This window comes from Myodes glareolus, chromosome 19 (assembly GCF_982192425.1).
Source record: "Myodes glareolus chromosome 19, mMyoGla1.1, whole genome shotgun sequence".
Classification (NCBI taxonomy): domain Eukaryota; kingdom Metazoa; phylum Chordata; class Mammalia; order Rodentia; family Cricetidae; genus Myodes; species Myodes glareolus.
In genome coordinates, this window is record NC_142044.1 from 44,745,485 (window position 1) to 44,817,123 (window position 71,639).

A 71,639-nucleotide genomic window follows, 5' to 3' on the forward strand; every position below is an offset into this window, starting at 1 on the left:
CTTTTAGTAGTGCTATCAGCATCGTGATGTCATCTCAACTAGGTGGAGTCATTACTGTGGGGCCCCATCTTCTTCCTGGAAAGTTTAAATATTACTGCAGGAAAAAGATCTGTAGAAAAAAAAATCTACTCTTCGTCGTGGAAAACATAAACATTATTTATATAGATATATATTCAATGAAAAATATGTCATGGACAAAATAGGCATGGAGAAAGTAAAATTTTTCCAAAATTATTTCTATTTCTGTCCCATACCAGATGGCTTCTGACATCAGACAGAAACTCTGAATTTTTCTTTAAACAACATGCTTGGATTTATAGAAAGCTAGCCATTGTCCAACTTCAAAGCCTCCCCCTCTCTTTGTGTATATATATATCACCTGTCCTCATAAGTCATTCCTTTTTGCTTGGTGATCCTTTCTGGACAGTTACCTTTTCCTCTTTTAGCATCCAAACATTCAGGATCTGTTGTCTTTTTGAAGATGAATATTTTCCTGCAAAAACAAAAGCAGAACTCTGCCACAACCCTATATGAGGTTTCCTTACCACCTGTATGGTTGTCATCTCTGTGGATGGGCTGCCATTTCTCTTTCTCAAGAAGCTTCTCATCTTCAAACTGGATCTTTACTAATTTTGATGGTATCTATAGTTTTTCTTCTCTTGTGTAAGTGAAGGCATATTTGATAGGTATGCTAAAATAACCAGACCAGCTCAAAACAACAGATATAATTTAATAATTGAAAAACGGGGAAACTCACGCAACCCAAGAATGTTCGAAGTCCAAACAGGTCAGGCAAGCACAGCGTGCAGAGAACGCGTGCACCTATCTATCCCCGTTTATCTACCTGGCTCCAGGTGACTGCACCCAAGCCAGATGTGATTGGCTGAGCTTCCTCATCATCTCCCCCTTTTGTCTAAACAAGATCAAACCAAACCCAATACAACTATATACAATAGGAACAGATACCCAACATAAAATTACAAGCAATAAACAATATTAAGCAAGAAACACATAACAAAAGTTTTACTAAGCGTTCTATTTCAAGGAGTCTAAATAATGTATTGAAATTAAGTTTAGTTAAATCATGAGGAGGGTAACTACAATTATCTAATCTTCAACTCCATCAAAGATCTGAGAAGGGAAGTAATATTACTTGAGTAAACAGGAAGTACAATCGAGAAACTTCCAAAATGTACAACAAATGACAGAGACAACTGACTACCTGGGCAATCACCCAAAGTCTCATTTGCAATGTTTAGGCAACCAACTTTGGCTAAGGCCTAATGTAACTGACATACCATTTTCAAAGGCGAGAAACTTTTCAGAACTATCTTACCCTGTCTTTGCAGAATATGACAGTCCCGTTTTATCCATTTATGGATACTCTGCATCTCTGTCAGTGATTGAGGTATGGGCTTTTCTTTGCCCAAAGGCCAGTTCTGCCAAGAAGAAAGGCTCCAGGTGGAGTGTCTTTGGTGCTCAACATTCTCTCAGGAGTAGACCGGTGTTGCCAGGAGTGCTTGTGACTCACTACCATGGAACTCCAGGTTAGATTAAAGGCCATTTTCTACAGCTCTTTGAAGAGGTTGAAGATTATACTATCTATACTGAATATGATCTCTATGTACCTAAAGAATCTGATTAGCCTAAATATAAATATGATGAACATAGATGACTATTGATCTATAATTCTCAATACCTATCTAACTTAAAGACTAAGAGAATAAACAACTGTGCAATAAATGAGGACAGTGATCTCCAAATGTAAACAATGTATATCATTAAATAAACAATGTATGAGTATCTTAATCAGAGGTAGAAATGTACACTACAATATGGTAAATATATATATCAATACAATATATATATCAATACATAAAAGTGTTTTAAACAGAGGTAGAAGCATACTCGCATACATTATTCAATATAATTTAACTTTGTATCAATATACAAGTATTGATACCAATATACTTGTCTAAAAACAATAACTCACAAATACCAATCCTACAGGTCAGACAATTATAGATCTTTTTCTTTTTTCAGATCACCTGTCCTCATAAGTCATATTCCTTTTTTGCTTGGTGATTCTTTCTGGATAGTTATTTTTCCTCTTTAGTCATCCAAACATCCAGGGTCTCTTGACTTTTTGTAGATGTGTATTTTACAGTAAAAACAAGAACAGAACCCTGCCCCAACCCTGTATGGTTGTCACCTCTGTGAATGAGCTGTCATTTCTTTTTCTCAAGAGGTTTCTCTTTTTCAAAGTGAATCTTTACTAATTTTGATGGTATCCATAATTTTTCTTCTCTTGTGAAAACAAGAGCGAAACCCCTTCCCCAATGTATCACATCTCCTGGTTTCCATACTGAGGTCAACGTCAACATATCCTTGAAATGTACTGGTGGTTTTAATTCAGAAGTTTTTTCCTATTATCCAATGTCTCTCTGCTGCCGTTGTTCCTTTCTCATTAGTGTTAAGAAAATTCAAGGTTAATAAAGTATTATGCAATCTATTTCTGGGGGATATGTTCTATCCCTTTCTGTTTATTTAGCATATCCTTTATAGTTTGATTTAATCTTTCTATAACTGCCTGACCTGTAGGATTGTTTGGTATACTTGTAATATACTTTATATTATAATAAGCAAAAAACTGTTTCATTTTCTTAGAAACATATGCTAGACCATTGTCTGTCTTTATTTGTGGAGGAACACCCATTATGGCCATAACTTCTAATGAATGCATGATTACTGAATCAACCTTTTCTGAGCTCAAGGCAGTTGCCCATTGGAAACCTGAATAATGTCAATAGTATGGTGCATATACTTTAATTTTCCAAATCCTGTAAAGTGGAACACATCCATCTGTCAGATCTCATTCCTTTGTGTACCATTTGGGTTACTCCCTGCAGGTAATGGTATTTGATTATTGAAAGAGCAAGTAGGACATCTCTTTATAATCTTCTTAGCTTGTTGCCATATAATAGGAAACATTTTCTTTAAATCGTTGCTATTGGCATGATGGTTTTCATGCAATTTTGAGGCCTACAATACACTTTAGATCAATATCAATCAGTTTCTACATTACCTTGTGCTAGAGAATCTAGCAGACCTGGAAGTCTTTGGGTTTTCTCTTTATCCTGGTCACCAACTCTTGGAATTACTTTGATTGCTCACTTTAATAATCACTCTTTTTTTTTAAAAAAATTGTTTTTATTGCACTATATATTTTTCTCTATGCCTCACTCCCTTCTTCTCCCCTCCCCTTGAACCCTCCCCCATGATCCCTTTGTTTTCAATTTACTCAGGAGATCTTGTCTTTTTCTACTTCCCAAGTAGATTAGATCCATGTATGTCTCTCTTAGGGTCCTCATTGTTGTCTAGGTTCATTGGGATTGGGATTTGTAGGCTGCTTTTCTTTGTTTTATGTTCAAAAACCACTTATGAGTGAGCACATATGATATTTGTCTTTCTGGGTCTGGGTTACCTCACTCAATGTGATCTTTGCTAGATCCATCCATTTGCCTGCAAATTTCAAGATGTCATTATTTTTTTCTGCTGTGTAGTACTTTCTTGTGTAAATGTACCACATTTTCCTTAACCATTATTTAGTCAAGGGGCATTTAGGTTGTTTCTAGGTTCTGGCGATGACAAACAATGCTGTTATCTCAGCACATGTCCTTGTGGTATGATTGAGTATCCTTTCCTTTGGGTATATACCCAAAAGTGGTATTGCTGGGCCTTGAGGAAGGTTGTTTTCTAATATTCTGAGAAAACGCCATACTGAAATCCAAAGGGGCTGTACCAGTTTGTACTCCCACCAGCAATGGAGGAGTGTTCCCTTTACTCCACATGCTCTCCAGCATAAGTTGTCATCAGTGTTTTTGATTTTGGCCATTCTTATAGGTGTAAGATGGAATCTCAGATGTTTTGATTTGCATTTCTCTGTTGCACATCAGACAGAGGTCTGATCTCCAAAATATACAAAGAACTCAAGAAAGTGGTCATCAAAAGAACAAATAATTCAATAAAAATGGAGTACATACTTTAACAAAGAATTTTCAACATAGGAATCTAAAATGGTTGAAAGACAGTTAAGGAAATGTTCAACATCCTAGCTAACTCTTGTATCTTAAATTAACCCATATCTATTAATCTGTGTATTGCCGCATGCTTGTGGCCTGTTGGCAGAGACTGCTTGTTTGTTCAAAGCTGCCCAGACCCAAAATAGTTCCCATTTTATTAGTTAAAACACTGCTTAGCCAATCACTTAGGCATATTGCTAGATAGCTCTTATATCTTCAATTAACCCATTTTTTTATTTTTATTTTACTATGAGGCTCATGGTTTACTGGAAAAGTTCCAGGCATCTCTCTTCTCTGGTGTCTGTCAACATGGCATCTCTCTGACTCTGCTTACCTTCTTCTCTATCTCTGCTTGGAATTCCTGCTTTACTCTATTATGCCTTGTGATTGGCCCAAGTATCTTCTTTATTCATTAGCCAAACACATTACAACATACAGAGGGGAATTCTACACTAGTGACCCACCAGTAATGTTCTGTCCGGTGTCAGGTGTCACTCTCCTGCAGTGGCTTCATGGCTTCTCATTGACTCTACCTACTCTCTACCCCTCTATCTGCTTGGAACTCCTGCCTTACTCTACTCTGTGCTGCAATAAGCCCAAAGTGCCTTCTTTATTAACTAATGCTATTCACAGCATACAGAGGGAAATCCCATATCATGTCACCAACCCAGCACCTGGTGTTTGGTCTCTTTGTGTGATACTAGATAAATGTTTGTTATCTGCTGGATGCTGTAGCCCCTTTTTTTTCTTCTCAGTTTCCCTGTGCCCTTTCCTTTCTCATCCATCCCTACCCCTTCCTTCCTTCTCTTCCTGACCACTCCCATCTATTGCTATGGCCTTCTCTCTCATTTTTCTTGTTTTTTTCCCTTTGGTTTGTTTTGGACATCACCAAGTAAAAGGCTACCTTTGTTCTCTCTCTGTAGCTTCCAAAAGCTAGGAACTTGCAATCCTCCTGCTTCAGTCTGTCAAGTGCAGAAACTCAAGACTGTGCCCTTGCTCTTGGTTCAGCTCACTAGTTCAAAGTTCAAGGTGCCCATTGGCAAAGGATGAGGCAGTTGGTAAGTGCTGAGTGTAGATAACTCTTGTCTGAAGACTCAAGACACAGAGGAAGTGCAGTGAGTCAGATGACACAATGGCGCCACAAGACAGGTTCGTTGTCTATCAATCATCAACGTGAGAAAACTGGAATTTGTGCCCCTGCTGGCAGGTTGCTGCACAGAACTGGTATGGGACTGACTGGTTATTGAAGATGCCATGGTCACTGGGCTAACTGGTGCTATCCAGTGGGTATCAAGAAGCTAAAGCACTGCAGGAGGCAGGTAAAGAAGAGGAAGAGCTCCACATGGGCCAGGAGCTCCCCCAGGACTGCACAGCAGCCTGTAGATTGGAGATGGGCTCAGTCACTTTGTGGCTAGATGGGGCTCACCATCCAAGGCACCCTGGGAAGATACATGGAGCCAGGAACCCCACAGGTGCCTGCTGAGAATGGCATGAAGGCTTCATGATTCAAAAAGCATCCCTGGGTATCCAGGAAGTGCTCAGGATGGAAGCTGAGGGCTTCTCTCAGGTGGTCTCATCTTCAGCACTGAGGACAGGCTGGTGATGAGGGTCATCCTCTGGCAGGAGGCACATGGTGTGAATATGGATTGGGATGTGACTATGCAGACTCTGGTTACCATGATCACATGCTACACTCTTTCTGTACACACAGGATTCTTTCTTTCAGCTCAACCTCAGAGCCTCTTGGTACACTTTTTCAGACACCATTGAAGAAGACCCTGTGATAAACCTCCCATGGGTGCCCAAATCAGTACCTGTCCTGTGTGCAGTGCTTTCTAAGATTCCCTGTGCCTCATCTCCATGGACATCCCAATTCCCTTGGGAATCCTGGGCAATGGCCTCAGTGTTCTCCCATCCAGGATGGTCCTATCAACATGTGGAAATTCAGGATGTGGTGATCATGATCTGACTTAGATAGTGTTTCTATTACTGTGAAGAGACACCATGACTGCAGCAACCTTTAGAAAGGACAGCATTTAATTGGTTTGCTTACAAATTCAGAGGTTTAATCCATTATCATCATGGTGAGACAATACGGTGTGTAAGCAGACATGGTGGTAGAAGAGATGAGAGTCCTACATCCTAATCCACAGGCAACAGGAAGTGAACTGAGACAGAGAATGTCTAAGACTTCAAATCCCACCTCCACAATGACACACTTCCTCCAAAAAGGCCATCCATTTTCCAACAAAGCTACACCTCATAAGGGTGCCACTCCTTGCTAGTTTATGAGGGCAATTATATTCAAACTACCACATGATCTTTTCTGCAATTGTTTGCTTAGTGGCAATTCTGTGACAAGGATGCCCATGTAAACCTTGAGGATGAGGAAGTCCTGTAATTCAATGTCATGGATGTCATGTGTAAAATTCAATGGGAGCAGGTCCCCAAATCACTTCACACAATGAATGGAAGCATGGTGAAGAGTATGATGGTCTAGTCTTGTATCTATGGATAACACGCCAACATTATGACTTCATCAACTTCCAATCGGATGTGGTTCAGTGGGACACAACTCCTCAGTGAAGGAGACTCAAAAGACTACCCCATGATTCTCTCCTACCTCTGTGATAAGGCCTGGGCTTATTTGAGAAGGATGGCCATCACTCTTGCTGAATCTTGGGTCAAGCTACTGTTGAGAGTCACAAGTGTCTCAAGTCATCTCAGAGCTTGTGCCATTATCTTTCCTTCCAGCCCCAGTCAAACCCATGCTCCACATCCAGATGCATGTCCATAAGCAGCATGGTCCAGGACAGTGTGGTTGAAGTGGTCCACCTTCATTGCAATGAACAGGTGAGCCACCACAACGTGCATGTTCTCATCATTGAAGCCTTAAACAGGGCCAGGTAGGCTGTGTAGGCAGAAAGGGCCATGGATAAATGTAGCTATATTTAATTTATATTTTAATAAATAAAGTTTGCCTGAAGATCAGAGAGTAAATCTGCCACCCTGGTCAGCCTTCCAGACTAAGCAATGGTGACACACACCTTTAATCCTAGGAGATACACTAGTTTGCCATAGAAAATGGGCAGTAGTGGTGCATGCCTTTAATCCCAGCACTAGAAAGGAACATGTGATGGGAGGAGACAGCTCAGTCAGTCTCATTCTGAGGATTTCTGGAGGCAGGATCACCATTTCAGACTGAAGAAGAGGTAAGAGTCGGTGGCTGGCTGTTTTACTCTTTTGACCTTCAGGTTGAACCCCATTATCTGTCTCTAGGTCTTTATTAATCATCCTATATCTGGTACCCAACATTTGGGGTATGAATTCTTGAGAAAGCCATTTGCCTGAGATTCTTTGGCCAATGACACAGGCCAGAGCTGTACCCAAACCTAGCCACCTGGGTTCAGGAGAAAAATTAGTGCACCCAACTCCCAGCCTCCCTGACATAGCTTCTATCTCCCATCTTGCCATGGCTTCCTGTGGTACCTGCACCCTAACACTTTACTCTAGCCAGGACTTGAGACAAGCCCTGTACTTTCCCATTACACATAGACTGGACAAAAAAAAATGACTAGACAATTAACCAAATTTTCTTTTCAGGATCACCTAAAGATACTGTCATTCCCAGACAGCAGGAAGTAAATTTACAAATATGACACCCACATTCCCAATAGGTGGTGTGGTGGTTTGGGGTCATTTAATGGATTATGGATATTTGTCATTGTTTACAGGTGTTGGTTGCAAGTTATTATTGGTAATGGTCAGGGAAAAAGTTAAAGGAAATTAGATTCAAGTTTCTTGTTTTAAAAAGAAAAATAGGGGGATATAGATATGATATCTATAAAGGGGTAGATTATTGCATTTACTCTGAAAAGAAAAAAGGGTGATGTGGATATGATAAGATAAAAAGGTAGATTATTGAATCTGCTTTTAAAAAGCAGCTACGAGTTTGAAATGTTTTACATTTGCTTGAACTTTTGTATATTGTATATAAACTTTATATGCAAATTAGAAATTAGTTTTGTTAGAAAATGTTGTACATACATTTCTACTACATAACTCATTTAACAGTGTAATGCAAATTTCTAGTCCTTGAAAGTTGTTATGATCAACTGTTTAGGAAAATAAGAAATGCAGGTTAATAATTAGTCATCTATTATAATTTAACTTGCAGTCCCATTAGGTATGTTTTCAAGGTTAAACAAAGATATATTTTAGATAGACTGGTCATCCTCAAATACTTCAGAGATTTGCAGAATATGACATTTAAGATGTTTTAATAATATAGACACTTTTTTTATGACAATGAAGCATGTCTGCTCCTGGCAGCACCAATCTACTTCAGAGATGATAATGGGCATTGAAGAAATTCCACATAGCGTTTGCTTTCTTTGTGGCAAAAGTAAGTCATTGGCTTAGAAAATGCCTTTGCCTCAACTGTTGACATTATGCTGTCTATAGGAGCCCTTTCCTACAAGGTCAGCTAGGGTTTCTGGATAGGATCCTTGAGGCCAAAGAAAAGTCAGATAAAAGAAACAGAGGACAGAATAGAATTGGGAGATCTGTCTGATCATGCCTAAGCAGCCAAACAGCCCAGAGTTTATTTCAGGACTTGCTTATATACAAAAACAGAACAAAGCACTGCACAGATAGTATCTAATGTCTGTCCTTGGGCGAGCAGCCTCCTCTCTGATGGGTGCTTGCTGCTCAGAAGCAGCCTTACTTTCTTTTTTGATGTTCCTGAGGTTTGTCCACAGTATACTTTCTACTAGATAGACTGTTCTTTTCTCATGGGATAATTCAGAAGTCTTTCAGAAGTCTTTCATAACCTTCAAGGTTATAGGAAAAAAGTGGAGCAGGCAAACTTGAACTCAAATGACTTCTTTAAATCAGAAATGGCTCCAGATAGAAACTGAGTCACACATGGTCTCCCACAGCTGTCCTAATTAGACAAGCAGGACACACACAAAAAAATGTGACTGCCAAACATTGTCAAGACAAGGAAGGACGGCCCTTCTGGATATCCTACTTCACAGAAAAGTCTGGAAGATATGCTAGGCCTGTAGACCGAAGATGGATGCCCCAATATTATAGAATTTATAATATAAATTATATTTTGGTGACTTTCTGGGCAGTCAGCTGATTCTATCATTTCTCGCATTTTTTTGGCAGTCACTTGCTCACATTTCCTGCTTACTCAGTTAGTATTATTTCCTTCTTTGGTCTCTGAGAGAGTTGAAGACTAGATAGTTATAGTTTTCCTGATGCAGAAAGCAAGTTACAATAGAAAGTAAATTAGGTACAAGACTTTGGACTCACCAAGATAGGATAGATATAGAGTGTTTTCTCTGAATTTGTCAAATGCAAATTTGTCATCTATAGATTGTTTATGTATTTATTCACATTTATATATGTAATATAGTTTTTGCTTATTGTATATAGTTTTTGTTATATTAGTTATAACCTTTTTATTTTATACTAAAAGGGGAAATGTAGTAATATTTCATTTGTATTTTAATAAAAGCAGCTTGCCTGAAGATCAGAGTAAGACAGCCACCCTGGTCAGTTTTGCAGACCAGGCTATGGTGACACACACCTTCTATCCCAGTAGACACACTAGTTTGCCATAGAAACTGGGCAGTAGTGGTGCATGCCTTTATTCCCAGCACTAGAGAGTAATATAAGACATAAGGAAACAGCTCTCAACCAGTCTCGTTCTGAGGATTCCTGGAGGCATGATCACCATTTTAGAGTGAGGTAGAGTAAGAACCAGTGGCTGGCTGTTTTGCTCTCCTGACCTTCAAGTTGAACCCTAATATTTGTCTCTGGGTTTCTATTTTTGTGCTACAGATTGAAGCCCTCAATAACCTTCCATTATCTCCAGGAAGTCCAGATACTGGGTTACTGTGTAACAACAGACTCTGTCCTGCCTGCCCTTTCCTGACAGTATAACCCACAATTCTCATCCTTTTTATCTTAGCCAGGAAGGCATCCCTCAGGTCTCAGGGTAGTTGGGCAGAATCCCAGGTTATCTGGGCTTAGTCAGTCTGTTGAACTTCAAACCCATAAATGCTTTTTGCTTTGAGAAGTCTTTGCCAAAATTCCCTAGGATGTGCTGGAGGAATGGAACTGCTTTCACCACACATAACAGTCACAGAGAACAGCCGAGTGCTTCTTTCCTTTAGAAGCTTTTATTTTTAATTTTATTATTATTAATGTGTGTGACCATGTATGCACAAGTATATATGAATGTATGCAACTCTGTGTCTTTGTGGGTTTGTACATAGTGTTGTTACAGGGAGCCTACCAGTGACCATTCAGACAGTCTATAGACAACTGAAAGTCTATTCCAGCTGACTGTGACTATACTCAGATATTTGGGACTCAAGTGTTGCCCTGTGCATTTAGAATAAGGGACTTTTAAAGGCAAATCTCACAGCCTGCTAAGTTCTTAGGCAGCTCCAGCAGAGGTTTTATGCAAGCAAGCAGTTTAACAGAAGTCAAGATAAGCAGTTAGCTAGACAGAGAAGTTTGCATAAGCAGGAAATTGGAAGCTAAAATAAGCTAGCTGGGACATGTTTACCTCAGGTTCCTTAGAATCAAGTTGGGTAATTTTCCACCAAGGAGATCAAATTCTAATCAAATCTAAAATGGCTTCAGCGAGAATATGAGATGGAGGAACCTCTGCACTGTCTTGCCGTTACAGTGTGGATATGGCATAGTATGTATGTGTTTATATTATATGAATGTGTCCATATGAGTGCATATAAGTGAGTGTACTGTGTGTTTATTCATAGTGTTGTGTACATGTGTCAGAGTGTGTGTATATTGTGCATGCATATGTTTACGTGTGTATGGTTTAAGTGTGTATGTGTGTATATGTGTATGTATGTAGGTGTACTAGCCATTGTGAGAATGTAGAAGATAATAAACACTTATGGAGTCAGTTCTTTCCAACTGAAATGAGATCCAGATATTTAAACAGGTCTACAGGCTGGTCCTTATGTTTTGATTTTGCCGAGCATCCACCTGAACCAGTCTCAATCCCAAGCCTCTTTTACTAGGACCCAGGACCTGTTTCTTCACACCCAAAACCTGCCTCCCCTCAGTCTCAGGCTTTAGGATTTTGCAGCCCAAAATGAATAGAGGAAATAGTCTACCCTGAAAGTCTCACAGGTTTGTGTGACTTTCATATAGACAGAGGGAATATGTTCACTCTCTTTCTAGACCTAAACTTGGTCTACTTCTTTCCTCCTGCTGTCAAGAGCTTTATCAAGCCTTTATTGAGGTGTTTCCTCCTGTAGTTGACTCCTCAGCCTTGGCACTCAGCTTCCTCTGGTGGAGGATGGCCAGCATAGATGTGGCTCTGCAGGCTGTCTGAGCTTTATACATCAGCAAGGAAGCCAAACATTTTTCTAATGTTTTCAGCTGTTGTTTTCAACAAAATCTCAATTGTTTGACTTTATCAATAAATACTTGGGAGGCCAGATGCTGCGGTGAAAGCCTGCTAGCTCAGAGACAGAATGAAAGCACTCACTTGACCTTCTGCCTCATCCATAGTCCCCCCAAATTCTCATCTCCTCCACTGTCTCAAACAATTCTCTCTCCAAACACCATGCCCCTCCTTTTCACTTCCTGTTCATCTCTCTACCCATCCTCTTGACTCCCTTTGTGTTCACTTCAGATCAATTGATTACTTACTTTGCCTCTTGATCTATGGTTGACCTTATTTAATTTTATTTACAATATTCAAACAGAAAGCACTTGGACGTTTGGTGTGTGCTAGGGCTTAGCCTCACCACAACTAGAAACAGGTTTTTCCAATCTTGATGTTCATAGTGTGATGAAAATTTCCTGAAACATTCAGCATCTTGCTAAATCAACAGACTTTATACTCAGAGTGACAGGCATAAATGACAGGTAGTCACATTGCATGTGGCTTTGTTCAATAGGGCTGTGGGACTGAAGAGAAGTCCTATGACTGGAGACTAAATAAATCAAGATGCTGTGCCTCTTACCTCTGACTGTTGCAGAATATTTAACTATGTGAAGATTTGTTGCATTTGTTTAACTATGTAAAGATTGCTGCATTTGTTTAATTTTTAAAAGATATGCTACTTTTTTTTTTAACCTTGACTGCCCAAGGCACATGACCAGTCTAATAACAAGCTGAATGGCTAATAGTGAGGAAGGAGGTATAGGTAGAATTTCCTGACAGGGAGAGTGAATAATAAGATAATTTTAGACTGGAGAAAGAATGAAAAGGAGATACAGGGAGATGTCAAGGAACAGACAGACAGACACAAAGGAAGCAGGGAAGTAAGACATACAGAATGAAAGAAAGCTAAAAAATCCTCAAAGAAAGATTTAGATGAATAGAAACAGAATAGATTAAATTAAATCAAAAGAGCTACTGGGGGCTGGAGAGATGGCTCAGCGGTTAAGAGCACTGGCTGTTCTTCCAGAGGTTCTGAGTTCAATTCCCAGCATCCACATGGTGGCTCACGGTCATCTATAATGAAATCTAGTGCCCTCTTCTGGCATGCAGGCATACATGGAAGGAATGTTGTATACATAATAAATAAATTTTAAAAAAAAGAGCTACTGGGACATGCCTAGGCTAAGGCTCTAGCATTCATCATTAATAATAAGTCTCTGTGTCTTTATTTGAGAAATGGTTGGAGGCCGAAAGAAAATTCTAACTACAAATAGTACCCACTATGGGGTCCAAATTTCCCCCATAGTGCCTCAGAAGCCCGTAAAAGTGTGTAGGGCAGGATTGGGCTCCTTTAAGTGGTACCCCTGTGCAGCATATCACTTAAAACAGCTGCCACACTAAGTAGAAAAAACAAGCTAAGTTAAGTCAATGTCACAGTGCAGGCACCAAATTCCTAGAGCCAGGGTGGTTAAATAGAGCTCTTAGTTAAACACAGCTCTCAGTCAGGCTTGCAGGCATAAGGCTAGGGACCCAAGGAGGGGTGGGACCAACCAACGGAGCCACAAGGGAGAGGGCCTAGCTACCACTTAACAGTCTAAGGTTTGGCTCACATGGTCAGAGAATGCTACAGGTGCACAGCAAAACAGGACCAGACTGAAAATCCATCATGCAGTTTACAATGTACATTAGTGTAGCCAAATATAAAAACCCAGAGACAGAAATTGGGGTTCAATCCAAAAACCAGAAAGCTAGAGCAGTCAAACAACTAGAGAAGTCTTACCTCTACCAAGGCTGGATGACGATTAACTAAGCAGACTAAGCCCCTCTCTCCTCTCATTTTATATTCCCTCTGTTAATAGCATAAAAAATGTATGAATCCCAGTACTGGAATTAAAGGTTTAGGCCACCACCACCTGGATTTGTTTCTGTATTGATCTTGTAGCCCGGGTGGCCTTAAACTCACAGATATTCATCTGCCTTTGTCTCTCAAATCCAGGGATTAAAGATGTGTGTCACTATTACCTGAACTTTGCCTCTGGTCTTCAGGAAAGATTTATTTAGTTAGTTTTTTGTTTGTTTTTATTGATTTTTATTGAGCTCTATATTTTTCTCTGTTCTCCTCCTGCCTCTCCCCTCCCGCCTCAGCCCTCCCCCAAGGTCCCCTTGCTTCTAATTTACTCAGGAAATCTTGTCCTTTTCTACTTCCCATGTAGATTAGGTCTATGTAAGTCTCTCTTAGTGTCCTCATTGTTGTCTAAGTTCTCTGGGATTGTGGTTTGTAGGCTGGTTTTCTTTGCTTTATGTTTAAAAACCACCTATGACTGAGTACATGTGATAATTGTCTTTCTGGGTCTGGGTTACCTCACTCAAAATAATGTTTTCTAGCAGGAAAGATTTATTAAAATACAAATAATATACCAGTATTTTATACCAGTATTTCCCCTTTTTGTTTAAAATAAAAAAGAAGGCTATAACTAATATAGGAAAAACTACTTACAATAAGTACAATGGCTATAATATAAATAGACAATAAATACATTAGCAATGTCTAGTCCATTTGCATTTGACAAATTCAGAGAAAATACTCCATATCTATTCTATCTTGGTGAGTCCAAAGTCCTATACCTAATTTACTTTCTATCATAACTTGCTTTCTGAGTCAGAAAAACAAGGAAAACTATAAATATCTAGTCTTCAACTCCCTCAGAGTCCTAATAGGGAAATAATATTAACTGAATAAGCAGGAAATGTGAACAAGTGACTTCCAAAAAATGTGAGAACTAGCTGACTACCTAAACAATCACCCAAAGTTCGGTTGCAATATTGGGGCATCCGTGTTTGGCCTACAGGTCTTGCATATCTGACAGACTTTTCTGTGAAGCAGGATATTCTAAAAGGTTGTTCTTCCTTGTCTTGACAATGTTTGGCAATCACTTTCTTTTGTGTCCTGTTTGTCCAATTAGGACAGCATAAGCAGTTGAGGCAAGGGCATTTTTTTTTTTTTGCCTAATGGCTTCCTTTGGTGACAAAGAATGTAACCTCTATTTGGAGTTTTCTTGATGCCCATTATTTTCTCTGAAGAAGATTGGTGATGTCAGGAGCAGACAAGTCTCATTGTCATAAAAAGGAACCTATGTTATTAAAACATCTTAAATGTCATATTTTATAGCTCTCTGAAATGTTTGAAGATAACCAGTCTATCTAAAAAATATGTGTTTTTGACCTGGAAAACATACCTAATGTGATTACAAGTTTAATTATACTAGATGATTAACTACTAACCTTCATTTCCTTATTATCCTAAACAGTTGGTAACAATAATTTTCATAGACTAGAAATTTTTATGACAGTGTTAAATGAGTTATATATGTACAATACTTGGAACAAGAGTAGAAATATATGTACAATATGTTCTAACAAAATTAATCTCTGTATACCAAATTTGTATACAAAAGTCCTCCATGTAAAACATTTAAAACTAGTAGCTGTTTTTTAAACATAGATCCGATAATCTACCTTTTTATCATATGTATATACTCCCTTTTTTCTTTTCAGTGTATTCAATAATCTACCCTTTTATCCTATCATAAGTATATCCTATCATAACTATATATTTTCAAAATAAGAACCGTGAATCTAATTTCCTTTGTTTAGCTTTTCCCTGACGATTACCAATAATAACTTGTAACTAACTCCCTTAACTATGACAAATATCCATAATTCTTTAAATTACCAAGAACTATCCACCCCACCTCTTGGCAATGTGGGCATTGTATTCTTAAATTTACTTTCTGCCATCTGGAAATGACAGTATCTTTAGAGGAACATGAAAAGAAAATTTGGGTTAATTTTCAGGTCCTGGGAGAGATAGATATATCATTTTTTTGTACAGTCTCTGTGAAATGGGAAATGCAGGGCTTGTCCCATGTGCTGAATAGAGTAGTTTGTTGGGCTGGATCATATCAGTTAGCCACCTCGAAATCATTCTGAGCAGTTTGTAGTCTAAAGCCAATCCTTAGGTGGTGTTTTCAGCTTAATGGTGTTATCATGGTCCTGGAGAAGTTGGCTTTGTGGGGTTCCATCTTCCTTATGGGGACTTCAAAGATCCTTGTTAGGTCTGCTCATGGCTCATGTTTCACTGCAGAAAAATGAAAGAGACTCAAACCCAAAATCATGTATAGGAAAGTATATGAAATCTTTTTCTATAATTAGTTAGTACTCTATATGATCATTAATATCATGACAAAAGTTTAATATATTTATCCTAAAAATCTTATACTTAAGAAAAGCTATGAAAGGGTCAATATAAAGCCAAGGATTACGAGATTAGTAACAATAAAACAGTCCTTAAATTTTTGTTTTTCTTCTGTCCCATATCAGGTGGCTTTTCTGACATGAGATGGAGATTTTGACTTTCACTTTAATAAACATACATGGATTTAGAAAAGGAGAGTCACCTTCATCTCCTAAGCCAGCTTTAATCTTTAATTTGACTGGGATTACCAAATGGTCATTTTCATTACATGTCTGTAGAGAACAGCAGAAACAAACATTTGGGAAATTTTATGAAATTTTATCCTATTGGAGATGTGATACACTGATAGGCCAATTTACTCTTTTTCCTGAGACATTTTTTTCCTGAATGATTTGTTTTTTTTCGTCAGGTGTCTCGTTTGTCCAGGAGTCTTTAGATATCTGGTTACCTTTATTCTCCTGAAAAGACAGAAACAAAACCCTTTCCCAACTCTAATTTTTGGGAGATTGTCTTTTTTGCAAGTTATATCTGATCAAATAAAAAGCATTTGTTAGTTTTGTAGCTTAGTTCAGATTAAAAGGTCATGAAGTTTGATGAAGTATCATCTCTTCTAATTAAGAGGTGTCTCTCATGCAAATGGAATCTTTATGAATTTTGACGGTATCCTCTCCTGTGGAAGAAAAAGCAACACCCTTTCCCCAACATAACACATGTCCTGGTTTCTATTCTGAGGTCAGTGCATCTTTAAAGTATATTGGCTAATTTAATTCCATAGTTTTTTTTTCTGCTATCCAATGTCTCTTCACAACTGTTGTTTCTTTCTAATTAGCACTTAGAAAATTCAAAGTCAATAAATAGCTATGCCATCTATATCTGCGGGCATTTATTTCTTTATGCTTATTTAATATATCCTTTAGAGTTTGGTTTGATCTTTCTTTAACTATCAGCCCTGCAGGATTATGTGGTATACCTGTAATATGCTTTATATTATAATAAGCAAAAACTGTTTCATTTTCTTAGAGACATACACTGGATCATTGTTTATCTGTTTTTGTGTAGGTATAACCATGATGACCATAACTTCAAGCAAATGTGGGATTAGCAGATCAGCCCTTTCCTAACTCAAAGCAGTTGCCTCTTGAAAACCTGAATAGATAGTAATATTGTGATGTACTTATTTTAATTTTCCAAATTCTACAAAATGAAACACATCCATCTGCCAGATTTCATTCATTTGAGTACCCTTTGGGTTACTTCCTGCAGGTAGTGGTATTTAGTTGTATAAAGAACAAGTAGGATATTTTCTTATAATCTCCTTGGCTTGTTGCCATGTAATGAAAAGGTACTTCTTTAAATTTTTGCTATTGATATGATTTTTATGAAATTGAGACCTCCAGCACATTTCTAATCAGTAGTTGATTGAGTTCTGCATTACCTTGTGCTAGAGGACCTGGCAGATCTGTATGGGATTGGATGTGTGTTAGATATATGGAATGATGCCTATTCCCGATTTTATCATGTACCTGAATAAATAATGAAGTCTAATCTATATCACCTGGTATAGATTTAGCAGTTTCAATCTGCAAAACAACTCTTTCTGCATATTGTGAATCAGTAACTATGTTGAGAGATTCTTTAAAACCCCTTAGTATCATGAGAATAGAATATAATTCTGACTTTTGAGCAGAATCATAAGGACTTTGTTTCACGTTACTTAAATTTTCTATTTGCAATTTGCCTTTCCTGATTTATTTGTATCAGTATAGAATGTAGAGATTCTAGTTATTTATGTGTTCTGTACAAAGTGAGGAAGAATCCAATTAGTTCTCTTTATTAAGTTGGATTCTTTCATTTTTGGGATAGTTGTTATTGATCTCTCCCCTGAAAATTACTACAAGCTCTTTTCCAGGGTTCATCTTCTTCCCATAATTTGTCAATTTCATCATTATTAAAAGGTACTACCATTTCTGCTGGGTCTATTCCTGCTAATAGATGAAGTTTTAATTTTCCTTTTAGAATTAACTCAGAGACCTTTTCCATATACGTTTTAAATTTTTTACTAGATTTATGTGGTAAAAATGTCCATTCTAAGATACTATCTTCCCTCTGCATTGCAATTCATGTAGGAGAATATTTGGAGTGTAATATGACCAGAATTCAGTTTTTATTTGGATATACACGATCCTTCTGTGTCTTTTGTAATTTCTCTTCAATCATAATCAATTCTCTCTCAATTTCAGAGGTTAAGTCCCTGGAACTATTTAAATCCTTGTCACAATGCAAGACTTTGTTTAAATGAGTCAGTTCATCAAGTTTTATCCCAAGAGTGGACCATATCAGGGGAATATCTACTAACAATCTTTGGAAGTTATTAGAGTCTACAATTGAACTCTCCTAATTTGTACCCTTTAGTCTAATTTTCTGTAACCCTATTTTATAACCTAAATATTTAATAGAATCTCCTCTTTGTATTTTTTTAGGAACAATTCATAATCCCCAACAAGGCAAATTTTCTTCTTCAAACATTCTTTCTAAAGTATCTTACATTTGAATCATATAACAAAATATTGTCCATATAATGGTAAACTATAGATTCAGCAAGTTGCTTATGTGTCATTTCCAATGACTGACTTACAAAATATTGGCAAAGGGTGGGGCTATTTAACATTCTTTGTATGAGAATCTTCCATTGAAATTTTTTAGCAGACTGAGAATTATAAGTAGAAACTGTGAAGGCAAAATTTCTCTGCCTTTTTATAGAGATATAGTGAAGAAACAGTCTTTTAAATCAGCATCACAAGAGGCTATTCTTTAGGGAATAGAGAAGGTAAAGGAATTCCAGACTGTTGAGAGCCCATTGGCTGAATAACCTTATTAACAACTCTTAGATCTGTTATCATTTTCCATTTTCCAGATTTCTTATTAACAACAAACACAGGAGAATCCCAAGGACTGGTTGAGTCTTCAATATGCTGAGCATCTAGTTGCTCCTGTACCAGCTGTTCTAAAACCTGCAGTTTCTCTATTGTTAAACATCATTACTTAACCCATACATGTTTGTCAACAATTTTAAAGTTAGGGCTGTTGGTACCTTTGAAATAATAGCTGCTATTTTGCCCTGTTCTTGTATTACTGAAATGTTTGGTGACTGTCCTTTATAAAACCTTCTAACATTTTCCCCAGAAACATATGTTAATTTATGATTTGCTTCTAATGGGAGATGTTTAATCTGAGTATTCCATTGCTGTAACAAATTATATCCCCACAAATCAATTGCTATGTTAACTACATCCCCACAAATCAATTGCTATGTTCCTCTCTGTCCTTCTAGCCCTATACATTTGACCATACTCATGATTGTCTTTACCTGAGATAAAGTTACCATCCCTAAAATTAAAATATTTATGTCCTGAAGAGGCCAATTTAGAAGCCAAGATTCTGATGAAATTATTGTTATAGCCACACCTGTGTCTACTAGACCTTCAATGACAACATCAATTATTAGTAATTTTAATTTTGGTTTTTGTTCATTTATAGAAGTTTGCCAAAATACTTGCTTTATGGTTTCTCCTGAATTTTTTGTGCTCCCTTCTATAACAGTTCTGTTAGCAAGAGATGTGTGATTTCTTATAATAGTTATTAGGTTCTTTAATTGCTCTGGGAAGAAATGTCCTCTTACAACATCAAGAAATGACTGAACCAGATTTGGCATAAGGGCCGAATTTGGCATAGGGACTTGCAAGAGGCCCTTCACAGAATTTTTCACCAGCAAATGATTACCATGAACATTCCTCATTGACCTACATTCATTATTCCAATGCCTGCCTTTGCCACACCTTATACATAATCTAGAAGGGAGGGGAATTCTGAATGGATTATTCTTAGAAAAAAAACATTGTTTCTAGGAATGCCCTATGTACAGTCCCCTTTAAAGTGATGTTGTTTGCTGCAATAACAACATTTGAGATTTCAATTTTTCTCAAATTTTTGGAAATCATCTCTCCTATTCATGTATCATCATGTTCATGCGATTATATATTAATTATATCTCAGATCCATTCCTCCAAGGGTGCTGACCATGCCTTACTGGCTCAATTATTCTTTTGCATAGAGAACTGGCATTCTCAAAAGCCAGAGATTCTATTATTATTTGTCTAGCTTCTGAATTTGTGTCATTCTATTTGCTGCTGAAGTTAGTCTTTGTAAGAAATCCCTAAAGGCTTCCTTTGGTCCCTACATAATTTAAGTAAATTAATCAATTTTCTTTCTTATTTCTCCAATTATGTCCCAAGAATTTGAAACTGTTGCATGACATAAATTTAGAGTGTGATCATCATATGCAGCTTGCCTTTCAATAGTAGCATAGTCTTCTTCTTCAAGAATTTGATCTTGGGAGATTTTGCTACCCTAGCTTTAGTCCATTGTTCAATCTTAGCCTCTTCTCTAAACCAGGAACTCCATTGTAATTGTGTACCAATCTCTAAAATTCCATTAACCACATCTTTCCAGTCATTAGGAATAATTCTATTTCAAACTGAGTTTAACATTTGCTTCACAAAAGGTGAGTGCATGCCATATTAGACTATTGCTTCCTTGAATCTCTTTAAATCTTACAATAGCACATGAGTCCAGTTAGCTGTAATAGCTCTGCCATTTGGCAATTCCTGTAATGTTACTGGATAAATTAAGGTTAGTTGTCTGAAAACCAGAGGCTGTTCTTCTCTATTCTTATAATGCCATGATGAAATTGGCTATTCATTAAATTCTTCTATCTAGGTTTAAATCTCTCTGTGATCTGTTTTATTAGATTTTTCCCAGGCCTGTATCTTAGCATTCAAGTTAATCACCTTTTTTAGCAATAACACAAAAATCATAATGCTGACAATGTTTACAATCAGCACTACATAAGCCCTATCTAGATTCCTCTATTTCCTCTAATTTCCCCAAGTTAGATTTCTCTCATTTAATTATTCCATTTTCATACTGTCTAGCATATCATCATACACAGACCCAAATCCCTCCATCATAATGATTTTTTTCATTTTTTAATGTGGGAAAAACTCTCTCTTTCAACTATTTCCCCCCTTCAAGAATTCCCAATTGTCTTACCAATCTATCAATTATGTTAATGAAGATGTGAGGCTGATTGCTTCTGCACAGAACAGCAAAAGCCTGACTGGATTTCAAAGCAACTACCTACTTTGGCAGCAGTCCAAGAAGGTGGTTCAGGTTGAGCCTGAAACTCACAGTGGAGGGGGAGGGAAAGGAAGAGGAAGAGGAAGAGAGACAGAGACAGAGAGAAAGCAAGAGAGGGAAAGATAGAGAGTCTAGCTGGATGAGGCTGGAGCCCCATTTGCAGCTTCGTTGGGAGCCCCATGTGCAGTTCCAGCCTGTATTGTTGGCTATAAAGCCTCAGGCAGATGGCTTTTTTGTGAATTTGTACCCCAAATGTTTGGTGCCAAAATTAGCATGAATAATAAAAATCTAGAGACAGAAACTGGGGTTCAACCCAAAAAACCAGAAAAGCAAAACAGCAACCATATACTAAGCAGACTAAGCCCCTGTCTCCTCTCATTTTATATTCCCTCTAGTTCTGGGATAAAAGGTGTATGGCTCTCTAGGACTGGGATTAAAGGCATAGGCCACTACCACCTGGATTTGTTTTCTGCATTGATTTTGTAGCCCAGGGTAGCCTTAAACTCACAGATAGTCATCTGCCTCTGTCTCCATAATCCTGGGATTAAAGGTGTGTGTCACCATTACCTGACCTCTACTGACTTTAGTTTTGCCTTTGTTCTTCAGGCAAGATTCATTCATTAAAGAACAAATAATATACCACTATACATAGGTGCTTAAGAGAGAAAAGAAAATGGGTATACATGTCATAGGAAAAAAATGACTTAAAAAGAGCTAAATAAAGTCTTTGAAGAAAGAGTAAAGTTATATAAAAAGAATAAGCCAGATAAAAATGGTAAATATTCAGGGAGTCTGGATCCTGTGAAGTGCTTTGTTGACTTTGATTTTTTTGAATGCTGATGAGTGAACAACACCTGCTGAAAGATATGGTATTGAAAGGGAACTGCTGAATTTAATCTGTCTAGATACTTTAGGAATTTATTAACTTTAAAATGGAATTCATAAAATGTGTTGGGTGAAATATTATACTTTGTTTACACAGGAAATGAAAGGCTGTGGATTTCTTCAAACTTAACAGAGACTAGATATGATTGGGGAGACCCACTGAAAATATTGGTTACAGACATAAAGAAATAAACCTAGAAAAACTGTAAGACAGGTGATTTATATGTTGATCCATTGACATAAGAATATCTGGGGGACTGGATGAGATATGATAAATCTTTTTGGTTACAGGGTCCTCATGACTTATTATTATATGCCATACTTTCATCTGGCAATGAGGTTTTGTTTTACAGTCTCAACAAGTGTATAAAGTTGACAGATTCTTTTATCTGCTCAAATATAAAACAGAAAATCATCTTTCCTGCCTTGTGTACAACACACAGTCCATACTTGTGTTAATACAGATACATATGTTACCTTTGCTAGTTCGTGTGTTTTCAGGCAAGAGGATCAGACCACTGATGACGGATGCTATAAAGTAATTCCACACTAGCTCAGAATTGAGTATAATAAAGGGTTCTTTATTTATGGGTAGACTCACAGATCACAGTCCTCTTTATAAATGGGGAGCAGGAACCGAATCCAGCAGCAGAGAGAGACTGCATGCAAACTTTATGACTGCATTTATAGTATAAGAGGTCATGCCCAAGTAGGCTTGTTTCTTACAGGCTCTTGGCTGAAGGAGTTCCCACAGCACCTTTCACTTTTGTCTAAATAAGGGAGTTATAAGCCAAATACAAAAGTATATACAATAAGAATAAATATCAAGTATTAAAAATTAGAATTATAACCAGCACAAAGAGTATCAAACAAGAAGCATATGCTAAATATTTCAATAGTTATCCTATCCTAAGGAGTCTAAGTCTTGTATTAGATATGGCTTGGTCAAGTCATGAGAAGAAAATGACTACGACTATCTAGTCTTCAACCCCATTGAAGACATATTGTGAATCAATAACTATATTGAGAGATTCAATCCCTTAGTACCATGAGGGTACTAACTCTGCCTTTGGACAGAATTATAAAGGTTTTCTTTCACCTTATTGAAATCTTCTGATATGTAATCTGCTTTTCCTGATTTATTTGCATCAGTATAAAATTTATGGGCTCCAGTTATTGGTGTGTCGCATACAATTCAAGAAAGTATCCAAATAGTTATCTTTATAAGGTCAATTTTTACCACTTTTGGGATAATTGCTATTAATGTCTCTTGAAAATTAGTACAAGCTCTTTACCAGGGTATATTGTCTTCCCATAATTTTTTAATTTCATCAGTAGTAAAAGGTACTATAATCTCTGCTGGGTCTATTCCTGCTAGTTGACAAAGTCTCAATTTTCCTTTTATAATTAATTCACAGACCTTTTCCACATAAGTTTTTAACTTTTTACTTGGTTTATGTGGTAAGAAGATTCATTCTAAGATAATATCTTTCCTTTGCATTAAAATTCCTGTAGGGGAAATTCTGGAAGGCAATATGACTAGAATACAATTAAGATTTGGATTCACCCATTCCATATGTGCCTCCTGTAATTTCACTTCAACCACAGTTAATTCTTTCTCAACTTCAGCTCTTAATTCCCTGGGAGTATTTAAGTCATGTCACCATCTAAGGTTTTGCTTAAAAAGTTACAACATCAGGTTTTATCCCAACAGCTGGTCATAGACTGGAAATACCACCTAATAATCTTTGAATGTCATTAAGAGTTCATGATTGTTCTCTCTTAATTTGTACAATTTGTGTTCTAATTTTCTGTAAACCTATTTTATATCCTAGGTAATTGACAGAATCTTCTCTTTGTATTTTTTCAGGAGCAATTTTTAATCCCCATTTAGGCAAAAGTTTTTTTTTTTACTTCTTCAAACACTCTTTCTAAAGTTTCTACATTTGAATCAGATAGCAAAATGTCATTCATGTAATGCTAAATTACAGATTTAGAAAATTATTATGTATTATTTCCAATGGATGACTTACAAAGTATTGGCACAGGGTGGAGATATTGAGTATTTCCTGTGGGAGGATCGTTCATTGAGATCTTCTAGTAGGGTGAGAATAATTATAGGTAGGCACTATGAAGGTAAATTTTTCTCTGTCCTTTTTTTTGTAAAGGTATAATGAAGAAACAATCTTTAAATCAATAACTATAAGAAGCCATCCTTTTGGTAATAGAGAAGGCAGAGGAAATCCAGATTGTAGAGGGTCCATAGATTGAATGACCTCATTGACAACTCTTAGATCTGTCACCATTGTCCATTTACCAGATTTCTTATTAACAACAAACACAGCAGAATTTAAAGGACAGTTGATTCTTTAATATGGGAAGTATATAGTTGCTACTATACAAGCTGTTCTAAAGCCTGCATTTTGTCTTCTGTTAAAGGCTATTGTTTAACCCATATTGGTTTCTCAGTTAACCATTATAAAGGTAGGTCCATTGACACCTCTAAAGGTGCTTTGGGTTTTTGTACAGCCTGATTGACTGATGACCTTTGTGTATAGTACCTTATAATATCCTTCCCAGAAATATGAGTTTCTGGGACTGCAGGAATGTTAATTGGGGTATTCCATTGCTGTTGCACCTCAAGGCCCCATAAATTCAGTGTGATATTAATCAAACATGGCCTCATCCTTCTTCTCTGCCCTTCTGGCCCTATGCATTCAACCCTTCTCATGCTTTGTTTCACTTAGGGTAGGGTTCTAATTCTAAGGAATTGAACATCTGTCTCTTTGAGAGACCAATTCAGATACCACAATTCTGGAGTAAAAAGAGTTGTATCTGTACCTGTGTCCAGTAATCCATTAATTACAATGGTTTTATTATACGCTGTTAGCTTTGGTCTTTGGTCATTTATAGAAGTCTGCAAAATATATAGCTCCTATTTCCTATTGGCATTTTTGATTCATCCTCCATGTTTATTCCACCATTCAGAACAGTATGATTTGTTACAGCAGGCAATGGATTTTTTTTCACTTTCCTGGTGAGACATGTCCTCCACAGTGACTGGGAATAAGTGGGCCATGTTTGACTTGGGGGCCTGTGAGGAACCCCCAAGGAGTTTCCAAATGGTTTCAGGTTGCCTTGTCTGTCTTTTGTTGATCTACATTCATTCATTCAATGTTGGCCTTTGCTACATCTTCTACATAATACAGAAGATTGATAACTCCTATTTTTGCCATTCCCAGAGTAGACATTAATTCTAGGAATTCCTTGTCTACAGTCCCTTCTCTGACATCTATTCTACCAGAATTAAAACATTTGGCATTTTGATGTCTCCTCATACTGTTGGAAATTGCTTCTCCTACCCAAGCCTCAGTACTATAGCCAACTTTCTCAATGTTAATTGTATGCAGGATTCATTCATCCAGTGGTACTGATCTAACCTTTAAAGGTCCAAGTATCTTTTTCATTCTAAGTTGGCATTTTCAAAAGCCAGAGATTCAAAATGTACTTGTCTAGCTTCTGGGTCTGTTACTCCTATTTGTACAGTTTTAGTTAATCTTTGTAAGAAGTCACTAAAGAGTTCTCTCTGGCCCTGTTTAACCAAAATATATTATTTAATTCATTTTCCTAGTTCTTGAATCCTGTTCCAAGCATTTAAGGTTGTTTTGTGGCATAGGGCAAGATGTGTTCATCATAAAGAGCTTGATCTAGTAGATCAGCATAAGTGCCTTCACCAAGAATTTGATCTTGGGAAGCCTCAAATCCTTTTGGTTTTCTCTGTTGTTCTAAAATTTCTTCCTCTTCTCACCAATAGCATTTTCCACAGTAGTTGTGGCCTGTTTTCCAGGACCACTGAAACCAATTGAAGCCTATCGTGTGGAGTAGTCTTATTGATGGAAGCCCATGTCTTTACCATCTTCCTAACAAATGTTGAATGCAAACTATAAGATACTACTGCTTGCTTAATTTCTTTTAGATTATTCATACCTATAGGTTTCATTTACATTCTTTGGATCCCTTTGGGCTTTTAGAACTTGATGCTTTTTCAGAGGTGATTACAGGGTAGTAGGAAGCTAAAACCCTGGGTAAGTCATCTCTGACTCTGATACATACTAGTGATGTTAACTCCTGTCCTTGTACCTTCATCAGCTCCAATAATTTCCTCAATCGTTTCAAATTTTTTTACACTGTCTTTTGTAAACCCCGAATCCCTGGACCTGTATATATTTCTAGTAATCTCATTGATGTACCTAGCCTCTGGTCCTCATTCTATACAAGTGATTCCATGGTATGAAGTTTTTCCTTTAAAGATAAAGTCTCATTCTTAGACATTATTTGGATAGTGTGCAGATTGCATTCCTAGGGAGATATTCTAACCTATCATAACTTTTTTAAACAGTTTTGATTGTCATATTTAACAGTATGAATTCTTTTAGATAATTTCTCAATATCCTTTGACACGAATTGAATTGTGTCTGTCAAATTAACGTTATACTTTTCAATGGTATTAATTTTTTCAGCTAACTTATGATTTTACATGGTATTAATCCTGTCAGCTAGCTGTTCATTATTAGTCTGTAAAGACTGTATCATTTATAAAAGTGCCTCATTCTTGGCTCTGTTATCAAACCATTTTCTCAAGGATGTAATCTGAAAAAGAAAACCGAGTCCCAATATTCAACAAATGGATGCATCAGAAAAGCCATATGAGCCTTGCAGAATACATTCCATGGTATAAACAAAAAGGTTATTAAATTCCAGAATGGTAATATTATCTGTAATCATATAATTTTCAAATTTATTATTTCACTTTTCTTTATTAGGAGATTTCAGTAAATTGTTGTACTTGTAATAATCTTTATTGACCAGCTGCTGTCATGATTATGGCTGCATGGTGGAGAGATGGAACTGGCAGTGGAGAGATACAGCCATTTGGTGCCTGGTTAAATACTGACAAATATGCTCATGGCTGCATTTATAGTATAAGAGACCATGTCCAAGTGGGCTGTTATCTTAAAGGCTATTGGCTGAAGGAGTTCTCACAACAGACACCAATGAAAATGGGTGACTCAGGTGATCCAGCCTTTCAGAGTACCTCTGCTGCAGTTTCTTCAGAGTTCTGCATCCAGAACAGCTTCACACTTGCAAGCAGAGATGGTCCAGCCTCACAAACTATTCTAGCCAGGACTTCAGATGAATTTGCACTTTCCCAACACATAGAGACTGGGCAACAAATGTTATAGCTAATTTACTTTAGATTTGACCATAATCTCCCCAGGATCCCCTGGTGAGGCATCACTCCCAGACAACAGGAGGCAGTCTAGATAAAACAATGCCTATATTCCCAAGAAATAAGGTGGTGTAGGAGGTTCTTCTGTTTATGTGTTGCTTTCATTGGCTAATGAATAAAAAAACTGCCTTGGCCTTTTGATAGGGCAGAACTTTTGATAGGTAGGTGGGTAAAACAGAACTGAATTCTGGGGAGAAGAAAGCAGAGTCAGAGAGAAGCAATGGATCCTCTGCCTGAGATGGACACCAGTTAGACTCCTGGTAAGCCACTGCCACGTGCTGACACACAGATTAATAGAGATGAGTTAAACTGAGATGTAAGAGTTAGTCAATAAGAAGTGAGGGCTAATAGGTCAGGCAGTGCTTTAGTTAATACAGTTTTTGTGTGGTTATTTCAGGTGTAAGCTAGTCAGGTGGCGGGAACGAGCAAGCAGGCCCTCATCCACCAACAAGCGGCCCACTCAACTTGTAACAGTAGGGTGGGTGTTTTTTTGGTCATTCAGTGGGTTATGGATGTTTGTAATCATTTAGTTGGAAAATAGGAATATAGGACAAAAAGACAACTATTCATCTCAAATATTTTACATATTTGAATTTTACATATATTGAATAGAATTTTTCATATGTGATACAAATTTAAGGTTATTTTGTTTTACTGTATATATGATTCTACTCTTGTTTAAGCTATTTTACCAATACAACTCATTTAAAATATATATATATATATATATATATATATGTATATATATATATATAAAGTTTTGGTTCTTGAAAGCTATTTTTACAAAATATTTATGATAATTAAAAATGCAGGCTAATAGTTAGTCTTCTATGGCAATCAAACTTGTAGTCATGTTAGATATGTTTTCAAGGCTATACAGACACATTTTAAATGTTGATATTCAAATGCTTCAGAGACCTATAGAATATGACATGTTAGGTATTTGATAGGGTAAAATTATTATGAGAGTGAGACATATCTGCTCTTAGCAGCACCAATCTACTTCATCAAAGGATGATGGGCTTTGAAGAACCTTTATATCGAGTTTGCCTTCATTGTGGCAAAGCTGTCCATTTGGGCAAGAAACTGCTCTTGCCTCTACTGCTGATAGTATACTATACAAGCCGGACAACTGGAACACAAAGCAAAAGGATTGCCGAACATTCCTAAGACAAGGAATCCTTTAAGATTCCTGCTTCACAGAAAGTCTGTCAGATAGTCTAGTCCTGTGACCAAAGACAGATGCCCCAATGGTGCAGAGGAACCTTGAGTGACTGTCTAGGCAGCCAACTCTTTCTGCCATTTCTATAGTTTTGGAAGTTCCTTGGTTTGTACTTCCTTTTACTCAGCTACTATTATGTTCTTCCCAGAATTCTGATGGAAGCAAAGACAAGATAGTTATAAATAAACAGAAACAGGTTAAATTAAGTTTAAAAAGCTAGTGAGACAAGCCTAAGCTAAGTTCAAGCACTCATAATTAGTGATAAGTCTCCATGTCTTTATTAGGGAGCTGGGTGACTGCCCAAAGAAAGCTCCAACTATATCTGACTCCTTTACACTCCACCTACCAGCAACCATGTGCTGCCACACTTTTCACTAAGAAAGTCCAAGTAACCTCAGACCACACAGAGCCTGTCACCAGAAAGATACTGAGTTTTTTATGTGGCTGTCCAACTTCCTGTCTCTCTAGTGGCTTTGGCACCATTGTGTGCTTCTAGAGGTGATGCAATTTCTGTTGCTCTTAATTGACTGTGTGTGTGTGTGTGTGTGTGTGTGTGTGTGTGTGTGTGTGTGTGTGTGTAAGATATACTGCATGTCCCTGCCCAGTTGTGGCAAGGGCCTGGTGGGTAGCTGAAATTCCGGATTTCAGCTCCATTGAAATTCATTCAGATCCATTGAATCAGGTCCATCATTAAAAGAAAATGACCATGAATATAACCACAGGCCACAGTTGATCTCCAGTCAGCTACCTCATGGACACATCACAACTCCTACATATTTCTGCAAACATATTAAATTAAACACTACAACCACATAAGGTCAGGAAGGAGACCTCTTACTGAAACCTGACTTCTGGTCCCCAATAAAGGTAACGAGGCTGTTCTTTGTCTTATGGCTTGAGTTAAGAGCCTGTTTTCAATCTGAGTGACAAGAGGAGCCAGAGTACTCTAGGAAAGTTTGCCTCAGTTTCCCCCCTCTTCTTCCCTCCCTAGGTGCTTACTCTCTGGAGGGCATCAGGAAGTGGGAGCAGATTCCATGGCTGCTGTGCATGCTGGTCATGTTAGGTTGAGGACTGTGAGCATGGGGCACAAATGTCCAGTGAACCCCTGCTCCCAGGGACATAGAAAAGTCACTTGTCTGACATGCCACACATGCAGAGCTTAAGGAAATAGAGGACATCACCTCAGACTAGGGTAAGACCTTCCAGATCCACTAAAAGGGGAAAGAGGAAGTCCAGATGTCCTGACAGTGAAACATACTGACTTCCTGAGGACCCAGGCTTGATTCCCAGGATCCGCAGGAGGTTTACAATTAACCGTGACTCATTCCCTGGAGATCCCATTTGCACTCCTGTCCACCTCAGGCGCCACACACATGCAAGCAAATACCCATGAATTTAATAAACAATAAAAATAAAGGGTGAAAAAAGGAAAAAGAGAAGCTGACAAACAATGTGGCTATTCCTTTAGGCAACAAGGAGGGGGCCTGCGAAGTAAAGTTACCCCAGCTTGGTGAGTGTTTGGTCCTGAACATTACAAAATTGAACATTACAAAATTCAATGTCTGACTACTGATGGGCTGTGTGGGCTTCCCTAACATTCCATGACAGAGAGTCAGTGGGAGGACATATTTTTTTTCTCACAAAAGCAAAGTCAAAATCAGTCTGCACTCTGTTGTTTCTCAGGGCATGCCATAGATTTGAGGGTCTTTGGGATACTTCTCTCTGGTCTCAGATTATATGGAGACTAAGATGAGCATTGAGAGGTACAACATGCCTCCATGTTCTCCCTGGTCCCATCAAACTCCCAAATTTCCAAGATTCTTGAACTTTTGTAATGAGTATAACACATTATATCTGTCCTACATGCTTGCCTGGAGCACTCTCCTCAGTCTATGAGATGGTCCCAGACAGCACAGCAGGACCCCCCCCCCCCACATCCTCCTGGATTCTGTCACCTTTTGCTACAGCAGGTGTTCTCCTGCATCCCTTCACCGCAGCAAGCCTGGGCTGTGAGGTCTTTCAATGAGAGACTTCTTAACCATTTGTGGCACTTCAGGATCTCAGGGACCTATACAACATGTCATCAGTATAAGAATTGTTCAGATTTCCAGCACAAGCCATTCACATTTCCTCACAAGAAACATAGAGTATTGACTTCTGTCTGTGGCTTGTCATCAACCTAGGAGCCATAGATGGGTTTTACCCGTGATCTTGGGCCAGTCATTGAACACCAGCACAACAAACTCCCTTCCTACTCTGTCCCGATGCTTCCCCTGTCATTCTCCCATTTTTCCCCTCTTCTGTCTCTTCATCACCTCTTGACCTCCTCCACCTGCCATCTTTTTTTTTTTTTTTTGAGAAAGAATCCCATTAGATATTTCAGGCTATATAACTCAGGCTGGTCTTGAACTTGCCATCTTCTTGCCTCTGCCTCCCTTGTGCTATACTGCAGGCCTGTGCCACAACTCTTTCCTCAGTAAATTCTTTTCTCACAACATTAAAGTTGTTCAAAGGAGAGGTCTGGGGCAGAGGGGAAAGACTGATTGTAGACTGTTGTCTTGGGCCACAGTGGAGACAACGATGGGGTTGAACCAGAAATCTGAGTGACACAGACCAGGTTTATTGGACATCAATCAGCACAAGCTGGGGAGAAGGATGGAGCTGCTGTCCTTGCTAGCGCACGACTGCACAGAGCTCGTAGGGGATTGGGGCAACGGGCAATGAGAAGAAGCCATAGTCACTGGGCTGGGGCTGTCCACTGGGCACCGAGAAGCTAAAGCGCTGCAGGAGGCAGGTGAAGAAGAGGAAGAGCTCCATGCGGGCCAGGGGCTCCCCCAGGCAAGCTCTGCGACCTGTAGGTGGGAAAGGGGCTCAGTCAGTCTGGGCTTGATGGATGCTCTGCCCTCCAAGGCACCCTTGGAAGAGACATGAAGCCAGGAATCCCACAGGACCTGCTGAGAATGGCATGAAGGCCTCATGCTTCACAAAGCGGCCCTGGGCATCCAGGAAGTGCTCAGGATGGAAGCGGAGGGGCTTCTCCCAGACAGTCTCATCCTTCAGCACTGAGGACAGGTTGGTGAGGAGGGTCGTCCCCTGGCAAGAGGCACATGGTGGAACATGGATTGCAATGGGTCTGCCAATACCCTGGTTACCATGGTCACATGCACAACCTTTTCCTTCACACACAGGGTTTTTTCATTCACCTCAACCTCAGATCCCCTTGGTACCATTTTCTGGTGCCATTCAAGGCCATACGACAAAGCTACCCTAAGTACCCAAATCAGAGGCTGCCCTGTGTGCAGCGCTCCCTGCAATCCTGTGGCTTATTCCACTAGCCATCTTCTTCCCTGGGGAGCCCTGGGCAATGGCTGCAGTGTACTCACACCCAGGCTGGGCCCTTCACTATGTGGAAATCCAGGATGTTGTGGTCTTGGTCTTTATAGCCTTTTATTTGTTTGTTTGTTTTTGCCTCGTGGTGCCCCTGGGACATTGGTGACCATGCATACCTTGGGGATGAGGAAGCCCTGTACTTCAATGTCACGGGATGTCATATGTGGTACATTGGTTGGAACGATGTCTCCGAATCGCTGGACCTCATGAATGACTGCATTGGTGTAGGGCATACGGGCCTGGTCAGCCATCTCTGGACGCCGCACCTGCCCTATGACTTCATCAATCTCCTGTTGGACTCGGCCTGGAGGAACAGCCTCCCCTCAGTGAAGCAGTCCCTTGGTGGCTCTTCCTTGACCTTCTACCACTGGGTGAGTAAGTGACTTAAGACTCCCATCAGAATTGTGGGAGTCTAGGTCAAGGTGATGGTGGAGCCCCCAGTTTCTCAAGTACTTCTGTCTTTCTCCCCTCGTGTGACCTCTTAACCCCAGCCAGGCTCACTCTGCACATCTGGGTGTAGGATCATGAGCAGCAGGGCCCAGGACAGTGTGGTTGAGGTGGTCACCATTCCAGCAAAGAACAGGTCAGCCACCATCACACGCAGATTCCCATCGTTGAAGCTGCTCTCAGGATTCCCCTTGGCCTGGACAGACAGAGACGGTAGGCTCAGGGACACAGGGAGTTAACGTCAAAATGATTCATCATGGTGTTCATGCACCCCAGGTGTTGCGTCAACAGGTGATATACAAACCCCACTTGCCTGGCGTAACAACTTACAGAACACATCAACCCAAAGGCCCTGTCCCCATCTTTACTGCTGTCCTCACCTTCTCTATCTCAGCCAGGAAGGCATCTGTCAGGTCTCGGGGTGGCTGGGCAGAATCCCAGGTTTTCTTGTGGTCAATCAACATCTTATCCATTGAGTCCATGAACTCTGTCAGCTTGGGGAAGGCTTTGCCAGGCAGCCCAGGGATGCGAAGGAGCACCGGGACTGCATTCAGCACCTGTGGAAGAACGAGAGCAGGTCTACTTGTTTTTATTCCTAATTAAGAATAATTTGTGTGTGTGTGTGTGTGTGTGTGTGTGTGTGTGTGCCTACATGTACACTCTCACACGTACATGTGCACAGACTCCTGTTTGGTGGTCAGAGAACAACTTGTGGAGTAGGATCTATCTCCCATGTGAGTCCCAGGGGTCCAGCTCAGAACTCCAGGCTTCCCTGGTAAGTTCCTTTACCCTCGGCCATCTTTCTGGACCCTGAATGCTGTTTCTGCTCAGTGTTCACCTGGACCAGACTAGTTACATGCCTCTTTTTTCCTTTTTCTTTCCTTTTCTCTTTTCTTCCTTTTTTTCCTTCCTTCCTTCTTGTTTTTCTTTTTTCTTTTGCTTTCTTTCCTCTCTCTCTCTCTCTCTCTCTCTCTCTCTCTCTCTCTCTCTCTCTCTCTCTCTCTCTCTCTCTCCTTTAAGTTCCCAGACTCTTCCATAAAGAACTCAAGATTCATTTGTCCCCAGACATCACTTGCTTCGTCCTCAGGTCCTTTCTGTAGGTTGTCTTGAGCCCAAGATGAACAAAATGCCTACTTTACTCTACAAATCTAACAGTCTTATGTGGTTTCCATGTAGATAGGGGGCAGTGCCTTGACCCCTTTCTAGAGTTCCTGGCCTTCCTCCCTTCCTCCCCTCCTGTTATATGAGATTTGTGAAGGTCAAAGTCTTTCTTCTTGTATTTGACCATCCCACAAAGCCTTCAACATATTGCCCCTGGATGAATATTTATTCTGATAGGATTTACAGCATAAATGCATACTGTCCTGAGCCTCATACCTCTGCAATGAAGCCAGTGTCCTCTCCCAAACTTTCCTTTAACGTTTTCTGCAGCCTGCTGAAGAAAGGGTCTTCATACTCGAAGCGCTGGGCATAAATGAGGGATGAAATCACATTGCATACACCTTTACTCAGGAGGGTAATGGGATTAAAGGGTTGTCCTAGGAGCAGATATGCAAACAAGTCATGACATTGCTCATAAGTGTCTGACCATATGGCTACCATATTCCCATCACCCACCAGCCTGTTTGGTGAAGGCGTCACAGAGGTGTCCAGCCTCCTCCATCACCCACTGCTCCAGGGATTTCTTGCCCAGGCCGAAGTCTCGCATGGTGGACACAGAGAATCGCCGCTGCTCTCGCCATTGGGGTCCATAAGGTGCTAACACCACACCTGCAGGGACATCTGTGTGTAACCAAGGATACATGGCTGTGCTGTCTGCTCTGCTCCCAACATTTCCCTGTGGTCAGTCTGAGCCATCAGTGCCCCAGCACTTTGCTATCACATTCAGCACAGGCCACTTTGGAGGCTCCACCCCCCATTGCAGTGACTTCCATTGAAACACATTGCCTGAACACAGCCCCTCCATTAGCCCTGTCCATCTTCTGGTCACTGCCCCTCAAGCTCTATTCTCTCTGCCCTGTCCCCACTATAGCTCTTTGCCTTTTGATGTGGGTCCATAGCCCATGTGATCATAGATGGGCATTGGAGGGCGGTCAGAAGTGTCCTCTCCACAGGTCACCAGCACTTCCCGCACCGCCTTCAGTCCATTGATTACAACCACGGGCTTCCAGGCCATCTGCAGGCTGAACACGTCACCATAGCGCTGTCGAAGCTGGAGTAGAGGGACAGAACGCTTAGAAAATGGAGGTCTCAACAGACTGGAAGATCCATGCACAGCACGTGTATCTCTGTGTGTATGTGTATGTACATGTGTATGTGTGTATGTGTGCAAACGTGTGTTTATTTGCATGTTACACATTATAGAACCTTGATCTTGCCCTGTGCTGGACAAATGCTCTAACACTGACCACATCTCTAGCCTGAGGTACGACACCTTGTGATTGTACAATTCTTTCTTCTAAACCAACAAAGTTCTCATAGTAGACATGCTTATTCAGTGGTCACCTCGCCAGAGAAATGTCCTTCATACCCCACTATACATGAAGAAATTCCAGGTTCCTGTAATGGGCAGCAAGGCCTGAGACCTCACAGCAGCAGATATTATAGCAGACACAGCCTCTCCCCCTACTTTGCTTTCCCTACTGACAGGCTACACTGGGAACTTGAGTCTTCCCCTCTATTCCTGAGACCTCGCCCACTGAAGGGATCACAAAGGACCTGGGACCTCCCTAACCTCTGTCCTGTCCAACCACACTCCACGCCTGCCTCCATGGCCTTTTCCATACTGAACTTCTGCTCTTAGAAAGTCCACAGTATCCTCAGACCCAGAAGCAAGTGCCACAAGAAAACCACTAAGGCTTCTTCCTCTTGGTGGCCATCTTCCTGTCTATCCTGTGGCTTCAGCACCACCATGGACTACGGGGGACACCTTGACCTCTATTGCCCATCTCCTCACCTTGTGCAAGCTATACGGCATGTTCTCGAAGTCCACCTGCAGGAGGTTGCCCAGCCCTGGTAGAGGCACAGGGCCTGGAGGGTAGCGGGCAGTCCAGAACTTGCGTCGGTGCATCAGGTCCACCAGGAGCAGAAAGATGACAGTGAATAGGACCATAGACCACAGGCCATCTCCAGTCAGCAGTGCCATGGCTGCCCCTGCTTCCCAGGCTGGTTGGGGAAACGCCTGCTCCAGACACCTAGGATCAGGAAAGACACTCTGAGAACAGACTGGGCACCTGGTCCCTTATGAAGGGGAGAAGGCTGTACTTTGTTCTCTGCCTTGAGCCAAGTATCTGTGTTTACTGTTCAGTCAGGTTGTGATGCAAAACTTCAGGCAAGTCCAGGGCAAGTCAGGCTCAGAGGTTCCTGCCCTCTCTTCTCTCAGTGGGTACTTATCCATGGGACCTGTTTCAGCTTCTTCTCAGGGAACTGAACACAGTGGTTATGTAGGGGTTGGTACTGTGAGCACAGTGGGCAGAGGACCAGTGGACCCTGCCTCAAGGTGCAGCATCACAAAGTATAGCAAAATCAGTGTGTGATATGTCAGACAGGCAGAGCTCTGAGGGTCCTGATGTCTCAGAATGGGTCTAGATCATTTGAGGCTCCACTGAAACTTGGTTCATAGGACATGAGGTTGGAGCAGAGATACAGATATTTGTCCTGCTCCAAATTGGCCTGAATGAAGCTGTGAATGGGAGTCAGGGCACCAGCCTGGGTTGTGGTCAGGAGTGAGGGGGACAGAGAAAACTGTGCTCTGGTCACTCATAGACTCAGGCTGGTGGCTTCCTCCTGGTTTGCTCCAGGACCCTCCCAGGGTAACTTCTGAGACCTTGTGGCCAGGCCTAGATGCCCTTTGTGACACCTTCTGCCTCCCCTCAGGTCCCCACCTCTCTTCTGTGTGTCACGTATGATGACGTGAAAGAGAAGCCATGGTGCTGACTGGGTCTGATCTTCCTACTTCAGGCTGAGTGAGGCCCTGAGAGGTAAGTGCACCGAGCAGGCGAGGGGTGTCACTGTATGTTGTACAGGTTTCTGGTCTGTCACCAGCTCATGGGAGATGACCTGGATGTTCTGTTAACATCTGCCTGCCAGCACTGTTTGCTTCCCTTCATCCTCAGTCCATGGTCCCTCAGCCACATGAACACTTGTGTCCTGTAAAGTCAGTGTGACTTCCGGGGACTGCGGTCTTGGTATTCATGTCAGCTGCAAAGGTGTGCCATGTCTATAACAAGAAGCTGAAATGCAGTCCTTAGTCATCAGGGTTCAGGGGTGTTCCCAAATTTGCAATTCTCTGTATACCTGTCAACAGATAGTTAATCACTGTCCCCTGGACTCCACTGGAAGAGGACAATTGGAAGCTGTGCACGTCTGTCCTGGACTGTCCTGGACTGTCCTGTGTGCCCTTCCCTTTGCTGGCTTCAACTGCCTGGGTTCACTGAAGTGAAGACCAACAGTGACTCCTAGAGCCATTCCTAGCTCTGTGCTTTCTTTCCCTAGGCATGGTGGGAAGTGCAAAGCCAGTCAGCTTGGGAAGAGTGATGTGACTCACTGGGGTCACCATGACCCTTGGGAAAGTTCATTTGGGCAAAGGAAGGCCTGGGGTTGTTTGGGGCTGATGAAGCCTTTATTCCAGGATGGTTACTTCACCCTTCATTGTTTGAGGCCACAGTGGGAGCTTGGGCAATTATGATAGGATGTTACCTATGGAATCTCAAACCCTAGAACCAATGCTATTGATGGCATACAGTTTGTATGTAAAGAAATGTAGAATTTATAAATATTTTGATTTAAATGAGAAGGTAAATATGAGAAAACTGATAAAAGACAAAACAGAAAGGAATAGGAATCAAAGTACAACTGAAGAAAATTAGTTATATCCCAGAAGGAAATGGCTTGGAAGAAGAAAGAGTCAGTTCCTAGAATGGAGGGCTGTGAACCCAAGTATCCACAGCAATCGAGGCAGCTGTGCATTGGTGGTCTTTGCTTTAAAAGTACTCATGTTTTGAACAAGGAAGTCAGGACCATGAGGGGTGTGTTCACCCACTGATACAAGGGGACTGATCGAATGAGAGCTCACCAAGGCCAGCTGGACTGGGACTGAACGAGCATGTGATCAAACCAGATTCTCTGAATGTGGCTGACATGGGGGCTGACTGAGAAGCCATTGACAATGGCTGGGTCTTGTTTCGTCTGCATGGACTGGCTTTTTGGGATCCTAGTCTGTTTGGATTCTCACCTTCCTAGACCTGGAGGGAGTGGGGAGGAACTTGAACTTCCCACAGGGAAGGAAACCTTGACTGCTCATAGGACTGAAGAGGGAGGAAGAGAGGGAGTGGGGGAGCGGGAGGGTATTGGGAGGAGGGGAGGAAGTGGAAATTTTTATAAATAAATAAATAAATAAATAAATAAATAAATAAATAAAAAAGAAAAAAAAGTACTCATGTTAGCCAAGGAGAACATTTTGAGACATTGGGCACACTGAACAGATGGAGCGTTAGTGAGAGGCTCCCAAACAGTGTTCCTAGGGCTTTGATATTGTGATTTCCTATTGTGTTGAAGAAATAGATAAGGGATGTGCTGGATCACACAAGGCTGATGGACATGTGGGGATGTGTGCTGGACCACGCAAGACTGATGGACATGTCGGGATATGTGCTGGACCACACAAGGTTCACATTAGGACCACATTAAACAGATATGTAGTAAACCAGTGAGGACTGCTACTGTGGAGGATTCTGTAGAACCTGCTGCACATAACACTAAAGAACATGTTTGGGGGTAGTGTTATAAAAGATACAAGAGAACAATAGTTTGGCCAGACTGAGACCGTAGAGGTTGTGGAGTCTGAGTGGAGCCTAGGGAAGTCAGGGCAGGACCCGGAGGCATAAACTGATGCAGGGAGCATGGAGGAGTGAGTGCTGCTTCCTGGCTCTTCAGTGTCATTTTTTTAAAATTTTTCCATTCAGTTATTTACACTTCCTTCCCTCCTCCCAATCCCCTCCTGCTCCCCCACACCTCCTCCTCCCTCTCCTACCCTGCTTGAGAGAGGGCCAGGAATCCTGCCCAGTGGGAAGTCCAAGGCCCTCCCCCCTACATCCAGGTCTAGGGAGCTGTGCATCCATATAGACTAGGGTCCCAAAAAGCCAGAACATGCCGTTAAAAACAAGTCCCAATGCCTTTATCAATGGCTCCTCAGTCAACCCCCATTGTCAGCCACAATCAGAGTCCGGTTTGTTCACAAGCTCACTCAGACCTGGTCCAGCTGAATTTGGTGAGCTCCCATTAGAATAGGCACACTGCCTCAGTTGGTGGACCAACCCCTCGCAATCCTGACTTCCTTGCTCATCTTCTCCCTCCTTCTGCCTTTCAACTGGACCTTGGGTTCAGTGTCATTTTTTATATCACTCAGGACCACCTGCCCAGGGCCGGCATCACCACGGTGAGCTGGGCCCTCCCACATCACTGGTCAATCAAAAACGTGCACTGTAGACTTGCTCACAGGCAGTCTGATAGGCTCATTTTTAACAATTGATGCTTTCTCTTCCTATAGGACTCTAGCTTGTTTTCAGAGACAGTAAGTAGAGGGGGATTTATGACAGTTAACACTGATCAAGGAACTTTGGGTGTTGCAGAGGACAGGAGGTTTTGAGAGGACATGGGCAGGAAAGACTAACCAACATAAAACATTGTCTTAAAACAGTTTAAAGAATAGAAAACAAAAACAAGCAACAACCAAACCAAACAAAACAAACCAATTTCTTCTAAAAATAAAATTAGGGAAAAAACCCAATGAAACAAAACAAACAGAAATCCCAAGCTACTGCTGAGTCAAGGTTGTAGCTCAATGGTAAATCATTTGTTTATCACATGTTTGAGGCCAGGAGGTCAAAGATAGCATCTCTACTCATTAGGATTTCAGTTCCACTTGGCCAGGCACAGGATGGCTTCTCTTAGCATACAGAGATAAGCAAGGTGACCAGATGTGGCCAGGCAAGAGCAGGGAAGAGGGATCCTTCAACCTTGTAGGTTCTTCCTTTCTGCCATTGCTACATTGTCTGTCTAATCTACTGAGAGATGGTTCAGCCCACAGGCCTGTGTCCTTCCCCTACCAGAGACATTTCAGGAAGGACTGGGGACCCCAGAAGCTAGAAATGCTGGAACATCTGAAGGTTACAGGTAGGCTTGGGCTGCTGAGACTGGGCCCTCCTCATTCTCTTCACGGAAATGTCAGATGGTAGAGCAATTCTGGAAATCAGCAGAGTGGATCCACAACACAGAGAAACAAAGAAAAGAAAAATTCCAAGGACAGAAGCAACGTAAGTTAAATGAAAGAGAAATACCATGTGCTTCATGTTTTCCACTTCTGAGACCACACGTACGAGACCTGTCAGGAGGCAGCTTAGGAGGTGGTTCCGAGGTTAAAGAGCTTTCTATTGAGTCAGAAGATCTGAGTACAGATCCTAGTACCTTTGCAGATCTGGGCTTGGTGATGCATGACCATATCCACTGCTCTGGTGGCAGGAACTGGTACATCTTGGGAAATCACTGGCTAGTTACTCTAGCTGAATGGATGAGCTCCAGGTTCTCATAATAGTAACAGTAATAATAATAATAATAATAATAATAATAATAATAATGTGGGGGTTGGAGAGATAGCTCAGCATTTACGAATACTAACTGTTCTTCCAGAGAAACAGGCTCAATTTCAGCACCCACCTGGCAGCTTACAACTGTGTAACCCCCAAAATCTGACACTCTCACATGATAGACATATAGGCAAAACCCCAATGCACATAAAATAAAAATATCATTAAAAAATAAGGTGGAAGGGGACATTGGAAGACACTTGACATTGCCCTGTAGTGTTCACACACAGATGCACAGGCAGTAGCATCAATACAAAAGCACATGCACCCCACTACAAATATGTACATATATAGAGACACACACAGACAGATATGCGCACATCAACAACTGTGCACACATACACACACAATGTGTACACACATGGACACACAATGCACAAAGACACATAATCACAGATATACATGCACACACATACGCACATACTCCCAAGACACATTTACATATACTAACATGCATTCAAACACAGATATATACACAAACAATACATGAGCACACAGAGATTCATGTGTACACACACAGTGACACATGCATTCACACACACAGATCCACGCATGGAGGTACATACACACACACAGATATATGCTCACACATAAAAAGACACATGCCGACAGACACATGCTCCCATAGATATATATGTTTACACAAACACATACACTCACATCTGCAGACCCATGCATGAACAGAGCTACATGCACACAGATACATGCTCACACAGATATATATGCATTGATCGACACAGGCCCACGCACATAGAAACATACTCACACAGAGATACATACACACACAGACACATGCACATATACGTGCATACACAACCATCTCATATGCCAGCACACATGAACCTACACCCCCACATATGCATACACACCACACACAAGCCTATATACAAATGCACCTACACCATGAACATATATGCCTACATAGTGAACATATGAACCCACACTCATACACTCTGAGGCATGGAGCACTGGAGCATGCTGGCTGAGCATGCATAAGTCCTTGGGATCAATTCCCAACACCATGAGAAATAAAATGGTAAGGCTGATAAATATAGTGATGTCTGACTGACATAAAACCTAAATGATGCTCAGATAAATGGATTTGTGTATATGCCAAGGAGCATAACCAGGGAAGTAGAGTGACCTCAGCTTGGCCAGTTCTGTTCTTCGGGTTCCAGGATAAGGGCTTGAGACCCATGAGACCGTGGGGAGGCAATGTCTGAGACCCTGGGACATGTCGATAGCAGTGTCTCTGTATAGCTGGGGCTGAAGAGCATGGGACACCGTTTAAACCAGCTTTAAATAAAGTTTAGGAAAGTGGCCTCGGATTGCCTGAGTCTGACTTGGATTGTGTGAAGACTAAGGTCAGCAATGCCATGTGAGTATACTCCCAAACCATCCTTATATCTATGGGACCCCCAAATCCCTTTGCAGTGAGACTTGGTGATCTTCCCTATGAGCAATGTCCTTAACCTGAGTCACATTGGTGGCTGGGAGTCACCTCCCTGACACACCTGACAGACAGCTGGTAGTGTGATCAACTCCTGAGCTCCGCTGTCCCTTTCCCTGCTGCTGCTTTCTTCTCTGTCCTTTCTCTGCAGTCATCACTGTGAGGACAGCAGCCTCCCAGCTCTGGGAGCCTTTCCAGACCTTCGTGTACCTCAGGGTCTCTGGGACCAATGCACCCCTGCCTTCGGACAGGAGTAGTGCTGCTTCCTTTCAGACTTATTACACCTGTCCCTGAGACCCATGGAGGCCTGACCTCTACCTGCAGTGTGTCACCATCTCAGTCACCGCTCACGTGTCATTATAATTGACAAAGTGTCACTTGTCACTCCTGAACCTCAACACTTTCTTCTCTTTCCTTCCATCTTGCTCTCCTACTTTCCCTTCTTTCTTATTGAGTATTTTCTCTCTTCTCTCTTCCTTAGCTATGTGTATGTGAGACAGGGTATCCTCATTACATACTCTGAGAACCCTAAACCTTGCTTTATAGCCCAGGCTAGCTCCAAACTTGCCATTCTCTGTCACAGATTCCCAAGTGCTGAAAGTGCAGGCTGTAGCATTGCACTAGGTGAGTTCCCATTATATCTGTCCCATGTCGGTTCTGGGAGCACTCTCCCCCGCCTGGAGAGATGGTCCGAGACAGGACAGCAGGGTCCTACACATCATCTTGATTCTGACCTGTCACCTTTGGCTATGGCAGGTTTTCTCCTGCATCCCTTCACTGTAGCAAGCTGAGCTGTAGGACAGCAGCTTCTCTAGCAGTGAGAGACCCCTTAACCATTTGTGACACTTCGGGATCCTGGGGATCTACATCAACATCTGTCTCCAAAACAAGAATTGTGCTGAATCCAAAAACAAGTCATTCACATTTCCTCACAGGAACCACAGAGTACTGACTTCTGTCTGCTGTTTGTCACCAACCCCGCAGAGGATGGGCGGGTCTTTAAGTGTGATCTAGGGCCAATCACTGGACACCAGCACAACAACTGCTCTTCCTATTTTGTCCCGATGCTTCCCCTCTCATTCTCCCTTCTCATTCCCTCCTCTATCTCTTCATCAACTCCTGACCTCCTCCTCCTGCTTTTTTTTTTTTTTTTTTTAGAAAGGATCCTGTTAGATATTTCGGGCCATACAGCTTACGCTGGTCTTGAACTTGCAATCTTCTTGCCTCTGCCTCCCTTGTGCTATTCTGCAGGCCTGTGCCACAGCTCTTTCCTCAGTAAACTCTTTTCTCACAACATTAAAGTTGTTCATAGAGGAGGTCTGGGGCAGAGAGGAAAGACTGATTGTAGACTGTTGTCTTGGGCCACAGTGGAGACAAGGATGGGGTTGGACCAGGAATCTGAGTTGCAGCCACAGACCAGGTTTATTGGACATCAATCAGCACAAGCTGGGGAGAAGGATGGAATGGCTCTCCTTGCTAGCGCACGACTGCACAGAGCTCGTAGGGCTTTGGAATAACTGGCAATGAGAAGATGCCATAGTCACTGGGTCGGGGCTGTCCACTGGGCACCGAGAAGCTAAAGCGCTGCAGGAGGCTGGTGAAGAAGAGGAAGAGCTCCATGCGGGCCAGGGGCTCCCCCAGGCAAGCTCGGCGACCTGTAGGTGGGAAAGGGGCTCAGTCAGTCTGGGCCTGATGGATGCTCTGCCCTCCAAGGCACCCTGGGAAGAGACATGGAGCCAGGCATCCCACAGGACCTGCTGAGAATGGCATGAAGGCCTCATGTTTCACAAAGTGGCCCTGGGCATCCAAGAAGTGCTCAGGATGGAAGCGGAGGGGCTTCTCCCAGACAGTCTCATCCTTCAGCACTGAGGACAGGTTGGTGATGAGGGTCGTGCCCTGGCAGGAGGAATATGGTGTGAACATGAACTGGGGCGATAAGAAAGTGTTTACCGAGTTCACATGCACAGATTCTTGCTGTGTTCTCTGAATTCCTTTCCCAGTGCAGCTTAGCACCTCACTACTGAAAGAAGGTGTCGCTAACCAAGACCTGTCCCTGTGTGCAGTGCTTCCCAAATCCCCTGTGGTGTATTTCACTGGATGCCCAACTCCCCTGCAGAATCATGGACAATGGCTGCAGGTTGGTCCCATCACCATGTGGAAATCCAGAATGTGGCTGTCTTGGTCTTTACTACCCTTGTTTGCTATGGTAGGAGGGGGCCATGCATACCTTGGGGATGAGGAAGCCCTGCACCTCAACGTCATGGGATGTCATATGTGGTAAATTCATCGGGACGATGTCTGCAAATCTCTGCACCTCATGAACGACAGCATTGGTGTAGGGCATGCGGGCCTGGTCTGCCATCTCTGGACGCCGCGCCTGCCCTATGACCTCATCAATTTCCTTTTGGACGCGGCCTGGGGGAGGGGACAACATTCCCTCAGTTAAGAAGCCCCCCCCCATAGAGTCCATGGGAGGAAGATGGGCATCATCCCTTGCTGGAGTCTGTGTCAAGCTAGTGCTGAGAGCCACAAGTGCCCTAAGTAAGCTTAAGGAGTTCACCTCTGCTTCTTCTTTCCTCCCAGCCCCAGCCAGACTCACGCTGCACATCCGGGTGCAGGATCATGAGCAGCAGGGCCCAGGACAGTGTGACTGTAGTTGTTACCATTCCAGCACCAAACAAGTCAAAGACAACCAAACGTAGATTTGCATCATTGAAAGTGCTCTCAGGGTTCCCTTTAGCCTGGGCCAGAGAGAGACAGTAGACTCAGAATAGAGAAGAAGAAGCCCCACAATTCCCTCCCATTGTCTCCAGGAGGCCACACTTGGGGGTTGACCTCACAGTGTACTGGACACCACATCCCATAGTCTCTCACCTTCTCCATCTCAGCCAGGAAGGCATCAGTCAGATCTCGGGGTGGCTGGGCAGGGTCCCGGGTCCTTCTGTGCTCAGCCACGATGTCATCCACCATGTCCATGAAGATCTTTTGCCCAGCGAAGACTTTGTCAAACAACCCCGGGATGCGTAGGAGAATTGGAAATGTGTTCAGAACCTGTAACAGCCATGCAAAATGTATGGAGTTCCTGCTGCTTTTAAGTTTAATGTGTGAAGGAAATGAGATTTCTAATATAATGATTACAATTTCAGTGTTTGTATATGCGTGATGTGAGTAGGGCTGTTGCCATGACAATTATGTTGCGGTCAGGGGAATTCTTTCAGAGTCAGTTCTTCCTACATGGCTCCAGGAATCAAACTCAAGCACCATTCTTGCTTGGTGAGCTCCGTTACCCACAGACCGTCTGTCTGGCTCGTGGCTACTTTGGTTAAATGTTGATCTCAACCAATCTCAGTTCCCAGCCTCTTCCACGATGGACCCAGGACCTATTCTCCACCCATCACCTGTCTCCTCCTCTGTTCCAACCTTTAGACTCTTGCAACCCAGGGTAACAAAGGAATAGTCTATCCTGGAAACCACAGGCCTGTGTGGCTTCCACGTAGACAGGGGGCACAGGTTCTCTCCCTTTCAAGAAGCCCTGAGTTTGATCCGTCCTCCCTGTCTGTTGTCTGAGGTGTGCCAAGGTCCAGGTCTTTCCTCCTGCAGCTGACTCCCAGAAGGCATCTCTCACGGCCTTCACACACAGCTTCCCCTGGGAGGAAGGACCGCATAGATGTAGCTCTGCGGGCTGCCCTGAGCCTCCTACCTCAGGAATCAAGCCAGTGTTCTCTCCCATATTTTCTTCCAATGTATTTAGCATATTGGTAAAGTGTGCGTCTCCATACTCAAAGCGACGGGCATAAATGAGGGATGAGATCATATTGCACGCAGCTTTGTTCAGGAGACTGCGGGGATGGAAGGGTTGTCCTGGGAGTAGAGAGGTAAGCAAGTCACTGTGCTGCTCATGTCTCCCTGTGCCCCTCTGCACCCCTCACCCATCACCCACCAGCCTGGTCGGAGAAGGCGTCACAGAGGTGTCCAGCCTCCTCTGTCACCCACTGCTCCAGGGATTTCTTGCCCAGGCCGAAGTTGCGCAGGGTGGACACAGAGAATCGCCGCTGCTCTCGCCACTCAGGCCCGTATGGTGCTAACGCCACACCTGCAGGGACATCTGTGTGTTATTAAGGACCCCGGCTGTGTTGTTCTCTGCTCTGGAATCAGAATCACCATAACCTTGCACCTTCAACCCCAAGCCATCTCCACCCCACTCCAACATGCTAGGTAGGCTCTGTGATGGATCAGTGGCCATTTGTTGACCTGCTGATCTGCATTGCTCCCTGTGTCCTGTCCTTCTCTGCTCACGGCCACCCATGCCTTCTTGATTTCCTCTCTGCCCCCACACAGCATTTTGCCTTTAGCTTTGGGGCCAGCGCCCATATGTTCAAAGACAGGCATTGGAGGGCGGTCAGAGGTGTACTCTCCACAGGTCACCAGCGCTTCCTGCACCGCCTTGAGTCCATTGATCACGACACTGGGCTTCCAGGCCATCTGCAGGCTGAACACGTCACCATAGCGCTGTCGAAGCTGAAGTAGAGGGGCAGAGCACTCAGGAAGTGCCAGCCCCCCAAAGATCCTAGAACCATGTTCTCCCCCCTCCACACCCCCGTGTGTGTGTGTGTGTGTGTGTGTGTGTGTGTGTGTGTGTGTGTGTGTTGCTGCTATTGAACCTTGGTCCTCACATATGTTGGGCAGATGCTCTTCCACTGAGCTCCATCCCTAGCCTGAGACCTGGTGTCTTGTGGCTGGGGCAACTCATCTTTTAAGTTTATCAAAGGACTCAGTAAATTTGGTCACCCAGCTGTGACCTTACCAGGGCCAGGAAACTGTCCTGGGGCCCCTCAGCATCTCATGACACACGAAGAAACTCTGGTTCCTTGAGATGGGCAGTGAGGCCAAAGACCCCACAGCAGCAAGTTTCAAGCAGCCACAGTCCCCCTCTTTGCACTTGGTCTCCTGAAAGGCGCGCTGCACTAGGCCTGTGCTCTTGCACCATGGTGAGACCTCATCTGTGACAGAATCATAAGGGACTTGGGACCTTCCTAACTGACACCCTGTCCAACCAGATGTGAGCTCTGCTGTCACAACCTGCCTCACCTCCTGTACTTTGCTTCCCCACCAAAACCTTTTGCTCCAGAAAGTTCAGAATGCCCTCAAATCTGGCATTGTCTGCCACCAGGAAACTGTTAAGCCTGTTTCTTTCTTGAGGGGGGGGGTCCAGCTCCCTGTTTAACCTGTGTTTCCACCCTGCTAGGTACTGCCATGGGCACTGTAAGCTCTGTTCCCATCCACCATGCACTCCCTCACCTTGTACATGCTGTATGGCATGTTCTTGAAGTCCACCTGCAGCAGGTTGCCCAGCACAGGCAATGGCACAGGGCCTGGTGGGTAGCGGGCAGTCCAGCGTTGGCACCGGTGCATCAGATCCACCAGTAATATGAAGATGACTGTGAATACGGCCAAAGGCCACAGGCTGTCCCCAGTCAGCAGCCCCATGGCTGCCCCACTGCTCCCCAGGCTTCCTAAAGAACAAGGAGAAACACCCACGACAGCCACCTGGAATCAGGAAGTCCCACAGCTTGGAGTCTGCCGCCCTATAAAGGACTGCCAGTGTTGCTCTTTGTCCTTTGCCTCCAGTGGCTGTGTTTTATTTAGTCAAGTGTAAGGAGGGGCCAGAGATGTGTCATCCCTCCCAGGGCTGAGCATAGTGCTTCAGCTGGTCTGAGCATGGTAGGCAGACGCCCAGGGCACCCTGCCTCAAGGTGTACCACCATGACATGTAGTGAAACACCCGGAAGGCCACACATGAAGCTTCGAGAGCTTGAGGACAGTGCCTCAGGGGACAGTAAGACCTCGCCAAATGGGATACTTGGTTGTGGAGACACTAGGGACTGACTGTTAATGGCTTCTATGGGTGTGTGGACAATGTGGGAAGGAGGCTGTAGCTCCTGTGGGTTAGTAAGAGGCAGCTGGGGAAGGTAGTTAGAGCCTCTGTAATCTTCAGTCCAGACCTGAGGTCACTCAGTTGATGAGGAAGGCCAGACACACAACTTGGAGATTTTTCAGATCCATTCTGAGATAGCTGACCATGACCTGAGGATCCTGGAGAGGCCACTGATTTGGGCCAGAAACATGACACATGGTGGCCTATGTCTCTTTTCAGTCTTTGCTTCTTGGAGGGTCCATCTCTCTCCCAACACTCCTCCACATGGGGATATGTAGGCAATGTCCTCCTAATCCCAGAGGCCTGTGGTTAGGATGGGTGACCATGAGTAAAATAACATGACCCTAAGCCTAACGACAAATAGCAGTTGTGCCCTGGGCAGTTCCGGGAACACGGCACATTCCAACTTATTACTCCCTAGTGTCAGTGAAGGTGCAGACCGTGTCCTTGCTGGGGATCCAGACCTCTGAAGAGCAAAGGCTCAGAAGTCCCAGTGGAATTCAGGCAGGCACTCTCTGCTGCATCCTCCAGTGAGTCAGAAGAGAGGCAGGAACTGAATTAGAGGAGATGAGCCGAGTTCACACTATGCAACTCCTCAGGAAGGACTGGACACTGGGTCATCTCCTCTCAGCTACCCCTGCCACTCCTTCTCTGCCCGCATCTGTGTCACCAGAACCTGTGTGGGATTCCATGGTTGTTGATGACCTGAAGACCCAAATCTGCTTCCTGTTCCTCTCCATGACTCCTGGCCCTGCCCAACCCAGTTATATAGGATGGTGCCATAGGTTGGAGCACAGCCAAGGGTCTTTCTTCAGCTCCAATTTTGCATGAATAGAGCTGTGAATGGGGGTCAGGACACCAACCTGGGTCACAGTCAGGAGTTGGGGAGAGACAGAGACAACTGTGCTCTGGTCACTCATGGGCTTAGGCTGGTTGCTCCAGGACCCTCCCAGGGTAACTTCTGAAACCTCATGGCTAGGCCAGGATGCTAGTTGTCACACCTTCTGCCTCTCCTCGGGTCCCCACCTCTCTTCTGTGTGTCACGTATGATGACGTGAAAGAGAAGCCATGGTGCTGACTGGATCTGATTTTCCTACTTCAGGCTGAGTGAGGCCCTGAGAGGTAAGTGCACCAAGCAGGCGAGGGGTGTCACATACTGTATGTTGTACAGGTTCCTGGTCTGTCACCAGCTCATGGGAGATGACCTGGATGCTCTGGTAACATCTGCCTGCTAGCACTGTTTGCTTCCCTTCATCCTCAGTCCATGCCCCCTCAGCCCCGTGAGCACTTGTGTCCTGTAAGGTCAGTGTGACTTCCAGGGGGACTTAGGTCTAGGTATTCATGTCAGCTGTACAAGTGTGCTGTGCCTATAACAGCAGGCTTGAACTTGAAGTCCCTGGTCATCTGTGTTCAGGGGTGCTCCAAGTTCACAATTCTCTGTTCACATGTCAACAGATTTTATCGCTATCCTTTGGACTCTGCTTGAAGAGGACAATTGGAACCTGGACATGTCTGTCCTGGACTGTCCTGTGTGCCTTTTCCCTTTGCTGGCTTCAACTGCTTGGGTTCATTGAAATGAGGACCAACAGTAAATACAAGAGCCATTCCCAGGTCTGTGGTGGCAAGAGCAAAGTTAGTTGGCTTGTGAAGAGTGAGGTGGCTCATTGTGGAGTGACTTGCCTCTGCTGCCTTAGGAAATCTTAGTTTGGGTAAAGGAAGATCTGAGGTTGGTTGGGTGAAGCTCCTACACCAATGGTTACTTTACCCCTCATGGCATTATAGGATTTTACCTATGGAATTACAAACCACAGAACCTGTGCTTGAGATGACAGGAGTAGAATATTGAGAGTCAACCTCATATATAATTCCTGGATCAGGCCAGGTGGTGGTGATGGTGCAGGCCTTTAATTCCAGCATTGGAAGGCAGAGACAGGTGACTCTCTATGAGTTTGAGGCCAGCCTGTGAAGTTCAGGACAACTGGGGCTGTTACATAGAGAAACTCTGTCTCTAAAAACAAAACAAAACAAAAATCCTAGATTAGCGTTACTTATTCCCCAAATGAACACAAAGTAGACTACGGAGCTACATCATCACACCGAGTGAATCTTAATTTCAACAGTTGTCAGTTCTGGAACCTGAATAGGCCCATGACTTCTGGTCACAAAGAACAGAGTCCAAGGGGGTAGGGGGTAGGGCAGAGCCCAGCAGTCACTGAATTGGGTTACCCAGTTGTGCTCTTTCCCATGTGGGTGAGCAGTGTCATCAGTCTCAGGAAAACCTGAACTCCAATGGAATATGGTGGGCACGCTGAAGGCTCTTGATTCTGAGTGTTGTAGAAGTGTGAGCTACTCTGTGAGACACAGGACCATAGCTCACTTGAGACAATGCATCCCAGGTAGGAAGAAGGACCATCATCCTTGATCGTAGATTATATAATTGTGCATGTAGGACACAGGGAGGTTTCACAATACCATGCTGAGAACATCAAACAAATTCAACAGACAATTTCATCAAACAAAGTCAACACAAGAAAACCACTTGTTGTTTCTTAATCAACAATGATCCATTTGAGAACGGAATGACAAGTGGTATTATATATAAAATAGGATTAAAAGAACAAAGAGCAGGACAGTGGCTCTCACAGTATGCTGCTTGCTGTGTAAGCATGAGGACAAGCATTCATTCCCGAGCATCTGACCCACCAACCCTAGTGCAATCCCAGTGCTAGGGAGGCAGGAACGGGAGGGTGCTCAGTTGCTGGCCAGACAGTCTAGCTCAGTGAGTGGGTTCCAAGTTCAGTGAAACCATCTCAATAAACAAGGCGGAGAAGAGTTGAAGAATACACTCAACTTTGACCTCTGCTTTCCACACAAAATGAAGGCATGCATACATGTGCATTCGTTCCCCTCTGAAGAAGTTTTACACACACACACACACACACACACACACACACAAATATGTACACACACACACACAATGAATAAAATGTTTGCACAGTGACCTATAAAAATCGTCAGCAGTGACTGACTGGTATGTAAATGAAATGCACAGAAGTAGAATTTTAAAGAGAACATTAAGTCAGGAAGGCTTGCTTCATTGTTCATGACTTGGAAAGAAATCCTGGGAAAAGTTCTGGTACTCAATGGGATCTACACATTCAATTTAATTCCTATCTGATTCCAAAATTACTAAAATTTATATGGAATATTGAGCGACCACAAATACTGTCAAATATCTTTAAAAATGATACGTTTGGGGATAGTGAGATGGCTTAGTTAGTAAACAAATTGTACAGGAACATGAGGACGGGAGTTCAGATCCCAAGAATCAAACATTGGCTCATGTCTGTAATCTAACACTGTACCTGGGAGGACAGAAAGACCCTGGGGTTTGCTACCTGGACAGTCTAGTCACGTTGGTGAGAATGTGCTCAGAACAGACTCAGAAAGGAGCCCTGTGTCTAAAAACAAGATGGATAGTAATTGGAGAAAGTGCCTGACATTAATCACTGACTTCCACATGCGTGTTCCTATGCACACACATGAATACACATATGAGCAAACACAGACACACACACATTGGAAAACACACATTTCCTTTTTTGTTTATTTTGGTTTGTTTTTTCAAGATAGGGTTTCTCTCTGCAGCCCTGGCTATTCTGAAACTTGCTCATTAGACCAGACTGGCCTCGGACTCAGAGATCCACATGTCTCTGCCTCCATGATGGGATTAAAGACATGTGCCACTACCACCTGGCTACATCTCCTGTTTTCAAACAGGATCTCAGCTCTGGATTGTGATAGGGCTAAATCCCAGAAGACCCAGTGCATAAACTACGATGCATTTCACATTCTAACCTGCAGCACAGCACCATGGCACACTGCAGAGCTTCTTGAGAGACTGGGGCCAACTGAGATCTGTAACTACTTCCCAACCACCATCACCAGAGGTTCCTACTCAAGTGGCCTAAGAAGAAAATATGGAGTAATCACTGAGCGTGTGATAAGTTTCTGTGATCTCATCATTTAGGGTTCTGATTAGGAAGTCTGACATTACCCAGGACAGCCTAGGCTACCTCGTTTCAGCTAACAAAACATAAGTCAAACAATAGTAAAAACATATTAGTTACCCACTGGGATTCTATCCCTTTTGATACAACACAGTAAAAAAAGCCAATCACATCAATGTTCTGTATTACATATATGAACCTAATCATGGTATTATTACACAAAGACGACATTCCCCAAAGGAGACCACCTAAAAATCAGTCCCCAGAGACCGTCATGTGACCATTAATGTGGTGTAGGAGGTCCTTCTGCATTTGTGTTGCTTTCATTGGTTAATAACGAAACTACTTTAGGCCTGGTGATAGGGCAGAACTTATATAGGCAGAGAGACAGAACTGAATTCTGGGAAAAAGAAAGCAGAATCAGAGGGAGTGCCACCATGGAGTTGCCAGAGTCAGATATGCTGAATCTTTCCTAGTAAGCCACAACCTCGTGGTGTTACACAGATTAATAGAAATGGGTTAGATCAGGATGTGAGAGTTGGCCAACAGGCTAGATATAATGGGTCAGGCAGTAATTTAATTGATACAGTTTCTGTGTGGTTATTTTGGGGGTTAAGCTAGCCAAGCATTGGGATGCAGCCCATGCCTCATACTACATTAGTGCCTTTCAGTGAAAGGCCACATGTATGTATGTATGTATGTATGTACTCTGATAAGTACATACATAATGTTCATAAGTGCTGAACATTGCTGTCACCCCACTGTACTCATGCCACTGTGTTACCAATATCTGTGGTATTGCTTGGTAGCCTTGGAGCAGCACCCTCTTCCTCCCACTGGTGGCATGCATGAGTTTGAATTGGTAAGGTTCTGTGAACTGCATAAGGAAATTGCCTAATGTACTTTCCAGAATGCATGCCCTGGTATAATATAGATGGGTGAATGATGAACCCTAAGAATGTTCCATATAGAAGACAGTTTGGAATGACACTGGGCAACCCAGCAATCATGTGCACAAGAATGCAACTACCAGTAGCCAATACTGCACACAAAGACGAAGTTTAAGTGGCTCAAAGAACTGGAGGCATGAGTTTACCTGTAGTGATACAGGGGACAGAAGCTTCAGTACAGCTGGCTGTTGGTGGTCACTTGGATAGGACACCAGAGGCACAAACACCAAATAACTGAAGAAAAGCTGAGTTTTGTAATAGTTAAAAACTTTGTCCCACAAGCCACTACCTGAGCTGGTGAGATGGACTAACGGGTAAAACACCCGTGACCCAGCCCCACAGTCTGAATTCAGTCTCCTGAAGTCACATGGTAGAGAGAGAGAGAGTTCCAACACCTTTCAGTTTAGCCAATTCCTGTAATGGAGATTGCTTTTTAATTTCCCAGCTTCCCAGACCCCAATAACCACACAGAAACTGTATTAATTACAACACTGTTTAGCCAATAACTTAGGCATATTTCTAACTAGCTCTTACATCTTAAATTAACCCATTTCTATTAATCTAAATATTGCCACAAGGCTGTGGCTTTCCGGTAAGGTTCTGGCATCTTTCTCCTTTGACAGCTACATGGCATCTCCCTGACTCCACCTTCTTTTCCCCTGCATTCAGTTTAGTTTTCCCACCTACCTATATTCTGCCATTCCAGATTATATTTATTATATATAATGTATAATATAATATAAATACTTATATTATATTATATTATATTATATTATATTATATTACATGTGCCATACCACATCAATGTCCCACTTACCACCTAGTGCACTTGTGGAACACTTACCTATACACACCTAAATAGAAAATAAATGTTCTTTATAACAGTCCTGTCAAAAGAGGGAAGGAGAAACAAACCATGAGAGGGAGAAGCTAATGACAACTACAGGTCTAACAACACAGTCATACCCAGAAAACAAACAACAAAACAGACTAAAAACCACTTATGTATCATATATGTGACGTAAAACATAGGCCAAAGACTTGCATAGACATTTCTACAGACAAAACACAAACAGACACATAAGCAATGCCCAACATCACTCATTGTTAGGATAATGAAGTCACAACTACCCTTAGACACTTCACTCTCATTAGTGAGACTTCCATCAAATCAGCCCTAGGTGGGCTGGAGAGATGGCTCAGAGATTAAGAGCACTGGAAGCTCTTCCAGAGGTCCTGAGTTCAATTCCTAACAATCTCATGGTAGCTCACAGTCATCTGAAATGAGATCTGGTGCCGCCTTCTTCTGGCCTGCAGGTATACTTGAATGCAGAATACTGCATACAAAATAAATAAATAAATAAGAAAAACAGTCCTAGGAAATACCTAGGAGGTAGAACTTGTGAAGCCTTGTGCATTCTGCACAGGAATGTCAACTGGTACAGCTGGTACTGAGGACAACTGTACAGTAATTCCTCAACAAAACCATTAAGGATGCCATCATCCAGGAGTTCCCTTCTTAGAATACATACAGAATGAAAATGATGTTCCTAGAAAGGTCATGGGACATCCATGTACCCAGCTCCATGGTTCACAAGTGTCCACTGGCAGATGAGTTGGCAAACAAAACCTGGGGCCGTAATGGTAGTCACCCCTTTCCATGGGACTAAGCTCCAAGGTCACCCTAAAATGACCAATTGAATCAAACAATTAAATACATTATTGCATTTTGGTATGCATACACAACTACATTAAAGATTACATGCTGTATTAGGGCAGTGAGAATTCCATAGCATTAATAGAGCAATGGTGATGATAGAGATAATGGGGTTTCTTAACTTGGCCCTAAAGATGCTTCTCTGCTGTACACACTTCTCATAGAATGAAGGGAGATGATGTGCCGTGGAACAATCCTTTTGTATACTGTAAAGATGACAGTGACATGACAGCCCAAGAACATGTGCCTAAGGGTTAGTGCCACCCACGGTGGGCTGGACCCTTCTATATCAATTAAATAGGCAAGGCAATTCCCACTGACGTGTCCACAGCACAATCTGAGTGACAACTTGGATTGATTTAGTAAAAAAAAACTGATTGGCTAGTAGCTAGGCAACAATTATAGGTTGGACAACCAAATTAGGAGAATGATGGGAAGAAGGACAGAGTCAGAGAGATGCCGGTCAGCTGCTGAGGAAGCAGGATGTGTAGAAAATACGGTAACATGCCATGAGCCACATGGTAAAATATGGAGAAGAAATATGGGGCTAATTTAAGTGTAAGAGTTAGCTAGTAAGAAGCCTGAGCTATTGACTGAGCATTTATAATTAATGTTAAGTCTTCATGTCAGTTATTTGGGAAGCAGCTTGTGTGACAAAAATTCCTGCCTACAATTATGTACCAAATTCTTGTTCTCTTTCTGTTGCTGCCATAAAACACCATGACTAAAACAATATGAGGGAGCAAAGCTCTTATTTTGCTTACACTTTCAGGACACAGTTCATCACTGAGGGAAGCTGGACCAGGCACTCAAGCAGGAACTGGAAACACAAACTATGGATACAGAAACTTAGCCCAAGAACACCTACTTAAGGGTTGGTGCCACCCATAGTGGACTGGGCCCTCCCATATCAGTTAAACAGGCAAGACAACTCCCACTGACGTGTCCACAGGCCAATCTGATCTAGGAAATTCCTCAATTGGAGTTTTCCTTTCAGATAACTCCAAGCTATGTCAAGTTGACACTTAAAGCTACCTAAGACACCCTACCCTTTGTCAATTTGAATTATACATACAACCCTTTAAAGCCAGAACCTTTCTTTGCTTGTTCACTATGATCTTACATTGATATCATAATGTAAAGTACAGTCCATAGGATGTAAGTAGGGTTCAGTGGCTAAGATTAGGTACTGTTCTTCCAAAGTACCAAAGTTCAGTTCCCAGCACTTCATGAGGGAGCTCACAATTGCCTGTAACTCCTGTTCCTGGGCAGTCTTCTAGGCAAATTCCTCAGTTAAGGTGTTTGTTTCAGATAATTCTAGGCTGTGTCAAGTTGACAATCAAGGCTAAAGAGGATGCACAGCCTACATGAAGAGGTGAGATGAGGGGGAGGACATGGGCATTGTGACATTTCATTTATCTACTGTGTTTTTTTAAAGTTATAGGCAATATGGTCATACAGTATTTAATATGATAACAGGGCTCTCTAAAAAGTGGTTGCCTTGAAAATAATTAGTAAGTCCATTACTGCATAACTTGAATATAGTAGAGAAGGCATCATTTTTAACCACACCAAGTGGGAATGAGGCTTGGGCAAGACTCAAAAAACTAGAAAAAGAAACAAAAAAAGGTAGGAATCATTTGTAGAGCACATGCCCAGCACATGTGGTTGGGGCTCTGCTCTATGACATACTGTTAGAACAGGGCCTTGGAATTTGGAGACTGACCCAGGAGTGTCTTGAGTCTAAGGGCGACCTGGTGTGGTACCTTGTGTCATCAGAATAAACCTTCCAATGTACTTACCAAAACAAAAATTTTGAAGACACCAGGGTTATTAAGCGTCCCTACAATCAGAGATACCAATCACACATGTCACAGTGAGAACACTCTCCTCTGTTTGGACAGTAGGGATCGTGCCCATCTTCTTGGACTCTGGCCTATCATCTACCTCTACTGCTGTTTTCCCTCTGTTTCCACCAACAACAAAGGTCTGAGCTCTGAGGACAACAGCTTTTTCTGTATGAGACATCATCAATCTGTGCCAGCTCAGGGTCTTGGGGGACCTTCACCAATTGAAGATGGATGCTAAAAAGAAATCCCATACTAGCTCAGAATTGAATATAATAAAGGGTTATTTATTTAGAAGTAGACTCATAGATCACAGTCCTCTGCACGAAGAGGAATTGAGTCGATTAGCCAGAAGAGAACAAGTGAGTGTGTGCTTTACCTTGGCATTTATAGTATGAGACCATGCCCAAGTGGACTGGTATCTTAAGGGCTATTGACTGAAGGAGCTCCCACAACACCTCCCCCTTTTGTCTAAATAAGAGAGTTCAAAGCCTAGTGAAAAACTATATACAAGAAGAACAAATATCAAGTATAAAAAATAGAATTACAACCAGCATAAGAATATTAAGCAAGGAACATATGCTAAGTGTTTTAATAATCATTCTATCCTAAGGAATCTAAGTCTTTTGTTAGAAATGGCTTGGCTAAGTCATGAGAGGAAGGTAACTATGACTATTTAATTTTCAACCCTATTGAAGGCCTGAGAAGGGAGATAATATTACTTGAGTAGTCAGGAAGTGCAATTAAACAGTTTTCAAATTGTGCAATAGATGACAGAGACAACTGGCTACCTGGACAATCGCCCAAAGTCTCATTTGTAATGTTGAAGCAACCAACTTTGGCTAAGGCCTAGAGTAACTGACAGACCATTTTCAGAGGCAGGAAAATTTTCAGAACTGTCTTATCCTGTTGTGGCAAGGTTTCCAAGTCTTTTTCCTTGAATCCTGCTTGTCCAGTCTTGACATCCTGCACTTTGTCAGTAGTAGAGGCATGGGCAGTTTCTTGCCCAAGGCCAGTTGTGCCAAGAAGAAAATGAACTCCCAGTGGAGTGTTTTCGGTGCTCAACATTCTCTTGGGAATAGATCAGTGTTGCCAGGAGCAATTATGTCTTGTGTCAACAGATCCCTAAGTTATTTAAATGCCGTGTTCTATGGATCTTTGAAGTGGTTGAAGATTACCTATCTATGCAGAATACAATCTCTGTGTGTCTAAAGAGCCAAATTAATCTGAATATAAGTATAACAAACATGAATGACTATTGACCTATAATACTTAATACCTATATAACTTAAAAACTGAGACTTCATATCAGAATATTAAGCAATCTTTAAACAATTGTGCAGTAAATGAGGACAATGATATCAAAATGTAAAGAATATATAAGTATCTTGACCAGAGGTAGAAATATATAATGCAATATGATAAATACATTCTAAAAATTCTATCAATATACAAAATGTCTCAAACAGAGGTAGAAACAAGCATGCATATAATCTGAAAAATAACTTTGCGTAGGTGTACAAATATTGTAAACAGTAATAGGAGCATATTCAATATAACAAATACAATTTGAACTTGTAGCAGTATACAAAAATCTATACCAATGTAAATTATCCATAAATAATAGCTCACAAATATTCACTCTATTACTCATTATTATTATTATTAGTGTAAATAAGTTCACACGAATCTACCTATTATCCAATTCAATTTCCCTCTGGCCCTACATTATTTCCACTCTTACCTCCAACTCTACATGAGTAATTACCAACCCCTAAATGGTGTTTCTAGCCCTGAGGACAAACTTTGTTGGGAGAGGGGATATCATCTTCTAGAATTGCTTCCAGCTGTCATGGGGGTGATGTTTTTTTCTATGGGATCCTATAAAACTAAAATGATGGTTACATTTCAAGGTTACTGTCTGGTATAATTGAAAATGGCCTTTAAGTAGTTGAAAGGGATTTTCTGAACTTATTTCGAGTTCTGGCCAGAATGTTGTGAGAAGATACACCATTACAACAGCTGGCACCCAAAACCTGTCATAGAGTCTCATCATTAGCATCATGACATCATATGGACCAGGTGGAGTTGTTGTTGTGGAGCCCCATATTCTTCCTGGAAACTTCAAAGATTACTGCAGGAAAATCTACTGTTCATTGTGGAAAACTTAAACATTAGTCATATAGATATATATTCAATGCAAGAAACAATATAGACAAAATGAGCATGGAGAAAAGTAAATGTTTTCCTAATTCTTTCTTCTTTCTGTTCCACACCAGATGGCTTCTGACATGAAACAGAAATTCTGGATTTTTCTTTTAACAACATGCTTGAATTTAGATAAGAATAGCCATTGCCCAACTCTAAAGTTAGCTTTATATATTTATAAATATGTATGTACATATATATAGTGAATTTTTTTCTTTTCTTTTTTTCAGATCACCTGTCCTCATAAGTCATATTCCTTTTTTGCTTGGTGATTCTTTCTGGATAGTTATTTTTTCCTCTTTAGGTATCCAAATATCCAGGATCTCTTGACTTTTTGTAGATGTTTATTTTACAGTAAAGACAAGAACTGCCCCCACCCTTATGAGATTTTCTTACCACCTGAATGGTTGTCATCTGTATGGTTGTCACCTCTGTAGATGAGCTGTCATTTCTCTTTCTCTTTCTCAGAGTGAATATTTATTAATTTTGATGGTATCCATAGTTTTTCTTCTCCTGTGGAAACAAGAGCAAAATCCCTTCCCTAATGTAGCACATCTTCTGTTTTCCATAGTGAGGTAAACACATTCTTGAAATGTACTGGCTGATTTAATTGAGAAGGTTTTCTATTATCCAATGTCTCACTGCTGCCGTTGCTCCTTTCTCATTAGCTTTAAGAAAATTCAAGGTTAATAAAACATTTCCATCCCTTTCTGTTTGTTTAGTATATTCTTTATAGTTGGTTTGATCTTTCTATAACTGCCTGACCTGTAGAATTGTTTGGTATACCTGCAGTATATTTTATATTATAATAAACAAAAACTGTTTCATTTTCTTAGAGACATATACTGGACCATTATCTGTCTTTATTTTTACAGATATATCCATGATGACTGAATAAATGTATGATTATTGAAATATCCTTTGCTGAATTTAAGACAATTACCCATTGGAAGTGTCAATAGTGTGGTGCACATATTTTAATTTTCCAAATTCTGTAAAGTGGAACACATCCATTTATCAGATCTTGTTCCTTTGAGTACCCTTTGGGTTACTCCCTGCAGGTAATGGTATTTGGTTATAGAAAGAGCAAGTAGCAGAACCCTGCCCCAACCCTTATGTTTATAATCTCCTTAGCTTGTTTCCATGTAATAGGAAACTCTTTCTTTAAACTGTTGCTATTGACATGATGTTTTCCATGCAGTTCTGAGGCCTACAGCACACTTTCAATCAATAATCGATCAATATCTCCAATACCATGTGCTATAGGACCTGGCAGACCCATATGGGATCAGATGTATGTTATGTATATAGGACAAAGCTTATTCCTGATTATGTCTTGAACATGAATGAATAATGAAGTCAATTCTGTATCATTTGGTGTAAACTTAGTGTTTTCAATACGCAAGACAAATCTTTCTGCATATTGTGAATCAGTAATCCCTTAGTACCATGAGAATAGCATATAACTTTATCTTTTGGACAGAATTATAAGGGCTTTGTTCCACCTTATTTAATTCTTCTGATTTATAACCTGCCTTTTTCTCCTTTATTTGTATCAGTATTAAATGTTTGGGCTGCAGTTTGGTTCGTTATGTACAATTTGGGGAAGAATCCAAGTAGTTCTCTTTATAGGGTTAATTCTCTTGCTTTTGAGATAATTGCTATTAATTTCTCCCAAAATTTATTGGAGTAGGTGTAATAATCACTATCAGCCAGCAGGTGGCACAGTTGCAGCCATGTGTGGAGAGACACTACTGACCATGGCACTAATAGTCCTGTGCCACTTTGGTTTCTCTCATTGGTGCCTGGTTAAATACTGACAAATATGCTTTGCTTGACAAATTAAAAGCAATTAAAACAATTCTGTACATGGAGCAAGGAGTCAAGAGCTCATGAGCAGAGAGCAGTCACCATATGGAAGGGAAAATGACAGTGAGGGTGGGGAACATGTGTGAGCCTGGGAAATTTCCAAGTTGCTGCACTTAGCTCCACTGTGGTGTTTTTTTTTCAAAAGACAAAAGAGAGAAAGAGAAAAATATTAGTTATATGTATGTACACACACACACACACACACACACACACACACACACACACACACACACATATATATATATATATATATATATATATATATATATATATATATATATATATATAGCTGGCTTTGGAGTTGGACAATGGCTACCCTTTATGTCAGATGGAGATGGATGTGAAAAATAAATCCCACACTAGCTCAGAATTGAGTAAGTAAAGGGTTATTTATTTAGGGGTAGACTCACAGTTCTCTGCATGAATGGGGAATAGGAACTGAATCCAGCAGTCAGAAGAGAGATAGTGAATGTGTGCTTTACCTCATCATTTATAGTGTAAGAGATCACACCCAAGTGGGCTGAAGGAGCTCCCACAGCATCCAATGTCTGTCTCCCAAGCAAGACCTGTGCTAATTACCAAGAAAAACGATTCAGACTCCACCCCCACATCACCCCTACCACTCTGAGACTCAGAGTCTTGACTTCTTCCAGCAGTTTGTCACTAACCCAGCAGCCAGTGCTGGATCTCTTTGTGTGATGCTAGGTGCGCTTTTGTCATTTGCTAGATGCACTAGTTCTTTTTCTTCAGTCTTAGTTTCTCTCTATCCTTTCCTATACTATACTCAGGTATTTAAGACCCAAGTGTAGCCCTGTGCATTTAGAACAAGGGGTTTTTAAAGGCTAAAACCACATCCTGCTATCTTGTTTGGCAGCTCCAGGGAAAGTTTTGTGCAAGGAATCAGTTTAACAGAAGGCAAGATAAGCAGTTAGCTGGACAAAATAAATAGAAACTAAAATAAGGTAGCTGGGGCCTCTGGACCTTGGATTCCCTAAAATAGAGTTGGTAATTTTCCATGGGATTTTTTCAGCAAGCAAATCAGACCTCAAATTTTTGTCAAACATAAAATGGCTTCAGCAAGAATATGAGATAGAGGAACCTCTGCACTGTCTTACTCTGTCACAGTGTGTATATAGTATGTGTTTATTTTGTATGAATGTGTCCATGTGTACAATATATGAGTGTAGTGTGTGTGTTTTCATAGTTTGTGTGCATCTGTGTAAGAATGTGTGCATAGTGTGCATGCATATGTGTGTAAGTGTATGTATGTTGTAGGTGCTGCAAGGTGCGTGGTGTGTCTATTTATAGGCATACTTGCTTTTGTGAAAATATAGAAGACAGTAAACATTTATAGAGTCAATTCTTTCCACCTGAAATGAGATCCATAGACGGAATCAGGTCTCCAGGCTTGCTTGGCAATTTCTTTACTTGCTGACTATCTGGCTGGCCCTACGTGCTGATTCTGCTCAGTGTCTACCTGGACCAGCTTTAGTTCCCACCCTCTTTTACTAGAACCCAGACCTGTATTTTTCTCACTAAAAACTTGCCTCCTCCTCAATTACAACCGTTAGGCTCTTGCAACCTGGAGTAAATAGAAAGAAGAGTCTACCCTGATAATCTCACAGGCTTGTGTGGCTCCCATGTAGAGTGAGGACACAGGTTCTCTCCCTTTCTAGAAACCCTGACCTTGTTCCACTTCTTTCCTCCTGTTATCAGAGGTTTACCAAGATCAAGGCATTTCTTCCTGCAGTTGACTCCCTGAAGGTCTCTCCCACAGTCTTGACACACAGCTTCCTCTGGGAGGGTGGGCAGCATAGATGTGGTTCTGCAGGGTGTCCTGTGTCTTCTACATCAGTAAAAAAGCCAGTGTTCTCTCTCAAACATTCTTGTAATATCTTTAGTTGGTTTTTTTAAAATCTCAATCATCTAATTTTATCAATAAAGACTCAGGAACCAGATGCTGGGGTGAAAGCCTGCTAGCTCAGAGAGGCAACGAAAGCACTAAACTGACATTCCACCTCATCCAATGTCCCAGAAAACAACCTCTCTCCTCCTCCACCATCAACTTCACAGATTTTGAGTTGCACACTAGTCACCCAAAAATTATTTTTTGTTTTATTTTTGAGTAGGGAAAAGACACCTGCCAACTTTTTAAGTTTATTTGGACTGTATAACAAAACCTCTATTCATGCCATATGAAAGGTTGCCCAGGTGATCCAGACTTTCAGAGTACCTCTCTTGCAGTTTTCTTAGAGTTCTGAATTCAGAATAACTTCAAGGTATGTAGCTGAGATGGTTCAGCTTCACAGACTATGCTAGCCAGGACTTCAGGTAAGTTTTGCATCTTCCCGTTACACAGAATAAAGACAACAAATGTTATACCTAGGTTTCTTAGGACCTGACCATTATCTCAGTTTTCTCAGGGTCACCTGGGGATGCTGTCATCCCCAGAAAATAGTAAGCAGTCTAGAGAACACAACAGCTCATTCCCAAGAGGTTGGGTGGGTGGTTTTTGGTCATTCAGTGGGCTGTGGATGACTTAATCATTTAGTGGGAAAATAGGAATATAGGATAAAAAGACAATATTTATCTCAAATATTTTAAATTAGTGTGTTTTTAATAGAGTGACACAAATTTAATGTTACTTTTGTTATACTGCATAGATGTTTCTATTCTTGTTTAAAGTATTGTACTTATACAGTTCATTTAAAATTGTAATATAAAATTCTAGTCCTTGAAAACTATTATAACAAACTGTTTAGGATAATTAGAAAATGCAGATTAATATTAGTCATCTATGACAATCAAACTTGTAGTCATGTTAGGTATATTTCCAAGCTTAAATAAATATATATTAGATAGGTAATCTTTAAACCCTTCAGTAACCTATAGAATATAATATTTAAGATGTTTAACAACATCAGACTTTTCATGACAGTGAGACATGTCTGCTCCTGGCAACACCAATCTACTTCATCAAAGGATAATGGGCATCAAAGAACCTCCATATGTTGTTTGCTTTTATGGTGGCAAAGCTAGATGTTTGGGCAAGAAACTGCCCTTGCCTCGACTGATGACAATATACTGTATAAACTGGACAAGCAAGACACAAAGAAATAGGACTACAAACACTGTCAAGATAAGGTGAGACAGTCCTTCAAAAATTCTGTTTTACATAAAAGTCTGTCAGATATTCTAGGCTTGTGTTCAAAGACAGATGCCCCAATGGTACTGAGGAAACTTTGATGACTGTCCAGGCAGCCAACTATTTCTGTCATTTCTCACATTTTTGGAAGTTGCTTGCCTACACTTCCTTCTTTCTCAATTAATATTATTTCCTTCTCAGGTCTCTGATGGAGTTGAAGATAAGATAGTTTAGTTATAGTTTTCTTTGTTACCAAATTCAGAAACTTACACAAAAGATGTAAAGTTTATAAGGTTGAGAAACATAAAAGCTTAAATTGTTCTCTGAAAAATGTTTTGAGGTCTGAAAAAGATAATTTGGGATTAGTAATACAAGTTAGTATAGAAAGAAAATTAGGTACACAACCTTGTACTCACCAAGATAGGACAGGATAATGAAGTATTTTCTTTGAATTTGCCAAATGCAAACGGACTGACTATTGTAAATTCTTACTTAATAATTGTTCTTATTATATATAGTCTTATTATATTAAAATGAAAATCTTTTTATTTAGACAAAAGTGAGGCAATCTTGCAGAATATTTTTTTAACTATGCAAAGATGTGTTGCATTTGTTTAACTATGTAAAGATACGTTGTATTTGTTTATGCTGCAGCATAAGACATGTTGCTGCTTTTACCTTGCCTGCCTAAGGCACCTGATTAGTCTAATAAAGGTCTGAATGGCAAATAGTGAGTGAAGATGTTTAGGTGGGACTTTGTGGCAGGGAGAATAGGCAGGAGAAGGAATATAGGCTTAAGGAAGAAAGAAAATGAGATATCAGAGAGACAACAGAGGTCAGGCAACCAGACACAGAGGAAGTAGGAATGTAGGACATACAGAATGAAAGTTAAAAAGCCCCAATGCAAAATGTGGATGGATAAAAACAAGTTAAATCAAGTTAAAAGAGCCAGTGAGATAAGCCTAACCTAAGGTCAAGCATTTGTAATTAATAATAAGTCCCCATGTCTTTATTTGGGAGTTTGTTGACCATCCAAAGAAAATTCTAAATACACCTGACTCCTTTATACACCACCTATCAACCAGGTTGGTGACAGAGGAACAAAGGTAGGAAGACAGTGGACTCCTCAGTCACCCACTGCTCCATTGACTTCTTGGCCAGGCAGGAGTTGACAAAATCACCACAGCTCTCACCATTCAGACCCGTAAGGTGAGAAGACAACACCTGAACATACACCGTGTGAGTGTAACCAAGGAGACCTGGCTATGCTGTCCTCTGTTGCCCACATTCCTCCTCTCATCAGGGTCCAGTTCCACCCATAGGTCCTCCAAAATGTGCCACCACCCTCTAGCACATGTCCCTCGTAGTCCACCTTGAAATTCAATGGTTTCCCTTTCATTGGCTGATCACACACCACCACTGTTGCTCACTAAGCCCAATGCCCACATCCAACTGACTCTGCCAACACAATCTTTGACTTTAGAACTGGGCATGAAGCATGGTTGGTCCAAGATGGACACTGGAAGAAGGTTTGCACCACTGTCTCCTGCATCGGCTCCTCTTTGTTGATCACAGCCTCAGTCTTCACTCTATCTGTAAGTGGGACACATCTCTGTAGTATTTTGGGAACTGAAAATAAGGGTCAGAATACCTCCAAGCAGAGGTCTGCGAGAATGCAAGAACCAGACTCGGCACACAAACCTTCATGTCTTGAGAGTTTTGGTACTTATTGTACCCAGTTCCTCCTATGTACCTCTGATCTATCTGTTATCTTGTTTCTGGGCATGCCACATCTTGTGAGTTCAACAAAGAGTGCCTATCGAAAGGATATATCAACTGAGCTGTGACCTTGACCTTGTCAGAGCCTAAGAATTACCATTGGGCCTCTTAGCATGCTACCATATACAAATAAAGCTAGGTTCCTTGAGCCAGGCAATGTCATCAAGATCACACAGCACATCTCATGTGCTTTCTTGACTAAAATGCTCCACTAGACCCTGATTCCTCTTCTGGACCCTCAAGACCTCTTCCTTTAGTGGGATCAGAGAGGTGACTTGAGTATTCATGACTTCTGTAATGTGCTTCCAGATGACAAATCAGCTTTTATGCCTTGCCCACTTCCTGGCCTTTCCGTCACATCTTGCATTAAGGAAGTCCAAAGTATCCTCAGACCCCACAGAGCCTGGCACCAGGAAGCTGCTGAGTAGTCGATGTGGGGGCTTAGCTCCCTGTCAATCCAGTGCCTTCAGCATCACTATGTGCTGCTAGAGGTGCTGTGATCTCTTTTGCCCTTAGGAACCACCTTTCTCTCCATATACAAGCTATACCAAGTGTTCTGCAAGTTTATGCGCAGTTGTGGCACAGGGCCTGGTGGTAGCTGGAATTCCAGAACTTGTAACAGTGCATCAACTCCACCAGTAAAGGAAGACGATCATGAACATGACCACAGGCCACAGTTCATCTCCAGTCAGCTCCCTCAGGGGTACAGCACTGTTCCTGGGTCTTTCTGGAAACATCTTACATCAACCACTTCAGCCAGATAAGAGGAAGGAGACCTCATATTGTAACCTGACAGCTAGTTCCCAACAAAGAAAGCAAGTCTGTCCTTTTTCTTCTGACTTGAGTTGAGCGCCTGTGTTTTCTCTTCAGTCTGAGTGAAGGGAGAGGCCAGCGCACTCTAGGATGGTTTGCCTCAGTTTCCCACCTCTTCTTCCCTCCCTAGGTGCTTACTCTCTGGAGGGCATCAGGAGGCAGGAGCAGACTCCATGGCAGCTGTGCGTGCTGGTCCTGTTAGGCTGAGGACTGTGAGCATGAGGCACAAGTGTCCAGTGAACCCCTGCTCCCAGGGACATAGAAAAGTCACTCGTCTGACATGCCACACAAGCAGAGCTTAGAGAACTATAGGATATCGCCTCAGACTAGAGTAAGGCCTTCTTCCATCATGATTCAAAGGGTGAGAGAAGGCTGTCGAGATTGCTCCACAGTGAAGCACACTGACTTCTCTGCCTGAGGACCCAGGATTGATTCCCAGCGCCCACTGGAGGTTTACAACTAACTGTGACTCTAGTCCCTGGAGATCCCATGCTCTCTCCTGTCCTCCCCGGCACTGCACACATGAAGGCAAATATCTGTGCACATACAATAAAGAGGGAGAAAAGACAGATAAAGAGGAGATGTTGGCAAACGATGTGGCTATTCCTGTAGGCAGCAAGTGCGACACGCACTTCTTGTCCAGCAAGAAGGAACGATCACAAAATCAAGAATCCTCCTCAATCACAATTTATTGGAGCCACTTGATTAAAAAGGGGAATGGGGAACAGGGATGACGAGAGAGAGCGAAAAACCCAAAGGCAGCTGCTTTTCTAGGGTGAGAGATTCGAATGCTGATTGGTTGATGCCATTCTGCTAGGCCCCAAGGCCACAGGACAGGTCAGGGAACCAAGTCTCTGAAATGCAAAACAAGGCCCCAAGTACACTGGCCTGCAGGCAGCATCAAAGGATTTGTATACCTCCAGGCTGTAGGACCGCTGGCACTATCTCACCAAGGCGACATCCTGGTGGCTCCTTACAAGCAAGGAGGTGGGACTGTGAAGTAAAGTTACCCCAGCTTGGTGAGTGTCTGGTCCTGAATATGACAAAAGCCATTGTCTGACTTCTGATGGGCGGTGGGGACTTCCCTAACATTCCATGACAAAGAGTCAGTGGGAAGACATTTTCCTTTTTATAAAAACAAAAACAGTGTATCACACACTGTCTCCAGGCATGCCATAGAGGATGGGGGCTTGGGATGCTGCTGTCTGGCCTCAGACTATATGGACATCAAGGTGATCCTTGAGGGTGATGCTGCATGTCTCCATGTTCCCCCTGGCTCCATCAAACCTCCAAATTTTCAAGACTCCAAGATTCATGAGCTTTCCTAGTGAGCATAACTCATTATATCTGTCCCACGTGCTGGACAGTAACACTCTCCCCGGTCAGGAGAGATGGCCCCAGACAGTACAGCAGGATCCCGCCCATCCTCCTGGATTCTGACACCTTTCCTACAGCAGATGTTCTCCTGCATCCCTTCACTGCAGCAAGGTGAGCTGTGAGGACAGCAGCTTTTCTAGCAGTGGGAGACCATTTGTGGCACTTCAGGGATCTTGGGGACATCTACAAACATCTGTCACCAAAGCAAGAATCGTTCTGATTCCCAGCACAAACAATTCACGTTTCCTCACAAGAGCACGGAGCACTGACTTCTGCCATGCCTGTCACCAGCCCAGCGGCCGTCGATGGGTATTTTCATGTGATCTTGCGTCAATCAATGAACATCAGCACAATGACCTCTCTTCCCCCAATGCTTTCCCCTCTCATTCTCCCTTTCATTACCCCCACCATCTCTGCATCACCTCCTGACCTGCTCCACCTAAGTCCTTTGTTTGAGAAAGGATCCCAATGAGTAATAAGGCCATATAGCCCAGGCTGGCCTTGAACTTGCAATTTTCGTGCCTCAGGCTCCTTTGTGCTGTACTGAAGGCCTGTGCCACTGCTGTTGGCTCAGTAAACTCTTCTTACAACATTAAAGTTGTTCATAGAGGAGGTCTGGGACAGAGGGGAAAGACTGTAGCCTGTTGTCTTAAGACACTGTGGAGACAAGGATGAAGGTAGAGCCTGCAATCTGAGTGGCAGTCACAGACCGGGTTTATTGGACATCAATCAGCACAAGCTGGAGGGAAGGATGGAGCTGCTGTCCTTGCTAGCGCACAACTGCACAGAGCTCATAAGGGGTTGGGGTAACTGGCAATGTGAAGATGCCATGGTCGGTGGGCCGGGGCTGTCCACTGGGCACCGAGAAGCTAAAGCGCTGCAGGAGACAGGTGAAGAAGAGGAAGAGCTCCATGCGGGCCAGGGGTTCACCCAGGCAAGCTCGGCGGCCTGTGGGTGGGAAAGGGGCTCAGTCAGTCTGGAACCTGATGGATGCTCTGCCCTCCAAGGCACCCTGGGGAAAGACATGGAGCCAAGCACCCCACAGGACCTGCTGAGAATGGCATGAAGGCCTCATGCTTCACAAAGTGGCCCTGGGCATCCAGGAAGTGCTCAGGATGGAAGCGGAGGGGCTTCTCCCAGACAGTCTCATCCTTCAGCACTGAGGACAGGTTGGTGAGGAGGGTCGTTCCCTGGCAGGAGGCATATGGTGTGAACATGGACTGTGGTGGGGCTGCCAGTACCCTGGTTACCATGGTCACATGCACAACCTCTTCCTGCAACACAGGGTTCTTTCATTCACCTCAACCTCAGATCCCCTTGGTACCATTTTCTGGTACCATTCAAGGCCATACGACAAAGCTACCCTAAGTACCCAAATCAGAGTACCAAATTGCAGAGGATCCCTGCAATCCTGTGGCTTATTCCACTAGCCATCCTCTTCCCTGGGGAGCCCTGGGCAATGGCTGCAGTGTACTCACACACAGGCTGGGCCCTTCACCATCTGCAAGTCCAGGATGTGGAGGTCTTGGTCTTTATAGCCTCTGTTTGCCCAGTGGTGACCCTGGGACATAAGTGACCATGCCTACCTTGGGGATGAGGAAGCCCTGTACTTCAATGTCACGGGATGTCATGTGTGGTATATTCACTGGGACGATGTCAGCAAATCGCTGAATTTCATGAACGACAGCATTGGTGTAGGGCATGCGGGCCTGGTCAGCCATCTCTGGACGCCGAACCTGCCCTATGACTTCTTCAATCTCTTGTTGGACGCGCCCTGGAGGAACAGCCTTCCCTTAGTGAAGCAGTCCCTTAGTGGCTCTAACTTGACCTTCTGCAACTGGGTGAGTAGGTGATTTAAGACTCCCATAAGAATTGTGAGAGTCTGGGTCAAGGTGATTCTGGAGACCCCAGATCCTTCTCAAATACTTCTATCTTTCTTCCCTCACACTCCCTCTCAGGCTCAGCCAGGCTTACACTGCACATCCGGGTGTAGGATCATGAGCAGCAGGGCCCAGGACAGTGTGGTTGAGGTGGTCACCATCCCTGCAATGAACAGGTCATTTACTACTGTGCGCAGGTTTCCATTGTTGAAGCTGCTCTCAGGATTCCCCTTGGCCTGGGCAGACAGAGAAGGTAGGCTCAGGGACAGAAGGAGTAAACCCCAAAATGATCCACCATTGTGTTCGTGCACCCCAGATGTTGAGTTCATGGATAACATACAAACTTAACTTTCCTGGCATCACAACTCACAGAACACTTCAGCCCATAGGCCCTGTCCCCATCTTTATTGCTGTCCTCACCTTCTCCATCTCAGCCAGGAAGGCATGTGTCAGGTCTTGGGGTGGCTGGGCAGGGTCCCAGGTTTTCTTGTGCTCAATCAACATCTTATCTAGTGAGTCCATGAACTCTGTCGTCTTGGGGAAGACTTTGCCAGGCAGCCCAGGAATACGAAGGAGCACCGGGACTGCGTTCAGCACCTGTGGAAGAAAGAGAGCAGGTCTACTTGTTTTTATTCCTAATTAAGAATAATTAGTGTGTGTGTGTGTGTGTGTGTGTGTGTGTGTGTGTGTGTGTGTGTATATATGTATGCCTGCATGCGTACTCTCACACATGCACAGTGGTACCTGTTTGGTGGCCAAAAAACAATGTGTAGAGTCAGATCTATCTCCCATATAGTTTACAGGCTTCCAGTTCAGATCTCCACGTTTGCTAGGTGACCTTCCTTATCTATCTCTCTGCCTCTGGATCCTGTTTCTGCTAGGTGTTCTCGGGTCCCAGCCTCTTCCACAAATGACTCAGGAAATGTTTGTTCTCACCCACCACCTGCTGTTTTCTCAGGATCTTCCTTCAGGCTGCCTTGTAGTCCAGGGTGAGCAAAATGACTACTCTACCCTGCAAATCTAAGAGTCTTGTGTGGTTTCCATTAGACAGGGGCAGAGGCTCACCCTCTTTTTTATAGCTTGTGATCTTGGTTTGCTCCTCTCTCCCAGTTATCTAAGGTTTTCCAAGGTCAAGGCCTTTCCTCCTGCATTCAACTGTTACAAAACAACCTCACCCTATCAACCCTGAATGAATATTCATTCTGATAGGATTTACAGCGTAGGATGTAATGCTCAGGGTCCTGAGTCTCATACCTCTGCAATGAAGCTAGTGTCCTCTCCAAAACTTTCCTGTAAGGTTTTGAGCAGCCTGTTGAAGAAAGGGTCTTCATACTCAAAGCGCTGGGCATAAATAAGGGATGAAATCACATTGCATACACTTTTGTTTAGGAGGGTGGTGGGATTAAATGGTTGTCCTAGGAGCAGAGATGCAAACAAGTCATGATGTTGTTCATCTGTGCATGCCCATATGGCTACCATATTCCCATCACCCACCAGCCTGTTTGGTGAAGGCGTCACAGAGGTGTCCAGCCTCCTCCGTCACCCACTGCTCCAGGGATTTCTTGCCCAGGCCGAAGTCTCGCATGGTGGACACAGAGAATCGCCGCTGTTCTCGCCATTCATGACCATAAGGTGCAAATACCACTCCTGCAGGGACATCTGTGTGTAACCAAGGATACGTGGCTGTGCTGTCTGCTCTGCTCCCAACATTTCCCTGTGGTCAGTCTGAGCCATCAGCGCCCCAGCACTTTGCTATCACAATCAGCACAGACCACTTTGGATGCTCCACCCTCCACAGCAGAGATTTCCTTGCATTAGCTGAGCACAGCCCCTTTATTAGGCCCCATCTCCTCTTCACTGCCCCTCAAGCCCTATTCTCTTCCTTGTCCCCACTATAGCTCTTTGCCTTTTGCTTTGGGACCATAGCCCAGGTGATTAAAGATGGGCACTGGAGGGCGATCAGAAGTGTCCTCTCCACAGGTCACCAGCACTTCCCGCACCGCCTTCAGTCCATTGATCACGACCACGGGCTTCCAGGCCATCTGGAGGCTGAACACGTCACCATAGCGCTGTCGAAGCTGGAGTAGAGGGACAGAACGCTTAGTAAGTGCAGGTCCCAGCATACTGAAAAGTCCAAGTTTATCACATGTCTGTGTGAGTGTGTACATGCAGACATGAACATAAATTTCACACACATGAACTTGCGTTTCTTTGTATGGCATTCATTGTTGAACATTGGCCCATCCCTGTGCTGGGCAAATGCTCTATCACTGACCTGCATCTCTAGCCTGAAATTTAACACCTTGTCACTGGGGTAGCCAGTCTTCTAAACCCAGACAGGTCTCACAGTAGATACGGTCATTTAGTGGTGACATTTCCAGAGCAATGGCCTTGCCACCTTCATACCTACCCATACAAGAGGAAATTCAGGTTCGTGAGATGGGCAGCAAGGCCTGAGACCACACAGCAGCAAGAGATTATAGCAGACGAAGCCCATCCTGACTGACATGCTACAATGAATCCTGATCCTTCCCTCTGTCCCTGAGACCTCAACCACTGATGGGATCACAAGGGATATGGGGTCTCCCAGATTTCTGTCCGATCCAACTACACTCCCTGTCTGCCTCATGACCTTTTCCATACTGTGCCCCTGCTATTAGAAAGTCCACAGAGACCTAAAACATGAAACAAGTCCCACAAGGCAACCACTAAGCCTTCTTTCTTATAGAGGCCATCTTCCTGTCTATCCTGTGGCTTCAGCACCACCATGTACTGCTGGGGGCACCATGACCTCTACTGCCCTCCACT

At 42.5% G+C, this 71,639-nt stretch overlaps 3 protein-coding genes across 5 annotated transcripts in view; all 3 read right to left on the reverse strand.

The window, feature by feature from the left end:
- Positions 1 to 30,971: 30,971 nt before the first annotated feature.
- LOC125407438 (cytochrome P450 2D20) lies at positions 30,972 to 35,445 on the reverse strand. The gene is made up of 9 exons (XM_048445031.3): positions 35,165 to 35,445; positions 34,249 to 34,420; positions 33,826 to 33,978; positions 33,586 to 33,746; positions 32,589 to 32,765; positions 32,263 to 32,404; positions 31,878 to 32,065; positions 31,323 to 31,464; positions 30,972 to 31,223 (listed from the first exon to the last, which is right to left on the reverse strand). Exons 1-9 carry the CDS (start codon positions 35,351 to 35,353, stop codon positions 31,045 to 31,047), a joined length of 1,503 nt encoding a protein of 500 aa, XP_048300988.3. The 5' UTR covers positions 35,354 to 35,445; the 3' UTR covers positions 30,972 to 31,044.
- Positions 35,446 to 42,700: 7,255 nt separating this feature from the next.
- LOC148118980 (cytochrome P450 2D3-like) lies at positions 42,701 to 46,917 on the reverse strand. Of its 2 annotated transcripts, XM_087899108.1 has the most exons (9): positions 46,600 to 46,915; positions 45,648 to 45,819; positions 45,242 to 45,394; positions 45,002 to 45,162; positions 44,176 to 44,352; positions 43,901 to 44,042; positions 43,529 to 43,716; positions 43,056 to 43,197; positions 42,701 to 42,956 (listed from the first exon to the last, which is right to left on the reverse strand). In XM_087899108.1, the coding sequence occupies exons 1-9, from the start codon at positions 46,786 to 46,788 to the stop codon at positions 42,778 to 42,780; spliced, it is 1,503 nt and encodes a 500-aa protein (XP_087755234.1). In that variant the 5' UTR covers positions 46,789 to 46,915; the 3' UTR covers positions 42,701 to 42,777. The 2 variants fall into 2 exon arrangements, with proteins under 2 accessions (XP_087755234.1, XP_087755235.1); XM_087899109.1 differs by lacking the exon at positions 43,056 to 43,197 and having other exon boundaries at positions 46,600 to 46,917.
- A 20,726-nt stretch (positions 46,918 to 67,643) lies between these two features.
- LOC125407434 (cytochrome P450 2D20) overlaps positions 67,644 to 71,639 on the reverse strand; it is a 4,275-nt gene continuing 279 nt past the window's right edge. Inside the window, exons 2-9 of one of the 2 annotated variants that reach the window (XM_087899106.1) lie at positions 70,738 to 70,909; positions 70,326 to 70,478; positions 70,086 to 70,246; positions 69,252 to 69,428; positions 68,926 to 69,067; positions 68,538 to 68,725; positions 68,000 to 68,225; positions 67,644 to 67,899 (exon numbers count right to left, since the gene is read on the reverse strand). In XM_087899106.1, the coding sequence (XP_087755232.1) occupies positions 67,721 to 67,899; positions 68,000 to 68,225; positions 68,538 to 68,725; positions 68,926 to 69,067; positions 69,252 to 69,428; positions 70,086 to 70,246; positions 70,326 to 70,478; positions 70,738 to 70,909 (1,398 nt within the window). In that variant the 3' untranslated portion in view covers positions 67,644 to 67,720. The remainder of the gene's footprint in view (positions 67,900 to 67,999; positions 68,226 to 68,537; positions 68,726 to 68,925; positions 69,068 to 69,251; positions 69,429 to 70,085; positions 70,247 to 70,325; positions 70,479 to 70,737; positions 70,910 to 71,639) is intronic. The other variant, XM_087899107.1, reaches the window with a different exon arrangement.

Excerpts from the sequence above, each read along its gene's own strand:
- LOC125407438 (XM_048445031.3), bottom strand. The coding sequence starts at position 35,353 with ATGGCACTGCTGACTGGAGATGGCCTGTGGTCTATGGTCCTATTCACT. Across the intron at positions 33,979-34,248 it reads CTATGGACCCACATCAAAAG|GTGTGGTGTTAGCACCTTAT; the intron begins GCAAAGAGCTAT and ends ATGTCCCTGCAG. Across the intron at positions 33,747-33,825 it reads CGCCTTCACCAAACAGGCTG|GACAACCCTTTAATCCCATT; the intron begins GTGGGTGATGGG and ends ATCTGCTCCTAG.
- LOC148118980 (XM_087899108.1), bottom strand. The coding sequence starts at position 46,788 with ATGGGGCTGCTGACTGGGGACAGCCTGTGGCCTTTGGCCGTATTCACA. Across the intron at positions 45,395-45,647 it reads CGCTGGCCCCAAAGCTAAAG|GTGTGGCGTTAGCACCATAC; the intron begins GCAAAATGCTGT and ends ATGTCCCTGCAG. Across the intron at positions 43,717-43,900 it reads CCTGCACCCGGATGTGCAGC|GCCGCGTCCAAAAGGAAATT; the intron begins GTGAGTCTGGCT and ends CCCCTCCCCCAG.